The sequence below is a fragment of the Ictidomys tridecemlineatus genome, chromosome 6 (genome assembly GCF_052094955.1).
Source record: "Ictidomys tridecemlineatus isolate mIctTri1 chromosome 6, mIctTri1.hap1, whole genome shotgun sequence".
NCBI lineage: Eukaryota > Metazoa > Chordata > Mammalia > Rodentia > Sciuridae > Ictidomys > Ictidomys tridecemlineatus.
This window is the reverse complement of record NC_135482.1, coordinates 30,456,654-30,528,742: the sequence shown is the minus strand read 5'-3', so window position 1 is coordinate 30,528,742 and position 72,089 is coordinate 30,456,654.

Genomic DNA, 72,089 nt, shown 5'->3' with positions numbered 1-72,089 from the left:
TTCTTGATAGAATGAAGTTTATTCTTCATACCCTCACTTTTCATTATGACCATTACAAAAATGCAGGAAATTTTGTGGGTATGGTCAATTCCTAAAAGGAAATCATGTGTGAATTGTTTCCTTTAGGCTAGCATAACAATTGCATTAAAGGAAAGATATTACCATATCTTTCCTCAATTGTATTTTGTCAAACTATAGTTTTGCAACTCTTCTATCAAATAATAACACAAATAAAATATTCTATTATACTTAATTAAATTTAGAAATTAAAGTAAGAAAGAACATAGTTATTCATCATAAGAATGTATAGGCATTAGAGAAATTTTCCTAAATATCTTCATAATTATTTTTAATAATTATAGTTAATACTTAAACCCAAGAGAATATGATTGACATGAAATAAAATGAAGTGACTAATATCAATGTGATATGCTTAGAAAAACCAAAAGGATATTATATTGATTTTAAAGTATACAATAAATTGAACACATAAATGCAATTCACATGTTATGAAATTTAGTACTCAGTGCAAATGAAGAATGTGATTCATGATATAATTTCAAAACTTTTATACTAATATGAATAGTAACATGTAATTATGAAGTTCACCCAATGCTCTTCCTAATTCAAATGACCAATTCTCAAGGTTAAAATGAGTGAAAGAATATAAGTGAAATAAAAAAAAAGATTCTTCAGCAGGAACGCTTTTAAAATATCAGAACTATTTTTACACACATGAATGTTCATACACACACACACACATTTAGAACTAATACAGAAAACAAAAAGGAAAAAATATTAATAATCAAACTATAGAAATCTGCAGAATTAGGAAATCTCCATTTCTATTTAAACAATAGTGTGTTACGTGCTTTAATTCCTGTTAGTCTTAGAATTTAAAGAGAAAGAAATACATGATTGAGAGAATCAGAATAAAGAGATTATTTTCTGTTTTAAAAACATAAAGAGAAGAAGTTCTCATGGATTTATTATAGACACAAAAGAAATAGCAACATTGGTGAGCATCATAAATAAATATCTAGAACAGAAAACAGGAAGTGATTCAGGGTCTCTTCTCCCAAAGGAGTCACAGATGTGCTCTTGAAAATGGTGTATGTTTTTATAGGCAGTCATTTCAAAGCCAATCCCCATGTAAGAATTAACTGACTTAGTCTGTCATAATTTTTAGTCAGTTTATATGACTTAAAATGCCCATTTGATTGGACCCCTGTGTATTGACACTTATAAGATATATCACATTTTTCAAAGCCTCAAAGTCAAATATTTAGACTAAATTTTGCAAATCTTACTCATTGGTCTCTTGTAGCTATTTTCGTCCTTCCAAACTTAATCTCTTCTGCAATTAATACAAAGTTCTAAACCAAAAATCATGAACTTTGTTAGGTGCTCAATTATTCAATTACTTGATTTCAACTTTGCTGTACACATTCAAGAGTTCGTGGAAAATTTCCCCACTCATTCAGTGTGTTTCAAACTGCCATAGATAATGCATCAAGAATAATAGCATTAAAAGAGAAAACTCAAGAATTAAATTCCCCCTAGATTAGTTCCAATTAAGTACATTCTATTTCAACTAAAATTGTTTTATATTCCTTAATATGGGAAATGATCAGAAAATCTTCAACATGTATTCTTATAATCCTGATCACTACATCTAATGAACTTTGCTAGGACTAGGACTGTTATGTGTTACTCTTCTTCAAAGTATATCAAGTATCTACCAGTTCTAGCAATCGATAGACATTTATGACCCCTATCTAACAGATATCTTCTTTAAATCTTTCTGCCTAGTAGCATTTGTATCATGCTGGCTTTTATTTTTCATTTTAATTTTATGTTTATATATAGGTATAGGATTTCACTGTAAAGTCCAGGCACTCAATACATATTTAATATGTAGTAATAAATATTAAATATGACAATGAAGTAATGACAATAAGTTTTACATTTTTAAACGAAAATACATAAAAAGCATAAAGCCAAAAAAAATAAAATAACCAGTTTTTAGAGCAATGAAATATTGTACAAGGCAATTCCAAATGAGAAAATCCTGAGATGTTTTTTTTCAAAGACATCGTGGCCAAATTTTAAAAAGGATTAATCATTTGAAATAATATGGCAAGTAAATTTAATTAACATCAAGATAGTTTAACATAATGACTGCTATGGATCAGGCACTCTCAGTTTTGATGGTGATACAAAAGAAGAGTCTGTTTATAATTGAGAATCTCACAATGCAGCAGGAGAGTCAGACTCTGATAAATGGTATAATAGGCAGACACAAAAATTGCTTTGGGAAGCACAGCTAAATAAACCAATAAACACAGCTGTTTCACTGTTTCATTTAGCATGAGAATTCGTATTATTAGTGATTCTCTTCCAGAAATAATCCCATGTTCTATGGTGTGTTCCTCTAAATATTTATCTGAAATTGGAATTACAGCCCAAGGACAACAGCCTTCTCCCAATTTCCACTACATCATTCTTCAACTCCTGTCTTTTACCAGTACTAGTGAAAAAAAAAATAAGATACTCAAACATGAAACACAAGAGTTTTTGTCTATGACCTTCATGGGCTCTCTAAGAAATATGCCATGATTGATTAGTAATACTGAGCAGTTAAGAGGGTTTGTTAACATGCTAATGCCAGGCAACTTAGTAACAGACTATGGAGACTAATGAGAAGATATCCAGCTTAAAAGGGAAGAAATAAGTTTACAAAGAGTGAAAATATGCAAAAAAATAGCAATAACCACTAACATTTATGGAAATAACTACAGAGTAAAAACGATAAGGAATATATCTCTCAATAGTGCAGAAAGTACTCAGTTTGTTAGGTACATTTAGAAAAAACTAATTAAGAAAAATTCTCTTTGGTAATATATTACATTAAAATAATAAAATAGTCTCAGGATTTATCTTGCTTTGAATGGAGGTCATTTGCATTAGCCAGAGTTAACCAAACTGACTCATTGGAGATGTAGAAGCAAATGACTATCCTACAAGGGCTATTCTAACCACAATGACCAGAAGAGCAATGATCAGTTATTGGGCATTAAAATTAGTTATTCAACAAACAGTTATTAAAAGTCATCTACCTTAGAGGTTGACAAACCATTACTTAAGGCCAATGTTTATGAAGTAAAATAAAGCCCATGCTATCATGAAGCATATATTCTAGTCACAAGAGACAAGTAGATAATATGTTATGAAGAAATTAGATCATGAAAAGGGAATGGAAAGCCAGTATCAGAGCATGGAAGAGTGGCACTGTGTTGGTAGGAGATGACCATAATTTAGACCATTTGAGAGCAGTGGAGAGGAGGAAGAGTGGTTGAAATCTCAGATGATATTTAAGGTACTTGTAATTGGATAATATAACCATATCTTCATGAAAAATGAGAAAAGAAGAAAATCAAGGATAATCTTCACGCATTATACTACCAAGAGAATGGAATTTTCCTTTACCCAGAAAGTAAGAACTCTAGTAGAAGAACACAAGATAAGTGAACAGGAAGACTGAGATTAGTCTTTTTACTTATAAGATGCTTGTTAGACATTCAAGAAAAGACTCTGTGCATTTGGATAGATTAGTCTGAAGTTCATACTGGTGTAAATTTTGAGAAGTTTTCAGCATGTACAGCTGGGCAGTACATAAAATCACCTAGGGAATAGAACAGAGAAAGTACTAAAACTTGAGTCTTGATTTATGGATCTGAATGATGAGGAATAACTGCTTGATGGGGGCAGAATAGGAAAGTCCTTCTGATCTGCTAGTGGGAAAAGTGCCCATGAGAGAGGAAGTCCATGCTAACCCCTGACAAGACAAGGCTGGATCTCTGGGACTGTGGATGCATGTACAAATTTGTCTTCTTCTCCTTCTCCTTTTTTTCTTTTGACTCTACCTTTTCAAGTTGCCAGAGCTGAAAGGGTTACAGATAGAAGTTAGGAGGGTGCTGGGTAGAGGTAAGGAAAAATCTTAAATGAGGAAAGAAAAGAGAGAATTATCATATGTTCTTGATTTAATTGCTTGCAATTAACCTAAAGACTTAGAATGAAGGAATTACAAAATCCTTAGCTTTTAGTCAAACACAAAGTTTTGAATATGGCCTAATATTAGACATTGTTGTTAATGCTATAAGATTAATTATGTGATTTGAAAGTCCTATAGACTTATTACTTAAAAGAAAAATACAAAAATTCATGACTGCTTGAAGTTTCATATGGGAAATAATTGAAGCGACCCCATCCCCTGCAACTGTGTGAATTAATGGAGAAGTTAATTTGAGATAATTAGAAAAACTAAATACTATTTTTTTTTAAAAATCTAAATTTAGTAAGAATATTAAATATTATTTCTTTTAAAAAAATCTTTATTTAGTAAGAAATGTTTTAGATTTTAATCTTTATACTTAATGTGTGCTTTATCTCAGTCAGTGTTATGAAAATTTAATAAGCTAGAATTGGTTTTTAGTAGAGTCCTTAATAAACATATCAAACAGGGTAGGATCAAAGATAAAAACTTAGCCAGATGTGGAGGTACATAACTATAATCCCAGTGACTCTGGAGGGTGAGGCAAGAAAATCGCAAGGTTTGTGGCTAGCCTCAGAAAATTAGCAAGAACCTATCTCAAAATAACAAGAAATAAACAGGTCTGGAGATGTAACTCAGTGGTAAAGTGTCCCTGTGTTTAATACCCAGAAACAAAACCAAAAACAATAATGCAAAAAAAAAGAATAAAACCTTATGAATTATTTCATTGACCATACTTTCTCAAGTCAAAAATAAGTCATTTATATTTAAGGATAATTTAACCCATTTTTTAAAAATATTGTTATAGAATAAAAAACTTTAAGAAAATGTTCTATTAAGGAAAGCAAAACTATGTATCCAAAATTCTCCTTAATTAATAATTTAATTTAAAATATCAGGCAAGGAACTTTGTTAATTGTGTTCAATCTTTGAATTAGTGTTCTCCGTAAAAACAAAATCAATAAATAGATGAGAGAAATTTATTATGAGGGATTAATTTGTGATTATGGAGGCTGAGAAGTCCTGTGATTTTGCGATCTGCAAGCTAGAGGCCCAGAAATGGTGGCAATGTAGAATAAAAACAGGGAAGACAATGATATAAGTCTTGATCCATAGCCAAAGGCTTTGTCACTAGGAGCCCCAATGTCCAGGAGCAGAAGAAGATGACAGTCACAGCTAAAGCAGAGAGCAGACTCACTCTTCTGTTCCTTTTTGTTTTTCTCAGGCCCTTTGATGATGCACACTCATATTGTAGAGGACAGATCTTCTGTACTTAGTGTCCTAATTCAAATGCTAATCTCTTCTGTTGGCACACAAAAAGCCAACATTGTTTATCTGAGGAGTATCTCATCAGGCAAGTTGGCACATAAAATTAAATATCAGAAATTTGTTTTTGGTAAAATCAATAAATCATTTTCTAAAATTATTCATTTGTCAGTTACCTGTCTTTCTATTTAAAATCCATCTTTAATATAAAGTCATCTACCAAATTATCTATTATATATTAAAGTCTTTATTTCCTAGTACTAAAATGTTAACATGTTCACAGCCCAGTTGTCTCTCAGTGAATGAATGGATAAAGAAGATACTGTATATATACACCATAAAACTTTATTTATCCATAGAAAAGAATGAAATTATGTCATTTATTGGTAAATGTATGGGACTCGTGCTAAGTGCAATAAGTCAAACTCAGAAAGGCAAGGGTCATTTTCTCTCTCCTGTGAAAGCTGGGTCAGAGGGAGAGGGAGGAGGGAGGAGGTGGTTGAGAAAGTTCCATGAAAATAGAAGGAAGACTAATAGAGTTAAGGAAACAGGAGCGAGGAAGAGAGGGAATGGGTAGATAGATACTGGGGAATGAAATTGACCAAATTTTACTGTTACATTGTGTGAATGTAAGAAAATGTAACAACAAATCCCACTATTTGGCATAATTATACTCTACCAATAAAAAGAAATAAATAGTTAAATGGCTAAGATTCATTTTAGAATTTCTAGGTAAAAATATGATGTCTCCATTTTCTAAGTCTATTGTTCTCAACACCAGCTCCACATTAGAATCATCTGAAGAACTTTAAAAATACCTATGCCATATAAACTGAATTAAAACACTTCTTGATTGGGTATACCAGTTATCTAGTTTTGTATGGAAACACTGTTTTAAAATTCAAGGGCTTAAAACTACCACCATTAATTTTTTAATATTCTTCCTTTTGGTTGACTCAGCTGGGTTCATATTCTGCTCAAAAGCTCAGTGGCACAAAGCTCTAGGTTCCTGGAGAGACATTCTTCAGAATCCAATGGCAAATAAGGAATGTAAAAATAGGGGAAAAAAATAGAAACTTTTAAACTGGAGATTGGAACAAAAAAACTCAAGATATTTAAGTAATTTTTATATTTGCTACTAGAATTAAAATTTAGAGTGTAACACACAATTTACATTATGGAAGTAATTAATATTACATGTTAAGTAGCTCTATGAATTTTGGAAACAAATTTCTAATTATCTCAAATTAACAAAGAGGTTGTTTATTTTCTCATGAAAGGGAAAATGTAAATGCAAAAATATAAGTGAAAAAATTTAAGTGTTTTTCTGTTAACATGATTGACTTTTCTAAGACTATGGAGAGTGATATTCATATTTATAAAATATTAATTGCAAAGTGTGAGAGCATACCAGTTTTTCTAGAAAAATTCACAAATTTGCAAACTTTTGTAAACTGTGTCACATTGATTTTAAATACTTCCCTATTTAAATCACTACACTTTTTTTCTCAATTGAATATCACAATCAAATAATTTGTTTCTGAAATCAATTACATTAACAAAATATTTGTTTGGAGAATTAGATTTGCAAGAAATGAAAAGCAATTACATGCCTGGAATTTTATAAGTGTAGAACTTCTACAATATTGAACAGGAAATCTTTCTATGGGAGATAAATTATATTTGTTATGAGATATTTTATATTGTAATTCTAGGAACTATCAAATTATGAGAATAATATCATAATGCTTCTTGATCATTATGATCTATCAGATACAGTTTTGTAACATAGCTTGGATGACTAGAACAATAGGTAAAATCCAGGAATTTTCACTCAGTTTATTTTGTTTGTAACAGCTTCATTAGAGAAGAGTTCACAGGCAATGATAAAATTCTTCTGTGTGTATCTTTTACACAGGAAATAAATAAAAAATTTTGCTTGGTCTGCTCTTCCATTTACTATACTGAAGAATTATGAAATCACACAAAATGGCTATTTCTCTCTGAGTTATGTGTGTGTGCAAGTGTTTTATGAGTTTTCCATAGCTCTATGGTAGCTAAGTGGATCATTTATTCTAAAAATTAAAAATATCCAGAAAAAATATAAATTCCTAAAATTTCATAAAATAATTACATCATTAATGGGATAGCATTTATTACAGATGAAAGGAAATAAACTGTGCTGTCATATTATTTTCTATATTTTGGTGAAAGTTACAGATTACATTTCATCAAGAAAATTTAAAAATTATATATTCAAGGCATTTTCAATAGGGAGATTGCTGATTCATGAGGTTCCCTCAATCCCAAAGTACCTAAGCTAATATTCTTCCATTGAACAAAAGAGAGATGTCAATTTCAACTGACAATTGTTGCGATTCTAAGTTACAATCTTCTGAATAGTAATAAGAAAATATTATTTTAGAATTCTCTTGTCAATATACATAGGAGGCTTTTGTTTCTGAGACTATGCTGCATTCTTAAAATGAGAAATGAATGAGAAATCTGTTTAAAGGAAAAGAATGCTTTGGGAAAAAAGTTTTTCCAAGCAGAAAAGTTTTCTGACCAAGTGACACTGTAGCTCTAGGTTATATTATAAACAAGAATTGTGCTGCACTATCTTATTTAGTAGACAGTTTTAATACTGGATATACTTCAAGGTCCATCAGTACTATTTTACATTTTCAAACTGGAGGCATTATATAGTATAAAATTACAGAGAAGAATGACATTGAAGACAGTAATGAGAACATAAACTAGGTAATAAAAGAAAACAGTTTCTGTTACCGAAGAGATGCAAATCAATACCTGACTCTCCTGACTATTCTTACTGTTCTTGCAATCAAGGGTATAAGGCAGGTTTCAAAGAAATATTTATTGGGTAATAATAATCAATCATTTGAATTTTAAAATATAAATCATCATTCTGGCAAGCTTTGTTAGATGATTGTGTCTGATATTTTCTCAGCAGGCCTACTTAGAAAGGAAAGAACACATTTTTTTAAAAAAGAAGCAAGCAAAACTATAATCCTATGCTTATCAAACATTTTTTAGGGAAATTATTAAGTTTCATAGAAGCTTAATACATTAGAAATACATTGTGGAAAAAGATATGAAAAATAAATTAATGTTATAAACAGAATTTGTCAAATGGTTACTATAAGTTGTAGAGACACCAAGACTTAAAAGTTTCACAGAATTGAGAAATTCTAAAAAGTAATCATTGGGTTGTTTTTGAAAAGCCACATATAGTTAACCAGAGGGGAAAGGGGGAGCTTAATGAAGAGAAAAATATATTTTACATATATATTGAGTCACTGGTCATTTGCTTTGGTGCATCCAATTAATGGTTTGACAACCTGGAATGTTTTTGTCCCTCTCTCCCATCCATTTACCCTGGAATGTTTTTGTCCCTCTCTCCCATCCAATCTGGGCTGGCCTCCTGGGTCTGGTTAGCCAGCAGAATATGCTAGTCTGCTAGCGTGAAAAGGATATTATGCTGGTGTTGAGCTTGCATCCTTCTATTTACTGTCTTAGAACTCTGGATCTACCATAAGAACAAGCCCAGGGCTAAACTGGTGGAACAAATAACAAACAAACAAATCAGACCAGTGATAAATCATCTCAACTGAGTTCATTCTCAATCAGCCATCTACCAGGTACTTAGCTAGCTGACCACAGAAACATAAGCACTCCCAGCCAACATCATTCACACTGATTAAATTACTGAATCACATCAATGCAATGTTTATCATTTTCATAAAAGGTAACTATAATTATTATAATTATTATTGTTATATTAGTGGTGTTGGGAATAGATGCTATGATGTCTACCACTGACCTATATCACCAACTCTTTCTTAAAATGTCTATTATTATTTTCTTTAGTTTTGAGAGTGAATCTTGCTAAGTTGCTGAGGCTGGCCTCAAACTTGCAATTCTCTTGCTTCAGCCTTTGAGTAGCAGGAATTACAAACGTGTACTACCTTGCCTGGCTAATTGGTTGCTTTTTAAGTCATTAAGTTTGAGAATGGCTTATGACATCACAATATTGTAATAATGGATAACATACAACAACTATGTAATTTATCATCCAATCAAGACTTGAAAATGAAGTGGACTATTATCAATAATTATGCTAGAAAAACAGGCGAAGTTTGGCACTGCCAAAATAAAACCAGGCATCTTATACAAATTGTGATTTTTTCCACATGATGTTTATGTTTTGTCTACTGGGGTAAGGAATTAGAAAAAGAACAGGCAAATGTACACCACCTTTAATAATGTGTGCATTCAACTTTCAGCTCTAAATAATAGAAACAACTCAAAATGACTTACAAAATGAGAATACTATAATCTCACAGAGACGGCATGAATTGGTTTAGTAGTGCAATTCAGCATCATTTTTCCAATTTCTCCTTTTATTGTCTACTGAAATTTTTCTTTTTCTTTTCCAAGATAGAAATAATTACAAGAGTATGAAAATGTATTAGATTATTATAACGAAGAATGTATAATGTTTATCAGGAGAGTGTTCTGTGAAGTTTTTATACAAACATAGAAATATGTTTCCCAAAGAAAGAAATGGAAATTGCATTTGAGGGAAATTTTAGGATTCAAATGGAAAATTAGAAAAATACATTTTTCTCCAACTTGAAATTTGATCTAATTTCTCAGTCTTTGTGATGCAGTCTTTTTGTAAACACTGTTATGTCCTAGCTATTTCTGAAAAAGGAAAAGTCGGGACAAAGAATATTTCTGCATTTTTTTAGAGGCAACCTTAGAATAACTTTCTCTGAATTCGCACTACCTTAAAATGTGATTTCAAGATCTTTATTTGTAAGTGGAGTGGAGTTCAAGATTTTTAAATTTAAATGTATCATGATTATATTTGGTTCCTTAGCAAAACTGCAAGAAAATTCTGCTCTTTATAAACCACTGCATGAAATGGAGTAGGCTGCTTATAGTTTCACATACAGTTTGAATTTCCCTGTGAGAGATGAATAATAACTGTTTTGTTTCCAGAGCATCACAAAGTAATATGAAATTTGCATAGAATAATAAACAGAACCTTGGCTTAGCTCTGAGCAGTCTCTGAATGATCCACCAGATCAAATGAGCACTGGATGTCACACAGAGTAAACATAATGTTAACTCTCTGCGTTGAAATGAAAATATTTCACCTGCTAACACATTTCAAAATGACTTTTTAAAGAGATGCCTTGCCTTGGTCGATGATACTTATTCATTATGCATTATGAAAATTGTCCCTTATTGACAGGATTTCCTGTTAATATTTCCTGTAAGGTTCTTTGGTTAAAAGAAATGCTTGAATTAACATTTTAAATGAGTTTCTATTGAATTTTAAGTGACTCGTGCAATCTGAAAAATATATATTTTTATTTTTGTTCTTTTAGCTATACATGACAGCAGAGTATAATTTGACTTATGAAAAATATATTTTGCTGATGATGGAGGAGTGTTTCCAAGTTCTCACTTTGTGATTAAATGTGTATAATTGGGAAGTTACTGAAAGTATTTAATTTCTAGTGTTGAATTTCTGGATTCTGAGATACTTAGACTTGAACTTTCTCTGTGATCTGACAAAGCTTCAACCTATTGAACTTAAAAAACATAACAATTGAGCCTGTCTCATAGGATTGTTGTGAAAATTAAATAAGACTGCACAAGTAATACTCCTTATGTAGAACAAAAAAATATTGAAAAATTAACAAATGATAGTTATTACTACCAATAGTTAATCTATAAGATAGTGAAAATAACCTTGACCATGAAGTGCTGAACTCCAGTTACGCTTAGTAACTCTGTGACCTTTGAAACAGCACATAAACTATCTCTGAATGCACTGTAACCTTCTCAAATTGAAAGTTTTTTTATAAATAGCCTGAATATTTACCTGATTATAACAAGTAGCCAACAGTGTTTGTCTAACAGTTTATCCTTTCTATTATCTTGATTTAAATAAAATTTTCTTTTAAAAGCATGAGTTAGTTGACAATTTCTACATAGGTCTGCATTTGAAATAAGTGAAATCTCAGATCAAAATTGTTGGCAATTACATGTGACATTTACATGTACACAAATATTTTTCATGATTTGACTTTTTAAAAATGTGCTTTTATATACTGTATTACTCATTCTTAAAAGCTATCAATCATGTATTTATAATAGTTCACTACTAAAAACATTCACTACAAGAGTCATATTTCTTTTGTCCCTTTAGAATACTCTGGATATTAAAATTTAGCATAGAAAATGAATGAAACTGAATAGACACCTCAAGTGAGCTATTTTTGGTCACCATACCACCCAGGAACAACTTGCTATAGATTTATAATCCATCTTTAAAACTGATGAAACTTAGGGATGAAATGGAAATGAAATATTCAGACATTCAAACTTCAACATGACTTAAATATTGAAGTAGAATTTAGAGGGCTAGCTCTTGGAGGAAATCAGAAAAAATAGGAAGAAGAAAAAGAAAGAACGAACTAGTTCTCTGATTTGCATTGCTGCAAAGCTACTTATGCTTTTGAATATTGGACCAAAATATATATCATCAGCCTATCAACAGTTATTTCCTCTCAGTATTATTAGAAGTACAGCAGGACATTTCAGATGAATTAATCCTTTGAATACTCTCAAATGCTAAAATTTCTCTCTCTCTCTCTCTCTCTGTGTGTATGTGTGTGTGTGTGTGTGTGTGTGTGTGTGTGTGAGAGAGAGAGAGAGAGAGAGAGAGAGAATGTAAGAGGTGGTTGGCAGTTCCGATATCTCCATGGAGATTAATAGCATGTGGTTTGCACAATGCTTTTAAAGTAGGATAAGGTGCCAGGTTCAATAGTACTTAATTATAGAGTATGAGTCAATTTAATTCTAAACTGAAAATATTTAGGGAATGAGATTTATAGAAAATAAATACAGTATTATAAGAAAGAGCACTGCTGTACACTGCATAATTGTGTCCATTCAAAATTTATACGTTGAAGTCCTAATCCCCAAGTGACACTTTGGAAATATCGCCCTTGATAGCAAACTTGGTCATGATGGTGGACCCCACATAAATAACAGTGACCTTATAAGAAGGATCCCAGAGTGCTTTCTCATCCTTTTCAACTTGAGAGAATACCACAGGAAAGCAGAAGTCTGTTACCCAGTAGAGGGCACTCGTCAGAATGTGACTGTGCTGACATTATTTTAATTTCTATGTAATTTATTTAATTTCTATTATTTATAAACCATCCAGTGTATGTTACTTTGTTACAGCAGTCCAAACCAAGACACATACCTACATTTTTTTATTTGTTCATTTTATATATACCTGACAGTAGAATATATTTTGACATACTATACATACATGGAATATAACTTCCCATTCTTGTGATTGTACATGGTATGGAGCTCCACTAGTTGTGTATTCATATATGAACATAGGAAGGTTATGCCCAATTCATTTTAATGTCTAATTCCCATCTCCTCTCCCTTCCCTTCATTTCCCTTTGTCTAATCCAATGAATTTCTATTTTCCCCTTCCCCTTGTTGTGTATTAGTATCCGTATATCAGAGCAAACATTAAGCCTTTGGTTTGTGGGGATTGGTGTATTTCACTTAGCATGATAGTCTCAAATTCCATCTGTTTACTGGCAAATTCTATAATCTCATTCTTTATGGCTGAGAAATATTGCATTATGTATATATACCACAGTTTCTTTATCCATTCAGATGTGTTCAAGGGCACCTAGGTTGGTTCCACAGCTTAGCTATTGTGAATAGAGATGATATAAATATTGATGTGGCCACATCACTATAGTGCTAATTTTAAGTCCTTTGTATATATGTTGAGGTATATATGCTGAGGAGTAGGATAACTGGGTCAAATCATGGTTCCATTCCAAGTTTTCTGAAGAATTTCCATACTGCTTTCCAAAGGGGTGATACAAATTTGCAGTCTCACCAGGAATGTATAACTTTTTCCTATATCCTCTCTAACATATATTATTGTTTGTATTCTTGATAATTGCCATTCTGACTAGAGTGAGATGAAATTTCAGTGTAGTTTTAATTTGCATTTATGTAATTGCTGTAGATGTTAAACATTTTCCATATATTTTTAACCAATCATATTTCTTCTGTGAAGTATTTGTTCAGTTTATTTTTGCCCATTTATTGAGTTATTATTATTTTTTAAATGGTAAGTTTTTTTGAGTTTTTTATATATCCTGGAGATTAATGTTCTATTTGAGATGAAGGTGGCAAAGATTTTCTCCCATTTCATAGTTTCTTTCTTCAAGTTCTTGTCTTGAGTAATTCCTTTGCTGTGAAGAAAATTTTCAGTTTGAATTCATCCCATTCATTGATTCTTGATTTTATTTCTTGCGCTTTAGCAGTCTTGTTGAGGAATTTGGTTTCTAAGCCAACATGATGGAGATTTGGACTTCTAATAAGTGCAGGATCTCAGGTATAGTGCCTAAGTCTTTGAGGCACTTTGATTTGAGTTTTGTGCCAGGTGAGAGATAGGACATACCTATATTTTAAATGTAAAGGATATTCAAAATGAGATTTCACTGAGTTTACGAAATAGCTTCTATTTTCCAGTAGATCATTCTGTTAGGAGGCAATTCTCCACAGTGTTTCCACACGTTATATAACAGTTTCATCCTGGACTATCATTTCCAGGTTGTATAGTAAGCAGCCTAGGAGAATAGAGATAATGCTCCCTACAGGATGCTGGCAAATTTGCTTTCTGACCAGATTAATGTCATGTCTTCCTCGGGAACAAAAGTTGAGCAAGATTGCTTAGAGCCATGACAGTCAGACTGGAGAAATCTTACACTCAGAATTGTGTACCTGTGACTTCATGGGCTATTCTATTTGACTTCATGAGACTTGAGAAAGAAAAGTGATTGAAGGAAATATAAAACCCAAGCCACCTCTGTGTCATGAACAGTAAAGATCATTTTTTGTGTTCCAGAGGTCTAGGGCCTTTTGCCATTATCTGTGAAGCTGTGGTAGGGTATTTGTTAGCCTAGAAGTGGGTAAAATCACAGAACCTTAATCATTTTGACAGATTTATAGGTCATTGTACTAAATGCTGCATGAAGAAAAATACAGAGAGACAATGTGGACCATACCCGGAAGGTTCTTGACAAAAGACCATAGGGACAATATTTTTCAAATGGAAAATACTAATAATATTAAACTTAAAACAACATGATAATGAATAAGGATAGAGATATGTTGACACATCTGTATTCATATTATTTATAGCTATATAGGCAAAATCAAAATGTTTCAAGAAATAACATCCAGTTATTTTTCTTAGGCTTGTAGGTTAGGGAGATTAAGAAAGGATGGAAACTATTTGGCATATTGGGAAACAAATCTCTGAAGGAAATGTTTCAGAATTTTTTTGGTGGCCCAGAATCCTAGAAACACTTGGCTTTAGTGATCATATAACGCTGTACTCTTCTCCTCCTCATGCCCCCAGGGGGGAAAAAAAAAGCATTTCCCTCTAGTTTCTAGATAAGAAAACTATCCTTTATCCCTCATTTATTTTTTTTTAAATTTTTAGATACTTACGAAATTTGAAAATAAGCAATCTCTATCTTTTCACAATCATGTATCTTTTATTAGGAATCTCAGTACTATTTACATAAAATATATTTTGCATTTAACTTGCTACTTTATCAGTGGGACCATCCTGAAAAATATAATACTGGTTATAGAGACTTGTTTTTGTGCCTCAAAAAAAAATGAGTGTGAAGAAAGTGCCACAAGTTTTACTGAATTTAATTCAGCTTTCTCTAAGCCCCAAATTGAGAAAGCATTAATAAATACTGAATTCCCTGTCTCAGAGCTGCCTGGAAAAGATTTTAATAAATTACATTTTATGCCGCAATCCAAGCATTGAGCTGCCACAGTTATGATTAATAGAGCAGCATTCATATAAAAGAACAACAGTTCTAAAAGAAAAGAATTGTGTCATATATTGTTATCACATTGATATTGAAAAGAGGTGCAAATATTGCTGCTATAAATGCAGTAAAAACTGAATAGAAGAAGAATAAATTTTCTTGAATTATGCTTTAATTCAAACAATATCAGATTGTAGAGTATAATGGCAATAATTTTCCCCAAAATTGCAAATAATTTTGGAATGAAGGGAATTCAATCTCTATTGTAAGACTTTGAGAGAATATTCATAAAAATTCATTTGAAGAAGAAGATTCTAAATTAAAGTGATACTTTTTATTTGAAGTCCAAATGGATGAAAAAAATCATCTAAAGTATCGATACTTTTAAAATCCTCAATGAAATTGTTAGCAACATTTAAGCACAATTTTAAAAATGCACTTTCAATTATTTTTAATAATTCAATTGGTACTGAAATTATTTTCTAGACATTTTAAAAGTCTTTTAAAATCAAAATTGCCTTCTTAATATAATGTAGATGGAAATGTAATTTCTCAAGAACTGACACATAATTCTTCATTGATTAGGAACTGTGTAAATAATTATATTGAAAAAAGGAAGTCTAGGGGTTTTGTTTTTAGCTCATGGGATTGGATGTGCCATACAGCAGAAAATTTCATATCTAATCTTGTGGAAAGTCCAGCTCCTCTGAAAACCAGCCAAACAACCTAAGAATTAGTCATGCTTAATTCTTTCCTGTGGCTTATTTGCCATCTTAATGTCAACATCCCCTTGTAACAGTGACTTCATATTTTACCATTGATCTGAATTGACTGGGGTAATTTAAAAATAGTGCCAGGATACATTCCATGAGGATTCTGATGCAGTACATCCAGAATATGGCTCCATGCTGCTAGTTCTGGGTGAGAATGGCTACTCTGAAGGATAATATAAATAATATAAAAGAGATAGAGACAGTAAGTTAGAGAATATAACACAATTTTAAACTATGGAGTCAGAATTCAATCCTAGTTTTGTCTAAATCTAAACAAAAACTCTCTTCTCTTTTATGCTTTCTTTATAATGACAATAAGCAATGGATTTGCAAGAATTTCAGAAATAGGTCTACCTGTATCTCATTTTTCCTTCTACCCACTAGCTCAGGCCACCAGTGTCTCACCTAGACACTAGCCTCCTAGATGATCTCCCTACTTCTTCTGCTGTTCGACCCTATACAATGCATTCTCTACTCAGTAGTCTGAAAAGTATTCTGAAAAATATGATTCAGATTGCATAAATATAATTTCTTTGAAAAGGCCTCCTCTCGTCACTTTATGAGAATTAAAATGAACTTTTGCCACCTTCTTTTTCTGCAAACAAACCACTTTATTTTTAAGAGTATGTACAAATGTTTTTTCTATTTTCTTATTTAAATAGTACAGTGTTCGAGAAACATTCATTTGGTGACATCAGGGAACTTATTTCCCCTGCTTATGTCTCTGATCCTAGATAGTCCATGCCTCATACTATAGATTTCACCAATATTTATTGAAATAATAAATGAAATGCATGTGTGTGTTACAGGAATGTTTAGAAGAATACACTTGTATTTGCTGTTTTACAGAACATAAAGGGAAGACTTCTTTAATTGTATCATGTGATAGGCAAGGATTAGAAAAATCCCTGAATTTGTATAGAATAAAACTCTGAGGCAAAAATTATGAAAATATTATTTCACTGCTTCCTAATCCTAAGAATTGCACTTTCCATGACTGATTAAAAGGTATTAAATAAATCCTCTCTATAGTGGAAGGGAAGATAACCACAACTTGGGGAACAGATTACATATAAACAAGATAGTCCCTTTCTTGACACACTGGTTCAGATAGATTGGTCCTATTAAGTATCTAAAAAGTATAACTAGAGGTATATTTGCCCTGGACTACATGTATTACAAGTTGGCATACAAAAATGATTCTTGACAATTTGACTTGGTTCTTTAACTCAAAAAATATCTCATTTGACGCCTATCATTTTAAATGTACAGAAACCTAGCTCTGAATACACAGAAATGCACATGCATGAACATACAAAAACGAATTCAACTATATTGTACATTTGCAAGCAAGCTGACTCTCTACATGAGGCTCAACAAAAGGGTCAGTGATATAAGCTCAATTTTACTTTCCTTAATGTATCGTCTTTTCAATTATCATTACATTTTCAGAGGTACTTATGTAGTTCTGGATTTTCAAAAATATTTTATTTAATGTATCTGGTTATTTTAGAATTTTTCATACAAATTCAGACCGTAAGAATTTCTATTTTATTTACATTATTACTTAGGGTCCAGCTCTACTGTTTCCCAGCTCAATGACTTTGGGACAGATAATTATTTTCCCTGTGCTTCAGTTATTATCACTATTGATGTTACAACTTTGCCTTGGAGATCAGTCATTACATATAAGAGCACCAACTTATGTCAATTTTTCAATATGTTAGCTATTATTTTAAATTATTGCTGTTATTATCATTACTAATCAGGATGCTTCCCTAGGTTGATTCACCCGCCAGAAGCCATTCCTGGCAGAGAGAAAAAAGAATAAAAATAGTCAGAAGCAAAGCGATAGGATGAATGAAAATGATGCTTTCTCTATGCTGAAATCTTCAGCCAGTAGGTGGTAGTTTATCTGGCTGGAACATAAGGGATATGACTATGGCCCAGCTGGCTCAGGCAGCAAATGGTTTTGGAAAAAGAAGTTGCCTGGCATAGAGTCCATGATTACAGAGACTGGGAAATAGAACAAAACTACAATTTATTGAGCACCTGTTACATACCAGGTAATTTCATTCACATTGTACTATTCCAGGGTTGTCGGTATTCCAATTTTTACAGAATATAAAAGAGATAGAGACAGTAAGTAACTTAGAGAATATAACACAATTTTAAAGTACGGAATCGTAAATCAATCTTAATTTTGTCTAAATCTAAACAAAAATCCTCTTCTCTTTTATGCTTTATAATGGCAATAAGGAATGGGTTTGCAAGAAATTCAGAAATATGTCCATCTGCAATATGGAGACTTGCCTTTATTTTATATTTTAAAAAAATCCTCCTCTTGAGAATAGAGGTTCCTAGTCCTCAATTAACAAAATAAGATTTAGGTGTCCAGGACCTTCAGGGATAGAGTTTAGAAGGGATTACAGAGGGGGTAAAGGCAAACAGTCTTGTGATTTTGAAGTCAATATCTCTGACCTGACATCATTCTCAAAGAGAAATGACCTTGGTCCTCCCTATTCAGATTCCTCAAACTTGGCTAAATTGTGGAAGGGAGGCTTATTCTGGGATTCTGATAAACTAAAGAGATTAAAACTGTGTTTGTCCCAACCTAAAGATTCTAGAGGAGCATCTATGGTGCTTAACATGTTTCTTAGTATAATATAACCCACCTATGTCATAGGTGGATTAATTTAATGTGGATTAAAATGTTATTCACCTCCTAATGCCAGAACTTCTGATTCATTAACTGTCAGTGAGACCAGAGAATTTTCATTCCAACAAGTCAGTGGTAATGATGAGTCTGTTGATCCAAAACTCTGCTTAGAGAAACTACTGCAGCAGCCAATACCACTCATGTTACAAGGGCAAAAATTACAGCCCCAACAGGGGTTCATCCCAAGTTTCCTGGTGAGTTTGAAAAGGTAAAAAGAAGGGACCATCACTGAGATTTGTTCAAAGAAATTATATGAAGTTAATCTTATAGTAGTATTGTCATGGCCTTGTCCAAGTTCAACAGTATAGCTACAATGGGAATCAGCCCTTTTAGGACTGAGTAAACAAACAGAAAAAGAATCTACATGCTACATTTGATACCATTTTTTCCTAACTCTTGCTAACTCCTCTTCTGAAACTTATATGATTAGTCCTTTTTAAGGTTGTAATGAAATGAATGTAAACAGATTTGTCCAGTTAGTCTTCAATTGCTAAAAATGCATTAGAAAAAGTTGAGCTGTTTAAATCAAGGACTAAGTGTAGTTTTCACAAAGAAAATATTGATTTTATTTCCCAAGTGAAATCAGATGGATTGGAAATGGTTGCTAGGGGTGTTGTCTTGAAAATCGTTTTGATGCTAAGCAGGGGTTTAGAGGAAAAGAGAACTATCTGCCAGGGGTAATGAAAAGCAGAAAGGACACCAAGCATTATACAGTGTCAAATTCCAGGTTGTTATTGATTTTTTATAATAGTTTTTCACATTGTTTATATGAAAAGTGTTTATTTGGCTCTAAATATGCTGAAAGTTTAGCTACTAGTCATAACCGTGAAAACATTCTTTATGACATATCATTTAACTAAATATTGATTGATGTACCAAGAAGTATCTCTCTTTTTCTATGATAGTCAAAAAACTGTTAATTCCATGACTCTACTAGTCTACTTAATTTTCTGTATGAAAACACAAATTTGAATCTTATAATCTCATGACTCCCATTTGGCAAATAACTGATGCTATCTTGTCATTTTAAGAGGCTATAAGAATGACTGTGCTCAATAACTCTAATCTGCAATATCTATGATGGTGGTATGACTTTGTATTATATACTATGACTTGAAATAAACATCTAAAAAATCCAGGAAATAAAAAAAGGGAATTGTTACTAAAGGGCCAGGTTTTATATAGATAGATAGATATAGATATATAGTTTTTTTTTGTTACGTATAGTAAGAGTGCCACAAATTTAGCATCTTAAAACAAACATGTTTATTATCTTAGTTTCTGTGGTTCAGCAGTCTGTATACAGGATACCTGGTTGAAATTCAAGCAGCATCAAGGACTAGAGTTTCATGTAAGGCTTAGGGTCCTTGGCTGTGGTAGAATTCAGTTTCTTGTAGCTATATGATTAAGGTCCTTGTTCTCTTATTTAGTGAGATGAGGGTCTCTCTCAGTTCCTTGGAGGATGTCCACAGGTCCCAGCCACATGGCCCTCTCACATTATGGCATTTTACTAGCTCAAATCCATCAGGAGAGTCTCTCTCATGCTTTGAATCTCTTTCTTCAGAAAGAACTCAAATCTGTTTTAAGGCCTCATCTAATTTGATCAGACTAATCCAGAATCATCTCCCTGTTGATTAATTCAAAGGCAATTCTTTTGGGATCTTGATTACTACTCCAAACTCCCTCAGTTTTCACATAATTTAATGATGAGAGTGAAATGCATAGTATTCAGTCCCTCTTACATTCAAGGAAAAGTCATTACACTGGGTGTGCATGACAGGGAGGAGATTTTACAAGCCATCTTAGAATTCTACCCATCATAAGCTACTAATGACAAAATGTTTATTTCCTATTATTTTCATATTATAAAATACTGCTTATTCCTTATGAAACTTAAGGAAATAAAAATAATTAAGGAAATAAAAACAATTACAAATAAGTTAAACTTTTTTGTGTTCTACCACTTAAAGGTAAACATCATTTATATTTTGGCATGATTCTATGTTTTATATATTTCTATATATTTACAAATGTGTTTTTAACAGATCTACTGTATTTAGAGATTTATGTTAGTTTTTCACTTAAAACATTAGAATCATTTCCCATATTATGTACATTATTCTAAAATATTCTCCAGTGGCTGCATTGTATTAATTGTACAAACTTGTTATCACTTATTTCAATTCCTTAGGTTATTTTCCATTACTTCAATAATTTAATGACACCATGAGTCTTTTAGTCTTTGCATATTTATTCTATTTAGATAACGTTTCTGGTACAATATGTTGATGGATATAAGTTTTCAAGAAGTAAGCATCTCTTCCACTGATTCTGAGAGTGACCATCTGAGAACTTCAGGGAATGGGACAGTAGCACATTTGATTCAAGCAGAGTATTAAATTAGGCCTTGAACAGTATAGCTTCTTTCCTTACCTCTGCTGCCACTGCCATGAAACTAGCCCAAGGCTAGCCCATGAAGTAATGTGCTTATCATGTGAAGAACATCCTGTATTCCTGACCAAGGTTCTCCAAGATCAGGCAGCCCTCCAGCCTACCATCCCAGACTGAACACACATGAAGGAACCAGATCAAGTTCAGCTGAGACTGATCAGCACCAAGAAATCACCTGGAAGACCCATAGATCCACAAAAAAGAAATATATTTAGAGTTATTTGTTTACCAATAAAACTAGTTTTTACAAAGTTCTATTAAATAAACTCTAAAGGGCAAATTAGGAAGTATGGAAAATTGCTAACCAGTGAGTAATAATTTAAACAAAGTGGTACTTACAACCTGCTGGGAAAACTGAGAGAAATTTTTTCTTTTCATACAAAAAAAAAGGATCAGGATCTTTTGTAAAGATACAATGGATTCAATATCAGAAGAGACATTGAGAAGAAAAAAACTTTCAAACCATTGGCTTGAGATATGCAAAAACTGCAATGACTTTTTTCTTGTAAATTTCAAAATTTTTCTCCTTGACATAACCATGTCCTTGACAATATTTATCTAATAAATATATCTAAATAATAATAAAATATATTATATAAAATAATATATAAAATGTAGGTCTAAATAATAATACACTTAAATAATACATTTGTCTAATAATATTAGAACAACTTACAGCAAATATAACATTTTGTTACAATTTTCTAAGGAAATGGGGCTGGAGGAGCCCAATGGCATGAGTGACACCCCAGACAAACTGAAGCTGATCACAAAACATGAACATCCCTCTCCTCGTCCCATTTAACTCAGTGAGGCAAAAAGTTCACTGCTCTTTAGAAGCAGTTACCAGAGATCATTAAGCACAAACACTTTCATTTTCCTTTCTTTACATGGATTGCATTCTTCAAAAACAAAGGCTTACAGAGTCTCTCAGGGGGATAGAGCCAACAGAATTAAAATGTGCACAAATTTGAGTAAAGTAATGGAGTCTCAACTTTGTTAGATCTGCTTATCTTCCTTATGATGCTGACCAGCCAATCCAACATATTTATTTCAGGGATAATACCATATGACACCCATCAACCAGATACAGAGGAGATTCTTTTCCCAAAGCAAAAATTATTTTATTACTATCTCTTGGAATCTATATTAAAAACCTACTGAAAGTTAGGACTTTTGTGAAATACAGTGAACCAATTAATCTTTACCCTACCCTAGCTTTTACCATTAGAAATATTTGACAGTAATGAAAACAAACTAGGAGAGGAAATCACATATTTTATCATCATAAAAGACTTGTCCAGTTAAAATAATATCATATTTTCCCCTCAAATGGTAGTTATTTTGTTTCATTATTCTAATTTTTTTTTCATAATCTTTGTGGAAGCAGAGGCAATGTTAAGCTTGCCAAAGAGGAAAACAAAACAGATTATTCACCATCTTTCCCATGCGTTCTGCCAATGAATTTGACTTAGATATATTGGAATTGACAACAACTAGTGCTAGACTGTAATGAGTTTTAATTACAATACTACAATTGACTTCCTAGATGTTTTATCTAATACGTCACTTTGTTTACATTTCATCTCCTACCCACACAGTTTTCTTATCTTCAGAAACAGGTATTTAAAATAATTGCTCCAGATACATTAAGTTTTCAAAAAGGTTGAAGAATTTTGTGAAGATAGTATTTCTTCATAAATCAACTGTTTAGAATAGCTGAAATCATAGCAGAAAAGAAAGTAAAGCTACTTTGCTAGATTAAAGATGGCCCCCAATTATTTTCCACTCTTCTGATTAAAATGCAATAGATAATTGAAACAAAAGCATTCAAAATAGTTGTTTATAATTTTGGTTTAAGGGAATTGGTCCTCTGAACTTCAATTTATATTTTCAAATTATGGTTTATTTTGAAAGAATGATAATGGAGAAAAGTGAATGAACATGGAATTATAGAAACAGAAGGTCACCCATGGTTTGATGGTATATTTTTTTTGCCTCTCAGGAGAAGAGGAGGAGCAATTGATTCTGGGAAATTATTTACCAGGAGAGTCTAAAAATAAACACAGTGTTTCAGAACACTTTGGAAGTTATTTTTTTCCTGTCTATGTTCCTAAGTTTGTTTAAAAGGTTGATTTTTCTCCCAATTGATGCATTACTTAAAGCATAACAATTCCATATTCATACATTTCATACATTTTCATTTTTTATATTTGTCATTAAGAGTGTATTACTTATGATCATTTGGTTCATTTTTTTCCCCAGAATGACTTCTAGAAAGCATCAGTCTTTTAAGATATGCATACGTTCAAACAAATTATTTTATGGAGAAAATGAGAAACTCTTTAAAGTAGAACCGTCTTCTTGAGAAATTACAATAGGTATTAAGTTACTTAAAAATCCTAGAAGGTTGTTATTAAGAAAATTAAATCTCATTGCCCATGGAACCTTCACAAAACTATTCATCTAAGTACATAGTAAAAGCAAAGCTCAAAGAAAAGATAGCTTTAAAAACTGGAAGTGAAATAAAAATAAAGAAAATTCACTAAAATTGTGAGTATACAATGAGATCAAAAGCATGTGCATACAAATGGCTATTTTATAAAGCTCTCTATATCTTTAAAATATAGAAACAGGACTATGACATAACCTTGATCCAGGCTACAGAACCCTGCCAACTATTTTTATTTTATTCCCTATAATATTTAGAATTGATTTAAGAGTGGGGAAATTTTTAAAAGGGCCACATTTGTAACTTTATCACATCTTTCTATGTGATGTTAAGTAAATTTCCTCTGCCTCAGTTTCTTTTTCTATAAGATGAAACAGTACCAAATTAGTAGAATATAAAGATTAAGTAAGTCAATATATCTAATGGGCTTAGTAAGCCCTTCTTATTATTATTTTTATTTTTTGTAATTTCAGTGCCATACTTTTGGAATGGGTTGACTTTGAAGTGTCTCTCTAGCACAAATGTCTTAAATGAGATATTTTAAAATGCAAATTGGTATAAAGAGAGAAACAAAATGTTAAATTTACACTTTTGTGCACAAAGGACCTGTTTAAGTGTTTGAATCACTATTGTTTCCTTCAATTAGCAAATTTCATGAATATAAAATTACATTTTATATAAATGAATTTAATTATAAAAATAAATATAAATTATAAACATAATATCTCATTAATATAATAATTATATGTTGAACAAATCAATGAAGTTAGAAAAAATAATAAAGATATAAAACAATACACATACATTGGGGAAAGTAACTATGTTGGGACACTTTGAAATAACATCCTAATTATAAATGAATGTTTCAAAACTACTTACAATAAAATGCATGCAAAGTCCTCAGTTCAGCTGAGTCACTTGTATCCTAAACTTTACCAGCCTTCAAGTTGCTGCTTTTGCTTGCAGTCAGAGGATTGCTACTTCCAATTAACCCAATTAAATGGAGCATTTCACATTTTATCTAGAGATTGAACCGAGGCGCACTTAAACCACTGAGCTAGATCCCAGCCCTTTTTATTTTTTTCATTTTGAGACTGGGTCTCACTAAGTTGCTTAGGGACTTACTAAGTTATTTAAACTGGCTTTGAACTTGCAATCCTCCTGCCTTAGCTTCCCAAGCCTCTGGAATTACAAGCTTGCACCACCACACCTGTCCTCACATTATCTCTTAAATAGACTGTCCATGTGTTAAGATCTCATGAATTACTAATATGACCTGAAAGATCTCAAATACTTTGTCTAAAATTTCCTCTTATGACCTCAAGATTCTAAACAGACCCAATAGAATGTAAATGAATTTACTTGAGAAGAGAAATTAAGCAACAATTAATTTATCAGCAATGTTGTCCAGAAAGCTGTTGTTTTGGAAAGAAGAGAATAAGATCAACACAACTAGTAGACAAAATAAATGTTAAGGTGCAAATGTGATTTCAAGACTAGTATTGTTTTTCTATTTTTTTATTGTTTTGGATAATGGAGATTGAAAGCAGTGGTGCTTAACCACTGAGACACACCCCCAGCCCTTTTTAATTAATTAATTTATTGATTGATTGATTTTTAAATTTTGAGTCAACTAAGTCTTACTAAGTTGCTTAGGGCCTTCTCTAAGTTACAAAGGCTATCCTCAGCCACCAGAGTCTCTAGATTATAGGAATGGACTAGAAGTATTCTATTTGGTCCTTAGCTTTTAGGATGGATAGTTTGGGGTAAACAACAAATATAAGAGAAAAGATAAATGTACAAAAACAAAAGTATACTTTTTTTTACTTAATAAGTGATTTTTGACATTGTGTGTGGATACTTATAGAGGGGTGCTTAAACAAACTTCTAGTTTGAAGAAAAGATATTGATTATTCATGATTAGCTGAGTTTTAAGTTTCTTTAAGTGGAATTTATGGAATGAATGTATGATGTCTAAATTTATGTAGCATCATGGCTGTGTGGATTTTAAATATCATACTCAATTTTCTCTCATAAATTTTGTCAATTTATAGTTCACATTTATTTCATGTGATATAAGGTCAAAAGGAGCTGATTTTCATGTAGAAGAAATGAGTTTTCTAGACTGAATGCTTTTGATAAAAGATACCTGGTGTGATTGGAAGGTGAAGATTCTGTAATGACATGGGGTTGGGGGAGGACATTTGAAAATTTAAAATAATATGACTGCTGAGATACATTCCAAGGAAGATCAGGTCCACTGATGATTGAACTTTCAACAGATTAAGTGAGAAACTAATAATGAGAAATTAAATCCAAAGAAGAATAATGGGGATCTGAGAGGCCAAGCAAGACAAGAGATACAAGTTGATAACTGTAAAGAGAAGATCCTTTCAGAAAACATTCAGATGCATAAAGGAGATTGTTCTGGTTTGGCAGGTAGGATGTAATGCCTCTTTTTTAAAAATTGATTTAAGCATTCATCCCTTCTTAATGCATGTACACATTATTTATTTTGAGTGGATAAGCCCTGTAATTCCATGGGAATGAGCAGTCTTTCAAACTTATTTATTATATATTATTTAATTAATTATAATTAGTTATAATAAGTGATATTTATAAAACATTAATGTAACCACCCTACAAATAGGTATTTTTCTTATAATTTCTATATAAGAACACAGAAACTCAGCAAAGTGAAATAACTTGATTGAAGGAAAGAAAAATGATTAAAATTTTGAGCTAGGTCTTCTAATTCCACTCCTGATGCTTTTTCTGACCACCAAACCAAGATATATTGTTGATACATGTGTATATATATATATATGTATTCACATATCCATTTGAAATGTACATAATATTAAAAATGCTTCTTAATCTATACAATATTGAAAATGCTTCTTATTTAGGGCTGAAGAGAAATGTTATGTGGTAAATCTGAAATTTCTCTAGTATAAATATTCTATTAGATCAGAAAAAGAAAATATTTTTTAAAAGAGATCATTTTTAAAACTCTTTATGACAAAGTATCAGCTAAAAAGCAGTGAATATTTCAGAAAATGATCAGGCTGGCTTTTTGACATTTGAAAGAGACAAAAAGACTCAACCAGAGATAATACCTATATAGTGCATGACCTATGTAAAATATCCGTTAACACCAGGACACAAGCTCAAAGAAACAACAAAAGAAGAAGCAAATCAGCGAAACCATACTAACAGTGGGAGTAAAAATAAATCATTCTTTAAACCCAGCGAGAAAGAAGAATTCTAATGGAAGGCGGAGGCTACTTATGCAATGAATGTGGTGGTAACAACCAAACACTTGAGAGAACAAATCACAGGTTAACAAGTAAGAGTCACATATCTCAAGAGTTTAGATATTAACTCTGACTCGAGGCATATCCCAATTATTGAAGAAAAATATTACATCTTACAGAATTTTGTATAAACAGACCCCAGGAAATATTTTACAAAGGCGCTGCCAGGTTATTTGTTGAAAGGAGGCCACAGCCTAGGTGTGATAAAAGGGCTACTCTGTCTTTTGTGTGGCCAAGGCTTGTGGGGTAAAGCAGGAAGGGGTCAGGATTATGGAGAGAAAAAATTCCAAATTGGGGTTGCAATGACTAAAAGCCAGAAACATGCCTTGTGCAACACAGAATTATAAGTTAGATCCACTGAAAATCTTATTAATTTCCAAGATAAAAGTGGTGAGGGGCCGGACAGAGAAAATGATCACTTGACTTGTGAAATACAGTCAAATACACTAAGAAATTCAGCATGCCCTTGCCAAGTCTGCCCAGAGAAAGCCCTGTGGCAATATGATAATGATATTGGCTGAGAAAAATAAGTGAATGCATGCACAGAAATTGGGGAGAATTTTCATTTGTTCTGGTAAGCGAAAAATTATGCACCTTGTCAACTAGCTAACCTGTGCTATGCCAGCAAACATACAGTCATGGAGGAGAAAGAAGCTCCTTGCTCCCCACGGCTACACTTGAGTGCCGGTACAAAATCTTTACTCTTGGGTCCTGAGGCTGTAGCTCAGTGGTAAAGCAGTAGCCTAGCAAGTGTGAGGCACTGGGTTTCATCCTCAGCATCCCATAAATAAATAAAGCAAAGGTATTATGTCTATCTACCACTAAGAAAAAATAAATAAATATATTTACTCTTCTTGAGGGTTCCTTAAATATCCTAAACATTTTATCTCAATCTGCTTTTACCGCTTAACACTATTAACCTTCTGGGACTGCATAAAATAACAAGATATTTAAGAGATCAATATGATGCTATTATAGATAACAGATCAACAAACTTTGAGTTGGTGCGGCAATATCAGGTCCAAAATGAAGAATTTTTTTCAATTTTTAAATGTTTGAACTTCATGTACATAAGTACAGTTTTATGAGAACCACATCTACATAAATTTGTTTATGCATTGCCCTTAGTTGTTTTCATGTTATAGTGAAAGTGGAATAGTTTTAACAGAGATTCTAAGACTGGCAAAATCTAAAATATTTACTATCTTATCATTGATAGAAGAAACTTTCTAATGTAGACTAAATAAAATGTTGTATATTTTGAATGCCATGAATTTATCCAGCTGTGTTTATTACATAAGTAATGACCTTTTCTAAGGGATTTTTCTCATTGTGATTTATGTTCTTCACTAAACTGCATACTTTCCAGAAACAAAGTCTGAATCTACACAATTCTTTGCACATGGGAAGAATTTATTGAATATTTAATAAATTAATATCTATCCCCTAAAACCTGATGTGATTCTTCAGTAAGTTCCAACCATATATCTATTTTGAAGTACAACATCATATATATTAAGTCCACATAGCAAATACTATTGCATTTTCATTTCAAATATGGCAAAGTTATAACGTTTTGAAGTACATGGACTGAGGTGGGAATTGAACCCAAGCCAACATATTCATTGTTTTTTTGGAGGGTGCACGGGGAGGGGACCAGGAATTTAACTCAGGGGCACTAGACCACTGAGACACATCTCCAGCCCTATTTATTTATTTATTTATTTATTTATTGTATTTTATTTAGAGACAGGGTCTCACTGACTTGCTTAGCACATTGTGTTGCTAAGGCTGGCTTTGAACTCGAAATCCTCCTGTCTCTGCCTCCCAAGTTGCTGGGATTGTAGGCATGTGCCACCACACCTTGCCATTTCTATTTTTAAAAATACTCAAACAATAAAAGTGCTTGAACTTTGCACATGATAGATATTAGATAAATATTAGTCCATGTGGAATCTGAAAATATGCTAATAGGTAAAGTGGGGAGTGTTAAATGTGGAAATGAGAAATCAGAATATGTTTCCTGAAGAAGAATAGGAATAATTGGTATATGAAAGGAAAAAAAAAAAACAGTTTGGGTTTGTAAGAGGAGATAATTGAAAGAGTAAAGTCTTGTTGAAATGGTGTGATTTGACTTCCTAATAATTACTTACATCTTAATAGGATGTCACTTTAACTAATTGTGAAATCACAGGAGCAAATCTGTATACATAATTTCAGAACTGGATACTGTATTCATAAGTTTCATTTGCGAAATTTGTATCAAATAGTTTTTCAAAAGAGGAATATCCTGTATTTTTTTCTTGCAGAAATTATGCAGACCATAGAAATAACAAAAGATAAATTACTTTCCCTTTTCCTCCACTGTGCTTCAAATAATGTAAAAGTAGATAACAAATGGCACATGACATCATTAAAATCAGCAGCAGGAGCTGCAAAATGAATCAGTGAAACCATGGGGCTGCTCTAAGTATTATAGAGCCAGAGTATCTCTGAAAAGAATTCACCTCTCAACTCCAGATGAAGCCCCTGCACTCAATTTAGCTCAGCCTTCCTTCATATTAAAAACAAAATCCAAAGAGCTGCTTTCTACTTCAAGTCTTTATCTCATTAAGATTTACACTTCAAGGGACAAGGTGAAGAGAGAGGCAGTTATGATAATTATATCTCTCACCCATGGTGCATTACCTACTTTTTATTTCAGTGGGCAATCTAATTTCATGATCTAAAAAAAAATTTACTACTGACAGAAAAAAGATGATATTCCTGTGTAAGGTGTACACAATTGTGCAATGCAGAGCCTGTGGAAAACACAGCAATAAAAGTGACCACCTCACTAGTGTGGTTTTAGATATTCAGAAACACTGAAATTATGACACATTAACAAGACTGTACCTATGTCTTCCAGAAGAACCCTGACAGCCCGTTGCATGCCACAGAGATGTGTGACACCTCTAATTAATTCTGGTAGTTCCATAGTTCTTCACATTTATTTCTGTCTCACCAGCTAAGTTGCAGCCAATTGGAGAGTAAAGGATAGAATACAAAAATGCTTCCTCTACATTATCTTGTTTAATCCTTATACCACCTTAAGAGCTAAATTTGAGTAATCCAATTTTAAGACACAAGACAAATACAGCTCAGAGAGATTAAGATACTTTCCAGTTGTAACATAGATAACAAAACTCCAACCAGAATTAATATTCAGATCTCAAGTGCTTTATTTTTGTTGATGCTATGTGTATGCCTCTTCTACACATATCACCTTAAACCAGCAAAATGCTTTGCACAATGTAAATGCTGTGGGTAATTTTTTTCCAGTTTAATAGTAAAAATAAACAATATGCAATATTTTGCAAATTTCTATAGCCATGGGGAAATTTATAAAGTAGTTGAAGCTTGTTTTTGAAATTACTCCTTTCTTTGTTTTGGTTTTCTCAAGATATTAGTCTGTAGAGAAATGGGTTCTGTATATTTATTCATCTAAAGTATGCTCTTAGAACCCCATACCATCATTTATAAACATCAGATTAATTTCTCACAGTTCCAGAAGACAGAAGTCCAAGATTAAGGAACCTGCGGTTTCATTGGCTGCTGAGGACCTGCTTCTTCACAGATGGGAACCTACTTTTTATGTCTAAACACGGTACAGTGGGCAAAGAAGCTCTCCAGGGCCTCTTTTATGAGGGCACCAATCATATTTGTGAAGGTTGGACTCTTGGGTCTAATCACATCCCAAAGTCCTCCCTTCTTCCTACCCACACCTTGGGGGTTAGGTCTCTGTACATGAACTTGTGGGACAGTACCGTTCAGACCACAGCACAGGTTAACATTTTTATATTGTTCAGGACATGGATGAAGAATGAGGATCTGCACTCCAAAGCAGAGGCTTGTGTGGTTTGAACCACTTGCCAGTACCATAGGCAGGAGCATCCAGGCCATTGTATCAGGATGCTCAGAGGTGGCAGAAGGGAAAGAGGGACATGGGAGCCTTAAAGACTTTCAGCCTTGCTATTTATTTGATATCTAGGATGGTGGAAGGAGAGGGTCATCATTATACAAAATACATGTATGAAGATGTGAATTTGGTGTTAACATACCTTATATACAAACAGAGATACGATAAATGGTGGTATAAAGGTGTATCAAGAATTGTATGCAAAAAAAATAAGAGAGCTCATGTATAATGGCATAATTTGGCATGAACATACTTTATATACAGAGTTAAGAAAAATTGTGCTGTGAATGGATAATTATGAATGTAATGCACTCCACTATTGTCATGTATGTAAGAAATAAATAAAAAAGAAAGAAAGAAAGAGAGAGAGAGGGAGGGAGGGAGGGAGGGAGGGAAGGAGGAAGGAAGGAAGGAAGGAAGGAAGGAAGGAAGAAAGGAAGGAAGGAAGGAAGGAAGGAAGGAAGGAAGGAAGGAAGGAAGGAAGGAAGGAAGGAAGGAAGAAAAAGAAAAAAAGGCTGTCAGTCTTCAGACATCAATAGATAGAGTCAGACTCCTTTACACTTAATGTGTGGATTACTTGGGGAAGCTGATTCTTCTTATTATCCTCTGTTATTTCTATTGTCACACTAGGCTTCACAATTCCTAGTTAGAGTGAGTGTGAATATCTGCTGGCTTAAAATTTCCAAATTGATTTTTAGATTTTTCATATTATATTAAGATATAATAATAAAGATGATAGATTCAACCATTTTCATCCCTGAGGTTTATCGTCACAAGATTTTTATGCAAAGGAAGAAGAAACAAATCTCCTTATCTATATGCAGTTGTTTGTTTTAAAGACTAATAACTTTAACCTCAATGATTTAAATATGTTCTCTGTAAATTCATAGAAAAAAAATGTACGCTTAAATCCAACCATTAATCTCAATTAACTCCCTTGGTATTAGTATAAATAAATCATAATTTCAAAGAAAAAATGTGTTAAACTGTGGGCTGACTTGTGTTTGTAGGTTTTCATTAGGCAGCATGTCAAGGAGACAATGTTAATTTGAAAGGAAAATTAAAGGAGCACAGTCAATTAAGTTGATTTAGAAAGAGAAGGACTTTAACAAACAGAGATTGACATTATCCACATGCAGGAGGCAATTCTAAGAAAATGTCATTTCTTTTGCAAAGTGCACTGACATCTTCCAGACTCTGAAGCACAAAGATTGTGCCCCAGAAAATGGATTAGAATGCATTGTAAAAATGTGAACCAGGATGCCACGCTCTTCTGAAGCTTATTCAGAATCAAGGAAAACATCTGAAAGTATCCATTAAGCAGAGGTCTAGCTTGGAAGAGCTGAGTCAAAAAAATAAGAGTACTTTGGTTGGCAGCCATAGCAAAGGAGCAGATAGCAGAGGTCTTCAACCAACAATTCTTTGGTTGACCAGATAAAGAATAATTTGCCACCAGGTACATCCTTCACTTCCTCTTCATTTCACACATTCACCCTCAGAATTTTATTGAAAGATTTCACTGGAAACTTTAGTTTGCTGCCGAATAAATAGTACAGTTGCATGTAGCTAGTTCAAACTTTTCAAATATGTTTTGCAATTACTTACACGTGGAAGTAAAAAGAAACTGGGGAGGCACTCAGAATCGTCTATATTGTGCTTCTTTGCTTGTTTCATAGCTATTATTTTAAAAATAAGTAAGCTCCTTTTTAATATTTGATGCCCATAGGAAATATGGGCTATTCTGATTTTTATTGGCTGTGATATTTGAAAAGATTAGATTAAATAAAAATACTTTAATTATTTTTAGATGCTATACTGTAAGAGGTACCTTGGTTAAGATCATGACACTGGAGGCAAAATATTTGAGTTCAAATATACATTGATCATATGGCCATATAACTTAAACAACTACCATAATTTGTTTTAGTGTCAGTTTGGCTGAACATTGATGTGAATAGAAAATTAATCCTTATTAAAATGATTAAGTGGGAAAAAAAGAGTTATTAGAAAATGATCTGTTGCTTGTCCTTATTTTCATTTAATATTTTATAATTAATATTTTAACTTAATTGAAATCAAGAAACAATGTTTCCAATAATATTTCTACAAACATTCAATAAGCATAACTTTTTCTTAACCTTTATTTTCATCTAAAATGCAGACCTGAAGCTCAGTTGTGCATAACTGTCTTTTTTTCCAAGCTTTTATTGCCTCTTAAGTTTCTGTATTTTGAACATTTTTTATTCCTATATTATGATACTATTCTTTGTTTCTGAGCATCAATCCTGTTTTCTTTTCCCTGTACACAAAGCTGGACCATATATTTCAGTATCCTCAGCAGGTAGTCATGACACAACAAGGCTGACTTAGAGCTTACAGAACAGAAATGATCAACTCCACATCCAGACTGGTCCCTTACAATTTTCCCACATGGGAGGCTGTTGGCTTTTCCTACTCTGCTGGCTTCATGCAGAGGAGCATAAAAATGCTGGAATTCAAGTTTTGAATATGGAAAAAACATAACTTGAAAGGAGTTGGAGTCTTTAAATCACATCTTGAAAAAAAAAAAAAAACTGTTCCCCAACCAGAACCATTGTTTGGATTTATGTGGTTGGAATATAATCTTCAATCTTGTCTAATGACAATACTTTGGAGTGAAACTATCATTGCATCTGTTTTTTACCTTAACTAAAATAACTCTCAAGGTGGGAAAATCTCTAATGGACATACCTGATTTCAAACCCAGAACAAATACTACTCACATTATCTGTATTCTGACAAAAGTTTGTTACATCAGATATTTAGGAATTAATTGCTATCATTCAGAGAATACAAATTTCTTGTCTTTTTTCCATACATTATAAGTTTACTGTTACATGTGTTTTGTCTAGCTGATGGCTGGAAAGTTTCCTCTGGTACTTAAGAAAAATCAGAAACTGACATGTAAGTGACAGGTTAATTAGAACTCATATCCTTGAAGCATGAGTCTTTCACTAACTTTTATCTGTATAGGCAAAATGGAAATATGAAAATTCTACAGGGCTTAAAATCAGCCAAATCAGGGTTTAAATCCTAACTCTGATATTTTTTTTTCTCCATTTATGGTTGTGTACATAGAAGTATCCAGTTTATGAAATTGGAATATAGTAACTACCCTTAAAGAGTAAACAGTGGAATGTAGTATAATCATGCTCCCATACACATGAAATACAGTTTAGGAAGAAGGAAAAGTTAACATATCCTGAGTATAGGGCCTCCCACTTCCCGTCAATTCCTTTCTGTGTCCTGGCTGAGAAACAGTGTCTTGACTCATCTAGCTGTATGATTTCCTTTGTAGATTAGAACCCAAGACAAGGCTTTGGATGCTCCTAGTGATCAATAAAGCTTCTCAAAAATGCTGATAAACAAACCTCTCAACCCTATTGCTAAGCATAGGTGGGACATCTCTCTTCCATCATAATGACTGACAGCATACTACGCAGATATTAATAGATGCTTAGGACTGATCATCTTGCTGTTCAATGCTTCTTTATTTGGATTCCCAAGTGCCTCCATCTCAAGTTAATTTGGGGGTATCTGTTGTAGAAACTGACCCTGCATTGTTTTGGGGGTAACACCAGCTGTGAAATCAGGAACACTGAGCATATCAGGCACTCTAAACATCTTCTAGGATGGATGTTATCTCACTTAATATCTCCTCTAGTCCCCTAGTAGTTTATCAGTTTGATTTCCTTAATGAAAGCAGATTTTCTTCACATATTATAGACAAAAAAGAGTTTAATTTAATGACTAGAGTTTAGTGGATATGGAAAAAGCTAAAACTGAAGGGTGACAGTCAGGATGGCTATGGCCAGAAGGGAAGACATACAGTCATTAATTTTTTCAACTTCAAGCTCTGGCACAGAAGGAAAATCCAAGTCTTAGAGGTGGAGCCACATAGTGAAATCTCATGCAATACTGACATGACTCTTCAAACCACCCCAGCAAATAAGCCACCCTCCTCATTCTATTATTATTTCACTGAGTTCTCCTTAACAAACTCTAGCTCAGAGTCATGCAAAGAGAATTCTGAGAAAAGCAGTTCTCAGCCTGAGTGAGAACTGATAGTCCCAGTGCTGCCTCAACAATAGATGACCCAGTGAATACACTGTTTTCCCCATACCACAGGTAAGGAGTACATGTACATAGAAGTTACAATAAAAAATGAATAAATGTCAAGACAACAAAAGTTTCTGACATTAGTTGTTCCAAGTGTTGTAGGGACAGACGAGGCAAGGCACTGAAGTCAGCAGGAAACAGTTTTATCTTGCTGCAGCCAGGTTCAGAGGTCACAGCTTTTGTTGTAACCAACCAATCCTCTGAACCTCACCCCCCCTTCATGTAGTTTCAGGATTTTATACCCAGCATGTAAGGGGAGGGGCTCAGAAGTTCACAGTCTGCAGAAGTTCACATAAAAGCAACTTTTTTCTTTCACTGTTTTGGGCAAATTAACACTTCAAGGACAACACTTGAGAAGGGGAGAGCTTCTTCTCCCCTTTCTTTCCTCCCCCTGCCAGCTGTTACCATGGAGCCCAATTGGCAACTTCTCTTATCTTAAAAATGTAGACATCTCTGTAAAGCCCAGCTCAAGGTCAGAGGCCTTGTTTGCACATATCTACAAACTACTATACTGGATATGTTTGTGAAAAACTAGTAAGGGGTGTCCAGCACCTGGAGTGCTGATTTCTTCCCGGCCAGTGGCTAAATAAGATAGGGCAACACGTAAATAGGAAGTTTATCTACATTGAACTCTTTTGTAGAGACTCTTTTGATGACAGTCCTAAAATCAGCCATGGTGAAGATTTCTGGAGAAGCCCAATTAAGACTTTTCTGTGGAGAAAGGGGGTGCCACTACACAAGAGCACTTGATAAAGAAGTTAATTTTTGTTTACTATCTCAATTAAATTCATAAGCTTTCTGTCCATTTTACACTTGAGGATAATAAAGGTGAATAAGTTAAAACCACCTGAGGAAAATGCAGAGCTACTAAATGAGAGGGCCAAGAGTCAAGCACTCTCCCTGCTCTCAGAGTTTCTACTTTTCATAAGTTAAATTAGAAATAAAATTCTCATATGTCTAAATGTAAAGTACATGCCATTGACATCAGTGTCACTGCAGTGGTACAAAATTTTAAAGCTATTCCCTTGAAGATTTTGTTAATACAAAAGTAGATGATACAACTATATACACAGCTATAATCCTGTAAAACTACTCGATAAGAATATGTTTTAAATGTTTGGCATATATGAGGGTTACATAAATTTCAGTGAAAAATGAAGTAGTATGAATGTCTAGGGCTGATTTATGGGTCTACAAATTAATATGTTTAATCCTTTATTCCCAAGGTGATTGTTTTGAAGATAGGGCCTACAACAAGGTGATTATGATTAAATGGTCATAAGGATAGGATCATAATCTAACATTAGTGAGTTCTATCATGGGGCATAACATCCCACCAGGGATGTTTTCTGCTCAGGAGGGGATAAGCCACCTGAGAAAATGAGAGTCTGAAATAATGAAGAATTAAGAGTCAGAGCCAGAAAATACTTTTAAAAAGCAGAGTGCCTCCAGTCCATGTAGGAGCTGGAGCTGAACAACTAGAAAGTGGCTCAGGTCCTTTATTTAAGGGAGTACATCAAAGGCAGGGAAAAGATTTCAGTGTGAGGAGTCTTGCTTTGTCAGCATGACAGGGACTTGTACTGAACAGGTTGATTGGCATCTTGATGAGCCACACCCATCTTTGAGAGGCTGTGTGTCTATGTGGCTCCAGTAGGTCACTCAACTCCAGTGCAGTAGTGAACCTGGCAGAGCTAAGTAGGAATTTCACATGTACTAGGCAATCTCACTAGCAGGAGTGCTGCTGTGAGTTCCCAGGTACCAGACTTTCCTACTCAAAGGCTTCCATGCCCATTTCAGTTCACAAATGCCTCCAAGCAGAGTTCCTTATAAGGCAAACAAGAAATCTCAAGGATAGATTCGTAGATAAAATGTCCATGTGAGGACACAGCAAGAAGATGGAACTCTGGAAGTCAATAGGGAGATCTTAAGAGAAACCAACTCTGTTAACACCTTGATCTCAGACTTACAATGTCTAGAACCATGAGAAATCAATTTCTGTGGTGTCAATCACCCAGTTTGTGATGCTTTGCTATTGCAGCCCTAGCAGACCAGTACAAAAATCTTTATATAATAAATAAAAGAATGGGTAAATAAGAGTATTGATGTCATGGGAAGTACTCTTTTTTGAAATAAAAATAGACTTGATCTTTAAATAATAACTATTTTAGTATTCCACTGTAGATGACAGAGTTTGTTCTACCTAATTTAAGCAGAAGAAATTCATAAATGAATTTGTTTCTTACAACATAATTGTAGAGACAGAAATGATTCAAGTCTTGGCTTCAATGAATGACTTAAAAATAATTCAAGTGAATTCCGTTTCAAACCTGAAGTGACAGGCACTAGATTTAGACTTCTACCTGAGATAAACATCATGTTGAGAATACTGTGAAATGATACATTTCAAAATATTGGACAGAGATGAAGCACAGTGTTTCCTGCATGAACAAACAAATGAAATTAGCTTACTGATTTCCCCAGTTTACTGACTAGAGAATTTCTAAGACATTGGAATATTCAAAGACAGATCCCAGATGAGAAAGGCAGAGTAGAGAATCCAAGGAAATCAAGGCAACCATAGTTCATAATGAAGAGTAATACGGAGAAGAAAGATGCACAGAAAGAACATTGGGCAGATCTGCAAAATATCAGCAGATGTATTTCCCATAGCACTGTTTCATCCATATACATAGGGAATCACAAAAAAAATGGATTAGGAAATAATGCCAAGTCCTGACTCAAAATTAAGAATATTCCAAGTTTCATCAGCAAAAGTGAAAAAACATCATACTGTAGAAGACATTGAGGAAAGGAATAAGAACATTGCACTGGAGTAGCACACACAAAAAATAGCCCTAAAGATGCTCTGGTTGGTCCTAAATAACAAATATAAAGATTAAAATGGAGAAAAATACATTTGCATACATACACATAAATAGCCAGCAAATTGGAAGGTACAGTTCACTATATAAAGGCATCTGAATAAAGTTTATAAGTGTACAAAGAAGTAAGAAAACATGGCCCATATTGAGAAAAAAAAAAATAAACCATTCAAAACAACCACAATGGCACAGGTATAGAATTAGCAAAATAAGAGGACTTAAAGTTACTATAATTGCATTCAATATGTTCATACCGATAAATCGATATTTAGATAATACAAAAAGAATACTAATAGAATTTCTACTGATGAAAATTGTACAGGATGTGATGAACAGCAAAGTAAACATCATAGAAAAAAATAGTGAACTTGAAGAAATCACATTGGAAATGGAGCAAAATAAAACATACAAGGAAAATTGAAAAAAATAACAAGACTTCCTAAGGGCATGGGAAAATTTCAAGCCAACTAATACAGTTGTAATGGGAGATCTTAAATTAGTGGAAATAATGGCTAAAATTTGCACAGAGGTCCATCAATGTCAATAGACTTCAAGAAAATAAACATGAAGAAAACTATGGTAAGACATATCATGTTGAAATTACTAATGTAATGAAGAGAAATTATTAAAAGGAGGAGAAAATAGACACAATATATCCAGAGAAATGATAGTGAAAAGAATCTAACAGTTCTGTCATCAGAAAGAATATAAAAAAGAAAACAATGGAGGAACATTTTTAAAGTACTAAAGGAAAAAGTATCTGTCAACATGGGATTCTATACCTAGCCAGAATATCCTCCAAAAATATCCTCCTACAAACCCACACTTAAAAAAATGTAAAAACAAGTAATTCAGACCATATGAAAATCTTGGCTGGAAATATATATCAACACAATGAAATGGTAAGTATCAGAAAGGAAAACCATGTGGGTAAATATAGGAAATATTTCTTATTGCTTAAATCTCTTTAATGATAAATGAGCATTTAAGCAAAAAGTGTCACTATGTATTTTAAACTTTATAAGCTAATGTTGAAGAAAATAATAACAAAAATGCTAGGAAAAAATAAAAATTGTCCTTTTTACATTTTTAACTAACACATGAATTTATGTAATACCACTTGAAAGCTCAGTGTAAGGTAAGGGTGTATACTAAATCTTTAAAGCAATCACTAAAGTAACAGAATTACAGCTAATGAACAAAAAAGGGAAATTAAATATAACCATAAGTAAATAGTCAATTCAAAAAAAAAAAAAAGGAAGGGTGACAAAGAGAATGTAAAACAAAACAAATAGAAAACAAATTGGAACAAATTGGAAAAAAAACAGATTCTAAACTAACCATATCAAAAGTCACACTAAGTGTTCATGATCCAACTATACCAATTAAGCAGTGGAGATTGTTATACTGAATTAAAAGTGATCCCAATATGTCCTATATTCTGCCTGCAAATAAATGCATTGGACATGTAAAAACACAAACTAATTATATGTAAATGAATAGGAAACAATATATCTTAAAACTAATAATCAAAGGAAAGGTGGATTGGCTATTTTATCATCAGAAAATGATTCCAGAGTAAATAATATTACAAGGGATGAAGAGATCATTTCACAATTCTAAAAAGGTAATTCACATAGGAAGACCTAATAATCCCAAACATGTTCATGCCTGTTCATGAAACTTAAAAATGTATGAAACAAAAACTGTTACAACTGCAAGAAAAATTAGACAAATCCACAATTCAAATCAAGCAACTTAATATCCCTCTCTCATTATTTGGCAGAGTACTTTAAGAGAAAATTCAGTGTGAACATAGAGGGCTTGAACAACATAATCAAATTGTTGTTAATGAACATCATCCAGAAAAATCATCATATATTTGAAAACCAAATAACAAGTTTGCAAATAGGTTTTGGGTTGAAGAATAAACTAAAACAAAAATTTTTGAAATGAATAAAATAAAAAAGAAAATATTAAAATACTGCAGCGGTATTTAGGGGATAATTTATAAGATAAATTGACTACAAAAGAAAAGAAGATTTTAAATCAATGATCTCAGCTTCTACCTTGAGACTTAACAAAGGGGGACCAAATTAAAATGACGGTAATTTAAAACAAAATAAAACAAAACAGAAAAGAATTGGAAAAGATCAGAGTTTAATCAAAAGAGAAACACAAAAATAGGAAGTCTATGAAACTAAAACCTCATTTATAAAATACTTTAAAAGGATCTTTATTTTAAAAAGGTCAATAAAATTGATAAAAACCTTAGTTATAATGCTGAAGATAAAGAGTGAGCAAACAACAAATCATTAATATCAGAAATGAGAGACACATATCACAACATATTCCAAAGATATTAAAAAGATATTAAGAAGACATTCTAACAACTGTATGCTTATAAATTTGACAACTATGATTAATTCATTGAAAAGCACAACCTGCTGAGATCACACATATATTTATACAAATAGATAACCTGAGTAGCTCTCTAGCTATTATAAAGAAATTAATTTGTAGTTAACAAGCCATATCACCAAACAGAATACTCCAAGACCATCTGGCATCACTGGTGATATCTACCAAATATTTAAGTAAAAACTAACTTCAATTCCAAATAAATTCTCAGAAAATCAAAAATTAATGACTCCTTCCCAATTCATTTTATAACATTATCTTAACTCTGTTATCAAACCATATAAAATATTCAAAAAAGACAAATTATAGACAAGAGCTTTCACAAATATGAATGCAAAACTTCTGAATGAAATGTTAGCAAATCAAATCCCCTCAAAATACAGATACATCCTGACCAAGTGAGGTTCATTTTAGGAATGCAGTGTTGATTTAATAGGTGACAATCAGTGACTGGAACAATATTATTAACAAACTAAAAAATAATGATCACCTGAACAGACAGAAAACACATTTGAAAAAAATCCACATGTGTTATTGCTAAAAAAAAAAAAAAACATTAGAAATATTTGAATGAAAGTCAACATTCTCAATCTGACAAAAGGTATACAACTAGCATCGTATTTGATGGTAGAAGTGTAAATGCTCTAAGATCGGAAAAAAAACAAACAAACAAGGATGCCTACTATTATAACTAAAACAAGGATGCCTACTATTATAACTTCTATTTGACATATCACTGGATGTTAAAATCAGTGCAAACAGATTTAGAATAAACTAAAAAAATAGAAAGTATTCAGATTTGAATGTGATTGTTAACTTTCCAATTCCAATATACCATAAAACACCAAGAGAGTTTGTACTATGTACCGAGGAAGCCAGTAAAACGTGAGGCAACAAGTGATAGTACATTAGGCTGAGTTTATTTTAGCACCTTTTCCTTTAAATCTTTTATACATGCTATTCTTCTGTTTTCAAATTACCTGTCTTTCCTTTTGCAGTGCCTCATCTGCATTTAATACCATCCAGAACATTTTTACAAAGATATAATTTTTCATCTGTAGGTGTTTGAGACTTTTTTATGACACCTTCCATGTTCGATATATATATCCCATCTCCTTCAAAATATCTCATATATTGGTAATAGTTGCTTTGATGTCCTTTTCTGCTAATCCTATCAGCACTTTGGGGACTGTTTTAATTGATTAATTATTATTATTTTTTTGGCGGGGTGGGGTCCCTGGGATTGAACTCAGGGACACTTGGCCACTGAGCCTTATCCCCAGCCCTATTTTGTATTGTTTATTAAGAGACAGGGTCTCTCTGAGTTGCTTAACACTGTGTGTTTGCTGAGGCTGGCTTTGAACCTGAGATCCTCCTGCTTCAACCTCCCAAACTGCTTGTATTACAGGCATGGGCCACCATGACCAGTTTAATTATTGTTTTTATTATGAGACATATTTTCCTGTTTGTTTGCATAACTGGTTAGTGTTTATCTTGTTGAGTGTTGGATATATTTTATTTTTTAAAATAGGTAATTGTTCTTTTCTTCTCTATATGGTTAATCGAATTATATAAACTTTTCTCCTTTTAGTTCCTTATATTAAATTTTCTCAGGTGGGCCCAAGCAGAAATAAGATTAAAGTTGATAACTCCTTTATCACTCATACCCCAAGTGAGGCAAAATCATCTAGTACCCTATGCATTATAAAGTTTTTAATTCTGGCTGGTAGGAAAAAGAAAGATTTCAAGTGCTGGGTAAATTTTAGAGATTGCTTCTTCTGATCTCTTTCTACTGGTTCGTCCTCAAACATGTACATCCTGATCAATACTCATTTGAAAACTGGAGATGACCCCTGAAAACCTCCAGTGTGCCTTAAATACTCCAGTTATATTGACCTTTCAGACTCTCTTTTCCATCTATCTTTTGCTTTGGGGGAAATGGTCAAATTCTTCTTGGTAGACATGTGAAAATTCTCTTTAATATGCTAGGGAAGTTGAAGGGCTCATATTATCCATATTCTGTCTCTCAAGATTTACTGTCCTTTGTAGCCTGATCTCTTGAAACTTGTTCTTTTGGATATTTGGTCCAGTTTTTAAGTTGTTTCAAGAGAGAGGTTAAATCTGGTTCCAATTATATCATCTTGGCTGGAAGTAGAAATATGAAAGACTTTTGATTCTAGAATAAAACTCAAATGATTTAAATAACAGGGTATATACATAGTCCAGAGGTCAGAACAAGAGAAATGGAGTCTGTTATATACTTTTATTCTACTTTTACCAATTAAAGGCTGTGGCTAAGAGCAAGTCCTTTAGTCTTTCTGGGCTTCATTTGTGGAATTAAATTATCAATACCTGACCATTGTGCTCTACCTTATTATTGTGAAGCCTTCAATGGCATAGTTTTACATGTTTTAAGTGAAATACTGTAAATAGTTCACTGATGAAAGCATTTCTATTTTTTTCTAATTTTTAAAATTCTAACTTGTTATATATGACAGTGGAATGCATTATAATTCATATTACACATATAGAGCTCAATTTTTCATATCTCTGTATACAGAGTGTCTTCACACCATTCGTATCCTGATGAAAGCATTTCTATGATAAGGTAATTGATGACGTAAATATTAAAGTACACATTGGAAAGAAAATGAAATCAGGCTTTAGTCATAGACTTAAAAACTCTTTCTGCTACTTGTTAGGCAAAAGACTTGTTCATTCAACTTTCTGAATCTCCATTTACTCTTCTTTAACATGAAAGTAACTGTACCTAGAGTGAAGGAATGTTTTAGAAAAATTTAAAAGAAAATATATATGTGATTTCTAGAAAAGTTCATAGAGTAAAATGTCAATAAATGTGCTAATACTTGAATTATCAAATTAGGAGTAAAGGACAAAGAGAATCAACCTGTAAATAAAATGGACAGCTCTGCCACAGCTGTTATAATTTGTGTTTCCTGGGTTTTTGTCAGAGAAGTGGGTATCAGAAGACTTCACCAATCTGTGTAGTAACCTCATATGAATTATGAAAAAGCATCTCCTATATGTGACCATGGAAAAAAGATGCTTCTTGTTTTGCATGATACAGCTCCAAACTAGTATGCATGTATTTAAGAGCAAAATGTAAATTGGATTTTCAGTCTCTCACTCCCAGGGACAGTCTTCTCTGTGAAGTACAAAACTATGTAACCTGATATGGAGACCATGGTGGTAACAGCCTTAAGTATATACTTTTGTCACACTCTCACCTTCATGATTGGCTGATCAGAAACTATATTATGTGACAAAAGGGAATTAACTGAGATTAGAATGGATCTGGCAATTTGATCCTGATATATTTAGAAATAAACTTGTCCTAAATACCTAAAACAAGTTGAGTTGGAGAGTGGGCTATTTGGCAGAAATTAATAACAAAAAAAGCTATTACCATGTAATCTACTCTGAACTAAAAAAAATGCAGGAATCCTTATATTAGTATTTTAAAAGAGGCTTATACTCTTTCTATAAAAAATATATAAAGGAATATAAAATTCTTTTTAAAATTTTGTTTTGCATTAACCAGCTTTTTGCCATTGTGTCAAAAATGTCTAACAGGAACAATCTAAGGAAGAAAGAGTTATTATGGTTTATGGCTTCAGTCCATGGTTGGCTGGCTTCAAGTCAGAAACATCATGGTGGAAAGGTGTGCTGCAGGGTAGGCAAAAGCTGCTCATGACAATCAGAAACTGGGGGCAGGGGGCAGGAAGAAGATAAACCCTTCCAGTGACCTATTTACTCCAAACAGGTCCCGAATCCCAGTAGTTCATTCATTTATCAATGATTTAATAGATTAATCCATCAATGGCAGGATCCCTCATGATCCAATTATTGCCTAAGAGTCCCCTTCTTCTGGACCTTACTGCACTGAGGACCACATTTTTAATACATGAGGTTTTCAGAGACATTCCATAACCAAACCATAACACTTGGGAAGTCCTAAAGATAGTGGTGATTCCTTTAAACTAAGTTTCTTGCTTTCAGGTTGCCCCCAAACGTGAAGCTAATGATTTTGTTTAGATTTTTATAATCCAGTGATTAAAATTCTTATTATTGAAGTTTGCCTGTGAAAATTTTGTTATTGAAAGGAAGGAGTCCCAGGAAGGGTAAGAGAGAAATGGCATTCTGCCAACATGGGTTTCTGAAAATCATCAGCATTCCAATCAAGACAAATCTCTTTATTTATGAAAAAGTAACTACAACTTAAATGCCATAAATTTATCTTCTAGTGAGGTAAGTTTTCAATAAATGTACTATTTTTGTTGACATTTGTATGCAATAGAAAATTCAAAGAATTTCAGATATATTTACATTGTGCTACGTTTATAATTTTTAAATTTATGCATATATCTATATACTTACTGAAAATTAACCAGGCCATCACATAATTTACTGCAACATTTCTTACTCATTTTCACAGCAAAAGTATACAAAACTGATGCTTATATTGGCCATAGATAAAATAGACAGAATTTCTTTTTTTGTTGTTGTTTTTTTGCACTTCATTCCACTGCATTTGGCATTATGTTTCAACCACCCTATGGAACTAATTTCATTAAGTTTAAGGATGACCTAGAGAGTTCTAATTTTAGAAGTCCCATTCTGTTTGTCATTTTATCCAATTTCTATAACAGTTGACCTCATTGTCCTTTCTGTACCAGTAATTTTTTTTTAAATTCTATGTTTTAAGGGGAAAACCCAAAGAAAGGAATGTAATGCATACAAAGGTTAAAAAAGGTTGGTGGCACTTGATCGAATCAAACCGTGAAATATGATATATCAAGAAAGATGTAATGTTTTGAACGACCAACAATAAAAAATAAATAAATAAATAAGTTCTGGACAAGTAAAAAAAAAAAAAAAAAAAGAAATGTTATGAGTAGACTGCCCTGATTTTTCTGTACTACATTTGCACAATGGGCAGTGTTCTCAGATCTACACTGCAGTTATACTGATCATTCTCAAGTAATATTTTTGCAGTATTATTCAGTCAATAATATAGAAGATACCCAAAAAGAAAAGCTTGGAAATAAAAAAAAAAAAAAGGTTGGTGGCTTTGGTGCCCAGAAATATAGATGGATCTCAGCTGCTTCTGTTTTCACTAAGAACCATGAAGTAAAGCAACCAAAAGAGAAGGAGGGCAGGAAAGTCAGACACATTAACATAAATAAATAGTAGTTGGCTTAGGAGTATTTGAATAAGTTGATGGATTGATAGAAGTAGTGTTCAGAACCTGAGAGCAAAATAGGTAACACAACCTAGTAACATGAGTTTCAATTAAGTTGAAAGTTTTTAATGGAAAGAGGAGAAATAATATGACCAGCTCTTACTAGGAAAGCACAGCAATACTTTGTCCATTAATGACTGCCCTGACCTGCTGGCCTTTGACTTGTCTCCAGAGAGTTTTCTCCAAACAATACAACAGACCTGCATAAGGCAGTATCCTGCAATTCTTAACAAAATGAACTTTGAAGTTAAAACTGAGTTTGAATCATCATTTGGGGGTTTCATTTTTTTTAGCTGATTGAGTACAGTTTAATTCCTGGGTTACAATATTTTCAGCCAAAAATAAGAACAATAGCCACTACACCAAAGGATAAAAATGTTAAAACATGTTTAATAAGTGCTCAGAAGAAATAGTTGGAATACAGAATCTCAAAAATAAAATGTTAGTAAATGCAAATAATTGGTTATTATTTCATGATTAATTATTATGGTACAGTTTTGAGAAATAGAATTAAGAACAAGAATTTGAATTTATACTAAAACAAACATAAATTCAATATGAGGATGAGCTTCTGAATACCTTAAACTATCCTCACTGAAAAATTAGCTCAACTTACTTTCCTCCAGGCCATAAGTTCATCAGGAAATAAGGAATCATGGGGTGGTATTTTATTTCACTTTCACAAGAAGACAACATGGACTGTTTCCTAGATAACTCCGTTATCTTTTTCTCAGGCTAGTATTGAGACATCTTCTCCTTTGAATTCTGCAACTGTTGAGGACTTGAAGTGCTTAATTTTATCTATGAGGAACTAAATTTATGATGGGGGCAGTTATATGAATGCCAGAGGATTAAATAATCATTACATGGAAGCCACCACAGCCTAAATTCAGCCCAGGGTTAAGATTAAAAACAGCATGTGAGAATTTGGATAAGGAGCATTTTGGTGACAAAAAGATGCAAAGCCAAGGGTTGCTCCTTGAGTTTCTTAGACTGTACTAGCCCCAGGGTCCTGTGTCATGTCGAAAGAAGGAAAAGATAATTTGCTGAAATTGGATATCTCAATAACTATGATACGAGCAAGATGAGTTAAATCAAATATTAGTAATAACAATGAGTACACTGCATCATGCATGATATAAAATAATACATATTTTCCAGCTAATTAAGCTTTCTATCACCAGGAGGGCTATAGCATCCTGCTTTCTAGAGGTTGGATTGGATATCTGTGAAGTTGAAAAAAAAAAAAAAAAGAAGACGACATTTGTCTTGTAATCCTGGTTGGGTTAACAGTTCTCTAAGTTCTTTTACAAAATGAAGTTCCATAATTCTGTGTGTGTGTGTGTGTTTATCCTAATTTGTTGTATAGGACAGCAGAATGCATTACAATTTATATTACACATATATAATTTTTCATACCTCAGATTGTACACACCATTCGTGTCTTCATCCATGTACTTATGATAATGATGTCCATCTCATCCCACCATCTTTCCTACCCCCATATTCCCTCCCCTTTGCTGTATCTAGAGTTCATCTAATCCTCCCATGCTCCCCTCCCTCCCAATCCCATTATGAATCAGCATTCTTATATCAGAGAAAGCATTCAGCATTTATTTTGGGGGGAATTGGTTAACTTCACTTAGCATTATATTCTCCAGCCATTTACCTGCAAATGCCATAATTTTATTCTCTTTTAATACTGAATAGTATTCCATTGTGTAAATATGCCATATTTTTTTATCCATTTTTTTATCTACTGAAGGACATCTAGGTTGGATCCACAGTTTAGCTATTGTGAATTGTGCGGCTATAAACACTGACGTCTTTGTGTCCCTGTAGTATGCTGTTTTTAAGTCCTTTGGGTACAGACCAAGGAGAGGGATAGCTGAGTCAAATGGTTGTTCTAATCCCAGTTTTCCAAGGAATCTCCATAGTGCTTTCTACTTCTCAGAAGATGATATACAATCAATCAACAAATATATGAAAAAATGTTTAATATCTCTAGCAATTAGAGAAATGCAAATCAAACTACTCTAATATTTCATCTCACTCCAATCAGAATGGCAGCTATTAAGAATATAAATAACAATAAGTGTTGGAGAGGATGTGGGGGAAAAGGCACACTCATTCATTTCTGGTAGGACTGTAAAAGTTCCATGATTCTAAGATTAAAAACCTTTCTAGTTTACAAACTCATCTTTAAAATATCGAATTCATAGCACTGAGTAATATATGAGGAGTTAAATATACCTTAATGACTAGGATGGAAACACTTTATCATTATTTGTTTGCAACAATAATCTTGGGACAAAAAATAATTTTGGTAAACATAACTGCATTTTTAGGCAGATTAATTATGTTAGTTATTAAAGTATACCTAAAATGGGTACAATATGGAATGTCCATGCTACTCCATCCACAAGAAGAATACGCATTTATCAGAATTAGAGAGTATGAAATAAATGACTGCCCTATACTTGAACCACTAAGAATCAGAAAAAATTCTAATGTTGAGATTACCAAGCGGAGTTGAGCGTCATCATTTACTTTTAATTTAACTCTGTGTATTCCTGAGAGGTGGTAATAAGCTATATAATTCATTCCATGTGTATCATGTCTGACACGAGTGTACCAGCATCTTTGTGTATTTTCAATTCTGTAGAAAGTAGAGGAAAAATGTTACATAAACATTTATCTACTAAGTCTTTTACAGCTTGTTAGATTATATTCTGAGAACATAATCAATAATTCCCTCCAATTGTTCCTTCATAGTCTCAAAAGCTAATGGAAATATACACTGAAGATTTCATTTAAATTCTTCATTACAATAATGATTGGAAGCCTATGAATTTCTAAAAGAGAAAGAAATTAAATGGTATACAAGAGTAGAGAGATGAATAGGCATCCATACCAAATTCAGCATTTGAGATGATCCTTGAAACAAGAGTAAGATACATCGGGTAGAGAAATAGAGAAAAAGAGTAGCAAAAACATGCTAAAGAGAGGGAAAACCATGAGCCAAGGAATGCACATGAGACTTGGCAATAAAATGATACTAAGAAATTATTTCTTCTTTTGTTACAACAGCTATATAAGAAGTAGATATTTTTATATACTGCACACAAACTAACATTGCAATAGGGCCTCACCTGCTTTACTGGAATCTGGCCCAGTGACTAGATTAAAATTATGTTTTACAATATGGTATTTTGATCATTATCTCTGCCAGTGGGAGGTATTTCTTACCAGGAAACTATCCCTAATAACTCAGCAGGATGCATTTCTCACACCTGGACTGTGAACCTGTCTAAAAATCCATCTTTATGTGACCTGACAGAACACTCTCCTTATGTGGTTCTAGTCTGGATTGAAAATGACAGCTTGCTATCTACAATACCCTCTTTGCTATCCATCTGCAATTCTCCAAAGACTCATTTATTCATTATTTTGTTTGTCTTAGATGCTGTAGGGTTTTTTTATATTTCCATTCATGGGCTTTTCTCTAGTCTCAATTCCACATTAATCCCATCCAAGGCATCAAGTGATAAAATGTTGATGCTAAGGGACTCAATGGAAAAAAAAATATCCTTCAGTCTATATCGATTGTACTGAAGCAAAGTACATAATCCAAAAATAGATCCTTTTCTATTTTGCACTTTCATCATTTTCTTGGAGCCAGTTATTTTTCTTTGTATAGATCACTTTTCTTTTCCTGAACAAAAGTTTAGGTATAAAAGTTCCTTGTTTGTCTATCCAGATGATGAGAAAGAACAGATATAAATATGAGCTGAGTCCTACAAATTGAAAATCAGCTCTCTGAAAAGTGAACATTTTTGCTAACCACCTATGTGTCTTCCCAAACATCACAGGCATACAAATATCCAACTCACCAATTGGAATATTAGGTAACAATAAAAGACACAAGGAAAGTAGATATGAAACACATTGGAACATGTTTAGCAAAACTGTTAAATCTAAATTTCTAAGTTTTTGTTTTGTAATTCCCATAACCACAGCTCATCTTTTATGCATTACTTTGCTTTTTCTTCACTCCAGCATGTTTTTCTCCTTTTGCTGTACTCTGTGGTGCCTAACCAGGTCAATCTTTTTGAAAACATTATTACAATAGTGTTATCTTCAGAATAAAAAAAAATTTAAAAAAAAACAACATTTACCTCATTTGCTACAGGATAAATTTCCGGCTCCTTAATCTGACTAGTAGGGACTAGCTAATCTAAATAGCCCTATATTTCCAGAGCTAAGCCTGTCCTTCTACCCACAAACTCTACCCAAGCCAAGTAAATTCATTGCCTATTTCACTTTGCTATCTTCATGCCTCTGCTGAAACAATACTTCTCTCTGTTACCTGCCTGCCCAGGTTCTTTTCCCCATTAAGGACCCTGCCAGATTTCATTCTACTTTTCTTTCCATACTGTAGTAATCTTGGCTGGCATAAAATTCTGTGGCATAAATATTTCCATGTTATGAAATAACATGAAAGTATGGTAGCAATATAGTTTCTTAAGAAATTTAGGAGGTCCAAATATTATACATGAAAACAAACTTTTCATCATGGGGGATTTTTGTTATAATAATATGTTTTTTTTAATTTCCCTAATTCCATGTCTAAACAAGGTTATTTCATGTTTAAAAGTCTTCCTCTACTTCTGTCCAGAAGTATCTATATAAGTATCTATTGAATTCTTATCAATAGATTCATTGCATTTGTTTTTCTTTTCTTTTTTTTTTTTTTGGTCCCACAAAGGTAAAAATCTTCCATTTGGGAGGGAATGTGCCTGTTATTTTGCCCCTCCCACTACAATCTACTCTGGTAGACTACAGCTCATAGTTGACATCCAATAAGCATCTGCTGAATCAATAAATGGTCAGTTCCATTGAATTTTACAGGGCTCATATTCTACAGATCAAACTTACAATCAAACTCCATCTGAAAACTGTTAGTGTATGATCTTGGGAAATAACCTATGCTTTGTTAGACACACAACACAAAGTATGCTATGAATTCTTACCAAAAAAAGTGAAAAAATACAAGAGACTAATACTTCTTTAATGACCTAGGTATAGCTATTTGGTGAGGTGTAGTAAATTTGTACATGTAAGATGTGTTACTTCCTGATTATACCATCAACCACAGTCTCCGTGTCAGATTCAGGGAATATGAAGATAAAAAGTTCCTTTCCATCAAAAACTCTAACTAGAGGAAATTGGCAAGTTAACAAACAACTGCATGCAATATGATCTGGACTATGAAATAGTTCTTAAATAAAGTAGAACCTTTGTGTCTGTGAGCTTCACATCTACAGATGGAGTACACTAAAAAAAATAATTGTAGCTATACTGAATATATATAGAATTTTTCTTTTCATTATTGCCAAACAATACAAGTATTTACACAAAATCTACATTGTATTAGGTACTATAACTAATCAAGAAGCAATTTAAATATATGGGAGGATATGCTTAGATTATATGTAAATACTACACAAATTTATATAAGGGAGTTTCGAGCATCTGAATATTTTGATGTCTGTAGAGGTCCTGGAACCGATGTGCCATGGACATTCAGGATCAACTGTGCAGGTGCTGTGACAACATTTATTTCAGACTAGATTATACTGCGAGTTTCTCAGAAGCAGTCATGTATGAACTGGATTTTAAAGAACTAGTAAATATAGGCCTCATTTCAAACAAACAACAGTGGTGTTAGTAAGAAGTTTGAAAGAAGGAAAGGGTATCCGAGAGAATCTCTCGTATAAAAACATAGCAGCATAGACAACTATCCAAGAATTGCAAGTATTTTAGTATAACCAGGGAGTGATGGTACTAGGTGCCCGGGTGAATATGTGTAGGAGGATGGGAGTGAATGGGTCATCTATGCCTGTTTAGAATCTACTCTGTAATAAAAGGGGTTACTATCAAATGTTTCTAAGCATCAAAATGAAACAACTGAATCTGAGCTTAAGAAAGACCATTAACATCAAATTGTGCTATGGATTTCAGAAAGCAAGACTGAAGAAATGCAAGGAAAAGAATTTTGAGATTGTGGAGAATAATCATGAAGGTATGAGTTTACGGGGTGATGGTAAGAATGAACAAAAGGTTTCCTTTAAAGACATCAAAGAGACAGAATCAATAATGTTTGGTGTCGTACATAGCACTGAGTTAAGAGATAGGAAAACATTAAAGATGATGCCTAAGTTTCTGTCTTAGCAGACATTTTAGGGTATCAAAAATCCAACTATAAAGGAATAAGTCAAAAGAAGTAGATCTAAAATGTTGTGAATTCTTGTTTTCTAAATCAACAGTATACCTATAGTTACTGTGATCACAAAATAGGAAGAAACATGGTTCTACATTTAAAAATGCTTAAAAGAGAACAAAATCCCCTGCAAGGATATGCGTTGACTAGTATTGTTCAACCACATTTTAAGGCTATGTGCAAATTAACATTTTATAAAATGCTTTAAATAAAAGGGACAATTAAAGGACAAAGGGAAAATTAAAAACTTCCCTGTGGACATGCCTGCCATCATCACACAGCCTGGAAGGAACATGTAAAGAATACAGCTTCTCAGTAGGTTTGACTCACTAAGGGGAACTCAGAGTCATTCACTTATCTCAAGGCTCTCAGGGCCTCCTTTTGGGGATCTGACCAGTTCTTAGGGGCATAAAGTGTCCTTGAGGGGATCCCTAGGTCACGTATGTAGGTTGTTAGAATAGAGGTTTTTTTTTTTGTTGTTGTTCTAACTTGTATTTCAGGAGCCCACCGGGAATGAGACTTTGGCATCTCATCTGTGGAGAGGACACTCTGCCCAGGGCTTCCCAGTCTGGACTCCAAAAAGTTGCCTTGGGACTCCCCAGCTATAAGACTTCAGAAACTGATGTTTCCCTTGATCCAGTGATATATTCTTTTTCTTTCTCTCCCATTTATCACTTTTGCTTTTACACTGGCTTCCATATTGTTACTAAAATAAATGCTGTCTGGTATAAAGAGAGTTTTATTATCTATCTGATCCCACCTGCTAAGTTCAGCAGCTGCACACATATGTAATACTTTGATGTTCCAACAGTCTCTACTTACTTGCACATTAAAAGCTAGGAATCTTTATCTCTCTTTTTTTTTTATTTTTCCTTCATGATTGGCTGTGGTTTGGGTCTGGGATTGTCTATGGAAAGTTCATGTGCTAGGCTATGTATTAAAGTTTTAGAGCCAAAAAGATTGGATTAGGAGAGCTGTGATCTCATCAGTATATTAATTCATTTGATGAATTTATAATTTGACTAGACTATTGGGTGGTAACTCCAGGCAGGTGAGTATGGCTGGAGGAGGTAGTACTGGGAGCTTACCCTTAGAGACTGTATCTTGTCCCAATCTCCCCTCTCTGTCTCAGTTTCTGTCTCTCTCTTCATACATACTGCCACCAGCTGAGTAGCTTTCCTCTATAATGCACTTCTGCCATGATGTTCCTGCCTTGGAGCCAGCCACCCATGTACTGAATCCTCTGAAATCATAAGCCCAAACAAACTTTTCCTCTTCTAAGTTCTTATTGTTAGGTATTTTAATCACAGCAATGAAAAACTGACTAACACAATGGTTTCATGGAAAGAAACCTCTCCTACTACTGTTTTTCCAGTAACAACTCACTGAAGTCTTCTTCCGGTGATTACTCTTTATTAACTCAATACTTGCTTATCCAAGTAGAACAATGACAGAAGTAGGGAGAGGAAGGCATTGAGAAGAAAGCTATTTAAGATAGGCCCTGCTTTAGGATTCACTCACATCATTGCCCTTCTTTATAGACTATTTAATTAGGAACTAGAATGTCTTCAGCTCCATTGGGTTTAAAGATCTCCTTTCTTCCTATCTTAGGTAACCTGAAGAGAAAATATCAGTGTATATCCTGAGTACTTGTCTGTAACAATGACCATTTCTGAGCCATTCACGAAACAGCATTACTGTTAAATTATACCTATACTTTATATTGTGTTATTCTCAAATTTAATTTTTTTTGAAATTATAAAAATAACCTATTTTAACAGTGCCCCACCTTCCTTATAATTGTTACAGCATTGATCTTTTCTAATGAATTGATTTTTAATTGTCAAGCATTTATATTTTATATAAATGAGTGTTGTAGATTTTGATTTTGATATCATACATATGTATTACTTCACATACATTTTTTTGTGATGAGAACATTTAAATTTATTCTCTTGCCAATTTTCAAATATACACTATGTTGTTATTAACTGTAGTCAACCATGGTTTAAAACTTTAGATGTTTTGAACTTATTTCTGTTGACAATTGAAATTTTGTGTCCTTGGACCAGTACAGACTTTTATAGAGAGGTTTTAAAACAGAAAAAAATTATATTTCATAATAAAAATCATATATGCTAACTCTAAATAATTCTAACAATGAAAAATAAAGAAATTAAAAAGCACTGAAAATCCCAACTCCCTTAGATAATATATGTTAATATTTGGTAAATGACCTTCTAGAATTTGATGGGGAATTTTATGCTACATTTATGGACTTACACTGTAGTTCCAATTTCATCACCTTTTTTATGAAATAAAGCCTTTTATCTACTTTTCCACGGGTACACAGTATCTTCTTATTTGGATACACCATAATTTTATGTTACACTACCTTTTAATAAATTTGAAGATATTTCCTTTTTATGTGAATATTAAAAGTACTTCAAAATGAATCTTCATCATTTGATTATCTCCTTAATAATAAAAAGAATTTTATACACATTGCCAGAATGCATAGCAGAAAAGCTGCATTAATCTATGCTCTCACCAACAGTGCAGAAAGCTAGCTCTTTCCCTATATTCTTTTGCTAAAATTGCTTCTCTGTTCATCTTTACCAATTCTTTAGATTAAAAAATATCTAATTTGTTTGCACAAATGCTGCATAGGAAAAAAAAACTACCTTGATGAATCCCAATAAAAGGTAGTCACTCTGCTTTCCTTTACCTTTTTCATAGCATTGACACTACCCAACATACCATGTGTGTATTTGCTATTTATTACCTATCTGCAGGATATTTAAGCTATATCAGATAGGCTTTTGTCTTTTTTCCTAGTTTTTAGTCTCTAGCAAATTGAGCAGACCCTGAATTGTAGGTATTCATGAAATAAAATGTTGAATGAATGTTGAACGATTAAAACAAACAAGAATTTCTTCCTTCATGAATGCTTATTTATGCTTCATCTCTTTACTCCAAACTTTATAATATATAAAATTCTCATATTAATTTGTATCTATTTTTCTTCTTTCAGTTTGTTTTATTCGTCTTCAGTTTCTGGGAATACCTCCCCCTTAAAACCAACAAGGAAACGAATATCCACATTCATATTCAAAAACCAATTTAGTCAGCTGCTAACATTTTAAGAGTTATTCTAAAAAGTCATTTGAAATTAACTCCATACTTCAGAAAATTGTTACTACAGGACTGTGTCAAGACAGCTCAGCAAAGCAATGCTTGCCTTTCCCAGAAAATTTGCATCTTCTTTAAAGTTAGCTTATTTGGTATAAGCATGCTGGTCCTTCCTGTTGAGAAGCAAGACCAAGGCAAGGTCTTCTGGATTGCTGGGTTTCTTTCCAGCCTTCTGAAATGAAATGCAAAAATCCCTGTAGACCTTTAGTTTTACTTCCTGGCAACCAAGCTACAGTGTTAGAAAGCAATCTGTTCCTTGAGACCTTTTAGGTTGTTCCTTTGAGAAGTGAAGCAGTATCATTGACTATCAATATGTGAGAATTCCTGTTGATCTACATCTTACCAGAACCTAATAAAACCTTTTATTCTAAGTATATCCATTGTAATGTGTAATGCAATCTCATTCCAATTTCAATTTGCATTTTCTGAATGCCTGATGAGATTGAGTATGATTTCATGTGTTTACTTGCCTCTCATATTTCTTCAGGGAGGGATCTGTTAAAATCTTTTGTGCATTTTTGAAATCAGCTTGCTTGCTTGCTTGCTTTTGAATTTTAAGAATTCTTTATATAGCCTATTTTCATGATTTTTATTTAGATGAAATTATAAGTATTTCCAAATTGCAGCTGGTCTTTCCATTCCCTTTATTGAAATTTTCCTATGAAACATAGATTAATGTGCCTGTTTAACAATCAATATTATACTTATTTCTGCCATAGTTTTCTAATTCATTTGAAAAGGGCATGCCCTAGCCCTACTTTCTTTTTAGGATGTTCCTGGAAATCTCTTGCCTTTGTATTTATACAGATGATATATTGATCCATTCAATAAAATTTCAAAAAATCCATTAGAATTATAATTAGGTTTTCATAGAGTCTAGAAAAATATTTAAAGAAATTTGACACCTTATTTTTTTGTTTTCTGCTTTAAGGACAATGTCTATGTTTTCAAACATCATGTATGCCTGTAAGTCAACACTTAGTCATATTATGCCTTGCTGCCAGTGTGAATGGGCGATATTTACATCACACATCTACCTGGTTTTTGGATTGCTCTGTGACAAACCTTGCATTAGGAACTCTCAGAAATATTACAATATAATGTCAAAAAGCCCAATGAAACTAAACTAAAATTTTAGTTATAAAATAGTTTCCATAAAATATGGATTAACAACCTAAAAATAGAAAAGTCAACATACTTTTACTTTGAGGCTAAAAATTGATCTCATTTTTCCAAAAAACAAGTACCCATGATAATATGGTCATAATTGTAGAGATGAAACTTTTAGATGTTTATACTTAAGGAATATTTTAGAAATGTGACTGAGTCATTTTTCCAAGATTTCAGACAGTGATTCATTCTCTCTCTCTCTCTCTCTCTCTCTCACACACACACACACACACACACACACACACACACACTCTCACTCTCTCTCTCTCTTTCTCTCCTTTATTTAAATGACTGTACTAGTCAGTATTCTCTAGAGAAACAGCATCAACAGGAGATAACAAGGGGATTTATTAGATTGGCTGACACAGACCAGAAGCTGAATAGTCCACAAGGGCTATCTGCAGGCTAAAGAGCTGGAGGAAGCATGCTAAAGCCTCAGAACAAGAAGGAATGATGATGCTACTTCAGTCCAGAACCAAAGGCTCTGGATAATCCCTAGAGAATCACTGGAACAGTCCACTTTGGAAGAGTGAAGAAGCAAGAGTCTGATGTCCTCAGGCAATCGAACCACTAAACTCTTCGAGAAGAATCAAGCTTACATCTGCCATTGTTTCCTTATTCTTCCAACTTTTATTTCATCCAAGCCTCCAACCTACTGGACTGGGTTGCTCACACTCAAGGTGGGTCTCCACTTCAGTTTTCTCTCCCACATGCCAATCATTTCTAGAAATACCCTCAATCAGACAACTGGAAGCCACTTAATTTTAGGCATCTCTTAATCCAATCAAGATGATGATTCAAATTAACCATTACAATGACCTAAAACTAAAACCCAGAAGTAGGTTAGAAATAAATGAACACGGTAAATGAATATACTCACTTTGTAGAATCCAACTAGAAAGAGCTCAGATATGTCTTGATCCTTGATGGGAAGAATTAAAAAATCCTCCCGTAGGCAGATCTGTGAGGCTACTGTTTGTTGAATTGTTTTTGTGTTTGTTCGTTTGACTTGACTGTTGTGATGATTTTACACAGTCGTGAAAAGCTGCATAGTTTAGCCATTAAAGGGAGATGAGAAAACTCAAAATGAAGAAAGTTTCCCATAGGTGGTTATAAGCCAAACTATTATTACTGGAAGAATATGATTACCAATAAATGTGTCCACAACTGATAGAAGGGAAAGCCTAAGTAAGAAGAAAGTTAAATTGTAGCCTTCTGAGAATCTCTATGACCATAAGTTTAATATGTTATAGGACTTCTGGGTCCTGAGTGCTGAATTGATTACAGCTTTTTTGATAGCCAAATTTCTTTATGTCCTATTTTAGCTTGAAGATGCAAACCATAATTCCTACACTGTTACATTGCCATGATTTGAATGAATCTTCCTGTGTAATTTCCACTAATCATTTTTATGCCCCCATCTGTGCTAAAGACTCCTTGATATTACCAACTAACCATCTGCACATTTATGGAAAGCCTGCATAGCTCCTGCTTGTGTGAAACCAGCCATGTCCCTTCCTATCACATCCAGAGTTCAGTGAAACAGACAGTACATAAATATTTGTGAAATGTTCCTTCTCATGGTAAATAAAGATATATAAGGTGACTGGTATAATCAAGCCACATAGCATAAATATAAGCCACAATATTTCAAAAGGCAAGTTGTATTCATTGTATTGGAGGGGGATGTTTAAAAACTTCACTCACAAAATAAGAAAATGGCTTTAAAGCAAAGCTGTGCTAAATGGACAGTTTTGCCCTACAACATTTTCTTAGAAGATAAAAAGGTGATTTCCGCCAGTTTCACAAAGCCACCTCCCTCTCTGCCTTGGTTGCTATTTCCCTAGGCACTTTACATCTTCTCCAGTAGATTGAGATGCCATCCCTTTAAGGAGTGAAGGGAACATTAATCCCACCATTGATATTTACCATACCATGTTCTAGTTTTCTGAAATCTTTAAAGGAAGATGTGTGATATAGGGACCACAACTTCATTTTTTTTTTCCTGCTCCCACGCCCCACCTTTGTATCACTGGAACCCACACCTACAGACCTAAAATAAAGCAGGCTGCCTTCACCACTGGAGTTCGAATGTTTTTTGCCTTTGCTTGCAACAAGATTTTGTATCTTTTGAAATATTTGAGTATACTTGTCAACCAGAATCACATATTTTACTAATTTTCAAACATATTTTGGACTCCCAAATTGTCTTTAATGGGATTTACTCAACAGGCTGCATATTTTAACAATCAGCTGATGTGCTTCCTTGATTGTGCTGCATATTTGAATGCTTAAGGTCTTATATACTTTTTGATTGAAATTCTTATTTTAATGAGCCACACAAATGGTGTCTGTGTAGAGGGAGTCTCAGAAACTTAATACTGAAGTGTTTTGAGGACATTTTCTTTGCATCCTTCTCTCTCTCTCTCTCTCTCTCTCTCTCTCTCTCTCTCTCTCTCTCTCTCTGTGTGTGTGTGTGTGTGTGTGTGTGTGTGTGTGTGTTGAGATCCCGGCTTTGCTGGTGTCTGGGTACTTGCAGTTAGAGATAAGCCTTAGGAGAATGCATTTGCTTTAAATGCGTTTCCACTGAATGGAATTGAGCTTTTATTTTTTAAAATGCCTGAAATCTCATTCTTTTGAGATAACATTAATATTTTAGTGCCCAATCTTTTATACATCTCTTGTGTGTATGTATGTGAAGGAGTGTATAAACATTCAAACACCCTAATTTTATAACAATGTGCTGAACATGGTCGTGTAAAAATCAGTCAACTATTTTATTTTTCTTTCATGAAGGAACTTTTTTTTTAAAAGCCCAGGTGGTTCTCACTTCCTTGCCCCTTGGCAGCCTTGTGATCTGATCTCAGACCTAAAAGTCACTGTCAGGCAACAGAAAAATTCTAGGCTAAGATAAATAAGTATTTTAACAGTCCATTCAATGTAAGCTTTCTCTTTTTTTATCACAGCCCAGGGAATAGCACTGAAAAGAAAGCAGTATAGTCTTATCTTCTAATCTGTTCCTCCTCTGTTAACTATAAATCAGAATGAACAGAATGAATCATCAAATGAGTAAATTAATCAATAAAGGGTTTGAAATTCTTTCAAATAACTGGAATTACCTATGCCTCTTTATTGGCTGATACTATCTTCTGTAAAAACAAGTGTCTAAATGTCCAAACACGGTTTCTTTCTGCCTCTTCCCTCTCACAGAGGACTGATTTCTCTTCTCCCCTGCATTCACTGCTCTGCCTGCCCAGCTGACTGACACAGACAATGGACTTTGCAGACTTCAGTCAATGGACCCCTACGCTTGCCCTGTGGCAATCCACCCCTCCTGGACCCTTTCAACTGAGATCCCTTTCAAGCAAAGTCCTTTCAAGACATGGTTAACTTTCTATCCGCTAAGGCCAGGGTTGTGTCCAACAGTGGCCTTCTTCTTTCCACACCCACTAGAGTTTCCAATTTCAAACCTCCCTAAGAGTGAGGCCAAAACACGATGCAGTCCAAAATATTCTCCTGAACTCCTTCTCCAAAAATGTCAGTGCAAGGGAAACATTGCAGAGCCTCCAGACTCTCTCAGGGATGTACTTCGAGCCCAATTCCCTTCACTGTGTTTTAGAGAAGGAAAGGAACATTCCCAGTGTCATTTGTTCCTAGAAATTCTTTCCCCAAATCCTTATTCCGAGTAAACAGATTTCTCTTATGTAATGCATTGTGGTAACAATCATTAGGATGGTTTAGCTCTTGGTAGTCTCATGCAGATATACCCAGCTCCTCTTTTAAGGGAATTATTATAATCTATTGTCCTTAGCTGTGAGGCTGATGGCCAAGGCCCAGAATCCTAAAACCACAGGGAACATACTACTCTGCATGCTATATACACATGTAGAAATTTACATACATAAAATTGTATAGTATATGACATTTTTATCAAAGGCCTCTTCTTTATTGTGACCCCTTTTACCCATTCTTTCCCTACTTTGCAGTTTTCCATACCTAATGATGATAACTTGGTAGGGGTCCTTCAATAGATTTTACAATTGTATACACACTGTGCTAGTCATCTTTCTATCACTGTGACCAAAACGCCTAAGAAGAACAACTTAGAGAAGGAAATTTAATCAGAGGTTCGTCCGTGGATGGCTCACTCCATTGTTTTGGGGCTAATGTGAGGCAGAACCTCATGGAAGAAGGGTGTGGTAGAAGAAAACTGCTCTGCTTAAGGAAGCTAGGAAGGAGAGAGAGAGAGAGAGAGAGAGAGAGAGAGAGAGAGAGAGAGAGAGAGAGAGAGAGAGAGAGAGAGAGAGAGATACAAGATATCAATGAAAGCCCCAGCCCTAGTGACCTACTTCCTCTAGCCACACCCTACCTGCCAAAGTTAGCATCCAGTAGTCTATGAACATCTATAGTTTTAGCAATTATTGGCATTTCCCTACATTTTTAAATATGATTGATTGCATTATTTATTGCTGTTGTCCGCCCCTTCAAACAGGCAAAGTCTTGCACTTTGAAATTTCTTCCATAAGACAGAATACATTCCTGTCATCTAGTCTGGGTCCCTGATGTGACCTGCTTGGCTAAATGGCATTAAGGAATAAAAAGTGAGCTCCAAGTTCTGAGTTTATATTTTAAGTGGCATCAATCACTCCAATTAACCTGCTGATATCCAAGATAGAGATGACAGTTATGAGGAGCAAAGCTGCCTAACCAAACTACAGCACCGCAGTGAACAAAGACATTGCCCTGTAGATTCAGGATTAGGGAAAGCTACCCAATACACTAGCTTTGTTCAGCAAGACTTTTGTGCGATAATAATGATTTCTGCTTAAAAATTCCTGAGTTTGGGGAAGTTTATTGTGAAATAATTGACATATGGCACAACTTTTCCATTATTCTTATACGTATTGTGACTTTTCACCATTTTTGCTTTCCTGCATAACTATAATATTCATTTTAAAATATCTTCTAAAGGAGAGAAGGCAATGATCCCAATAGATTCAGAAAGAAAGTATGTAAATAAAAGTCAATATTGTTTTCATAATATCATCTCTCAGAAAACAAACAAACAAACAAAAAAACCAGAAGGGAATTTCCTCAAACTGATCCAGGGCATCTATGAGAAATCTACAGATAACATCATAATTAGTGGAGAAACATTGTATTTTTCTCTACAGTTGGGAGCAGACAATGATATCCCCTATCAGAATCTTTACTCATCCTAATGTTGAATATACTAGGCTGAGAATCAAATTAAGAAAAACTAAGGGTGGGTGGGGGATAAGGAGAGAGAGAGGGAGAGAGAGAGAGAGAGAGAGAGAGAGAGAGAGAGAGAGAGAGAGAGAGAGACACAGACATTGCCTTTGTTCACAGATGGCATGATAGAGGGCATTAAAAAACCTCAGCATATAAGTGAAGTAAGCCATTCCCAAAAAAACAAAGGACAAATGTTCTGCTCAGTAGATGCTGATCCATAATGGGGCAGGGGGCATGAGAAAAATGAAGAAATTTTGATTGGGCAAAGGGGAGGGAAAGGAGGGGAAAGGTCATGGGGACAGGAGATAGGGTGGAATGTGATGAACATCATTACCCTCTGTACATGTATGACTGCACATATGGTGAAATGCTACATTGCATACAAACAGAGAAATGAAAAGTCGTGCTGCAATTGTGTACAATGAATCAAAACGCATTCTGCTGTAATATATACCTAATTAGAATAAATTAATTAATTAATTTAAAAAATCTTCAGCATAAAACTTGTGGATCATACTATATACTAAAGACTGAAGACTTGGCTGGAAGAAACAGGAATGCCACATTTGTTCAGAGGGCATATATTGAGATTTCATGAGTTACAGTAGTAAGTTGAAGAATCATTTATATATTCTTCTTTTTACTTTTGGATATCTGAGCTTGTCTCTCAGAAAGTAAGGTTTTATTTGATTTATACTTCAATTATTTGAATAGTGCCTTAACTGTGTGAGAAATTAGATACGATTAGGATAGTGTATCTCTTTGTAATAACATATATCATCTAAGTAATAATATTAAGAGTAACCTCTCACTCTTTAGAAATGTCTGTCAACATTAAAATGGATATTCATGTGCAGTCTTAGATTTGTGTGCTATCTACATGGAAACTAAGTACAGGTATTATTTATAATGATCTTCTTCATTTCACTATAGAATGAGAAATGGGGTAGTACTTTGTATTATCCATTTATGGATTAATAAAAGGAAACTAAATCAAGTGTCTTCCAAAACCAGATAGTGCTTCGTTTCAGGAACATGGCTGTGGAAAAAACAAATAGTCCCTGGTATCAGTAGATTGTTCCATTGGTATTGGATAGTTTCTGTTTGTGACTCTCCAGAATTCAATTTCCCTTCCAATTTTACTATGAGGTGTAGGTTAGGAATTATGAAGGGCTTGCTATTTCTCTATTTGAAAAATAAGCTAACTCACCACAGTTGTATAACATACCCACAGGAAAAAGCCATGAGCCCTCTGCATTGAATACAAAGGTAGTTTATTACTGCCCAAACTAGCAGTAGTGGTTAATTTTTCTTCAATTTCTATGCAGCATCAATGGTAAGGGCCAACTACTGGTTGTACATCCAATGGAAATGCATTACAAGAGAAGAAACCTGAGATTAAGAGCTCTGGATCTTCCACAGAGATTGCTGATAAACTGTACCTTCTCATCTCCTGGAGCAACACTCAAGGGATCAACAGGGGACATTTAGATGTTTACTAGAACAGAAATCCATCTCAGTAAAATAGGCTATCATTGCCTAAACATGATGTAATACAAACAATTCATTGATAATTAACCCAACAAAGGGAAGATACTGCTATACTCCATTTTGAGGGTTTAGCTTATGAATCAGCAGTGGTCAGCCTCTGCCCTCACTCTATACACAAGTTTTATTTAGAAAGTGAATATGACCCAAATTAGTTCTAATAAATTTGTACTGAAACTACAGGGGGTCTTTTCTTTTTCCTTATTCTCTGAACAGGTAAGAATGGTAGCTTAACAATATTAATTAACCCTGTATACTTTCTTCAATAACATAATGAAATTTTAATCAATGTAACTTATTGAACTTTGAATAAATGATGAACATATAGGATGTGAAGATAGATTTGGTCATGATTCTTTGCAAAAAAAGGTTAAAAAATAAATGTGGGGGGCTGGGGATGTGGCTCAAGCGGTAGTGTGCTCGCCTGGCATGCGTGCGGCCCAGGTTGGATCCTCAGCACCACATACAGACAAAGATGTTGTGTCCGCCAAATACTAAAAAATAAATATTAAAATTCTCTCTCTCTCTCCCTCTCTCTCACTCTCTTTCACTCTTTCTTTAAAAAAAAATGTGGGGGTGGGGCAATGTCAGGCACATAAATAACTGTGATACCATGCATAGAGGAAGTACAGCAGAGTGGTTAGACTAAAGCCCTAGACAAAGACTTCCTTCTTGGGTTCCCTGTCTGTGGTTTAGGAAAATGTCGTTTGAGTTTTCTTCAGCTGTTACTTCATCTGTAATGATGACTTGTGAATATGAGTTAATCCATGAAAAATTCTTAGAATAGTATGTGTACAAATGGCAAGCATGCTATCTAATTTAGCTGTTATTATTATGCTAAGTGCTTGTGTCATCCTTGAAAAAAAGAACAACAGTAATACACCATGTCCTTTAAATGCCCCTCTCTGTTTCCAAAATTGTAACCAAGTTAAGCAAACAATAAAAGTGACTGTGGGCTGGAATGTCCAGGTAAATATTAACTGACACTGAGTTTGGCTCATGCATACTGGGAATTAGGACAAATAAGTGTTATCTGTAGACTGTTGAATTCTTGTATGTTCCCCAAGTTATATATATATATATATATATATATATATATATATATATATATATATATAGAGAGAGAGAGAGAGAGAGAGAGAGAAAATGAATATATAATATAGAGATATATATATACACATGTAATATTGAGGACCTCTTTCTAAATATGTATGGATGCTAACTTATTTGTTTAGATCTCCCACTATTTGCTATAATGCAGAAGACAAAATAAACCATGTTTATTTATTTTTATAATATTTCAACTCTTAGAAAATTATACAAAGTAGAATTCCATACAGATTATGGAATGAAATCTTCTTAGAGTAGTCAAAGAAAGTAAAAAGTGCTTGGAAATTGCAAAGCATATCTGTATTGGTAAAGCATAATTGGAGAAGAAATTGTTGACTGGAAATTAAGCTGCAAAGCTTTGATGGAACTGATTTGAAAAGTATCCTTTTATACCATAGTGAGCAGTGAAGATTTTTATCTTGAAACAAAAAACATCATAAAAACCTCCAACAAGAAACCCTAAGCAAGTATTTTCCTAAAAATAAATAAATAAATAAACAACAAAAAATTAGGTAAGTAATATTAAGAATGCATTGAGGAAATAAAAGAGAGTAGATAGGTGCATATTATTACACAGAAATTATAATACTTTGGGTGTAACATCATAAACATCTATTCTAGACCTTGGGGTGGAATTCAAGTGATATTTTACAGAAATAACAGGATTGGTGAGGAATTGGGTATCAGGAATGAAACTAAGCACAGAGTGAAAGGATTCCAGGGTGAGCATACTGTGTTACTCACTCAGTTAAACACTCACATCAACTACCCAGTAATTATGGACAGAGTTCCTAATCGTTCTCTAAGGAGCTGAATGTTTAAAGTAGTAGCCAAAGCCAATCTTTCTAGATCCGGTCGATGCACCAGTTTTCAAAAGGCCAACAAAACTTACTGCCTCCACACAGAATTAAAGAAACAGAAAGAAACTAGTATTTAGTCTTAAAGGCTGTAAATAAGCTTATCACACACACCAGCTGGCTGTACCTATTATTCCTCTAATTAAAGACAATGAAGTTTGAAACTTGAAGATTAATAAAGTCAAATCAAAGTCTACTAAAACTAAAATAGGGAAAAAAATAAAAGATTCTTTTAAAGCAGAACCTTTGGTTAAAGATTAAGAACTCCTAGCCTCGTAAAGCTTTAAACACTTCAAAACAAAAATAACAAAATATGTAGTAATACATTTATCTATCACAGGGTAGTAAAAGAACTTTTTTTCTCAAAAGGAAAACACAATATCTCAGATCAAAGAATCACACTCAAAATTTCAACCTTGGCCTTAGCTAGTAAAGAAAACAATACAGCAGGCCTTGGAAATTAGAAAGGGTCATGTTTTCTCTGGAGCTACGTAGGAAGTGGCTTTCTGGGAGCAAAATAGAAAAGAACTTTAAAATATAAACTCTAAAGACTGAATTTATTTAAATTTAGATATTCAGAGATAGGTCCAGAAGAGTCAACAAAATTGCAAGTAAAGAAAGTCATGATTTGTTCAGTTTCAGAAACTGTTGAAGTATAAATATTAGACTTCCCAAGAAGAGTTTGGGTACTGGCTTTTTGTTTGAAAGGTTTTCCCAACTGAGTGAGGAAATGTGATCCATATGTTTAAGTGGATACTAATTTAAAAAAAAAAACTGGTTTATTGGTTTTGCTATTCTTTAGTTCGTCCTGTTTAGCTACTTCTATTTATATGCTCTAAGAAATAGGGTGTGAAAACCAGTGACACATTGTTCTTCCTTTTGGTAAGAAAACACTTGGCTGGAGATTCTGAAATGCCTTTTGTAATTGCTCCCCAGAGACTTGAATAGGTGGTCCAGAATGAGGGCAACTCCAGGCCTTAGAACGAAGAAAAGGGCACAAAACATGTGCACAAGGTTTGTCTGTATATGCGGCTCTCGTTCCTCCTTGAGCTCTTGGCAAGCTGATTCTTTCAATGTGCTGAATCAAAAAAAGAGAGCAGACTCTGTTTGTGTGATGAAGTAGTATAAGAGATGCTGGCCATGAAGCATTGAAAGCCTCTACAGATGGTTTTCTTTTACTATGTAATACTTTCTGATATATAGAGATATACTACATCCCTCCTAGTTACCTGAGGTTAATCACAGTCCTAAATTTTCAAAGTCCATGAATAAAGGCTTTTAGAATAGAAGAATATGGGAAGTAAAGGTAAATGAATAAACATCAGAGGCTATTCCTAGACAGGTCAGCCATTTACTTTTACTTCTAATTCTCAAAAAAAAAAAAAAACAAAAACAAACAAACAAACAAAAAAAACTATTGCAATAGGTCTTAGTCTATCAGTACATGACAGCCAAGAATATCAGATGTCACATGAGAGTCAATGTTCTGTCTACATTTACTGGAGAAGGAATTTCCCACCAAAAGTAAAGGATAGAGGGAGTGTTGTAGTTCATTTTAACACTAAAAAGATATGTGTTCAAGTAAGGTTGCTGTGAGCTTATCTCTCCATCTTTATTGTCATTATTGCTGTTATTACTATTTTGATTATGGTCTGTGCTCTTAGTCTGTTGGTTTAAATTTTTTTTAACTTACAATTTTCTTTTTTTATATTTATTTTATTTATAGTTATAGGTGGATACAATGTCTTTATTTTCTTTTATATGGTGCTGAGGATCAAACCCAGTGCCTAACACATGCTAGGTGAGCACTCTACCTCTGAGCCACAACCCCAGCCCATAAACTTATACTTTTCATTGTTAGAGTTTTTGTTTTGTTTTGTTTTGTTTTTAGTGATAGATGGACACATTTATTTATTTTTGTGTGGTGCTGAGAATCTAGCCCAGTGCCTCACACATGTTAGGCAAGCGTTCCACCACTAAGCCACAACCCCAGCCCTTTGTTGGTTTAATTTCTAATCTGAGCTCTACAATGCTCAGTTATATATGTTTTATATTATTTTTAATTTTATAAAAGAAATGTCATTAAAAAAGTAGTTTAAGACGTTATTTAGAAGCCTAACCCTGCCACTTACTAGCTGGTTAGGCAAGCAACTTAATACATATAAACTTAGTTCTTTTACTATAAAATGTGAATACTAATTTCAAAGATCATATGTTGTGAGAATTAAATTATTCCACTTTACCTTATGATAGTACTTGGTCTATAAAAGTAAATCACTCTATTAATGTTATCTAATGAGTAAATTAGAAGCACACCCGATCTCTCTCACAGTGTCTTATGATAACATAGGGACCTGGCTGGTTCTATTGGAGTAACGCACAGAGCTGTGTGCTAGTGCTGACAGTGAGCAAGCTATCAGAAACAGGGCTGCTTCTCTGACAAAGGCACTAGAATCACACAACATGGGGAAAGGGCAATGCTGAGAATCAGAGGAGAAAGAAATAATAGATATAATTTAGCAATGGATTTTCTTTATTCAGATTGTCCCTACCTAGCTCGGCACCGTGGTGTATACACATCTGTAATCCCAGGGGCAGCTTGGGAGGCTGAGGCTAGAGAATTGTGAGTTCAAATCCAGCCTCAGCAAAAGCAAGGTGCTGAACAACAGAGTGAGGCTCTGTTAAAATAGGGCTGGGGGTGTGGCTCAGTGCTTGAGTGCCCCCGAGTTCAATCCCCAGTACCCCTTCCTTAGCTTCCATCAAAAAAAAAAATTGTCCCAAAGTGAAGGAAGATTCAGTGTTGAAATAGAAGCTGTTGGGTCCAGGGAAGGGAAGATAAGGAAGGAAAACAGGAGGTGATATCTTTCCAGCCTGGTTCCTCATCCCCTACCTCTTCTGTTGCTCCTCCTTTCTGTCACTGTGTCTGCTTCCGGTAGTCATGTCCTCATCCCACATCTTCTGATCACGCTATGACTTTGCATGTCATCATAGAGACTTTGTTGTGCCCTACTAAACCTCGCATTGCCAAATTCTGTTTTTAGGATACAATTGTGGCACTTCCTCAATATTAAAGACACCCGTCAATTTGGCTTGGTCACCAAAAATTGAGTAAAAACAAAAATGCATGAATAATTTCATGTTTCTTTTTCAGGTAAAACACTGTTTTTAATTGGTATGGTCAAAGCTGAACCAGCAAACTATAGGAAAAAAATGTCCTTACACTTTTCATCTTTTATAGAAGACAGATTTATTTATTTCTGGGAAGTAAGTAAAAAGTAAGTATGTCATTACTTTATTCCAATTGTTCTGTCCATTGTCTTTTTAAAGATACCTTGGCACAAGAGATCTTGATACAATAAAACTGGGAAATGTCCACTATAAAAGAAATGGTGTGCAAACGGAGCTAAGAAGACCTAACAGTGTTTTTGCCCTTTAGGGATATCAGTTCATCTTCCTTGTTTTTAATGTACTCAAAGGCTCAGCCTGACTAATTCATACTCAGAACAAATTACATAACACTCCAAGACTGACACTTCCAAAGTTCATCTGTTCTGTAGTTGCCTGACATTAGAAAAGGGCAACTTTTGAAAAAGGAATAAAATAGATTTTCTCACTCTGCTGGTCATGTCTCAAAAACAGCTGAACAGGGTTTTTTGTTTTTTTTTTTTGAAACAACTTTAAAATAATCCATCATTCAATATTCGCCACTTCAACACTGAAACCATTAAGATTTAACAAGTTAAAATTTTTATGAAAATCTAAATAGCTCAATATTTTGAATAGGATTAAAAATAATTTGTAATAATGGCTCTGTCTCTTTCATTCATAAAAAAAAACAGATCCTAACTTTTACTTTTAAATATATGTTACTTAATAAATATTTCTGATTATGCAATCAATTTAATGAATGAGTAAGAACAATCTTCTTATGGTAGACAGGCATGTCATGATCATGAAATGCCTAAGCAGATAACCCTCAAGTTATTAATGCATGACAAATCAATTACAATCAAATTAGTAATTTATGGAACCAAAAATAGGCTAGAAACATTCAACTGAATTTATAACAGTCCATCTTCTTGCAGATGTATCCCATAGTTTTATCTATGCCATATTAGTCAGGGTTACTTCAGTTTGAGGCAGGCACTAAACTAATCCAAACCAGCTTTGTTAAGGAAAAAAAGAAATGATTTGTTGAAGAATGCAAATGTGACTTTTAGGACTCCAGATTGATTCTACATCAGGATGTCTAGATGTAGGTGCTAAAATACTAAGTTTCTGTTTCTTCCTTCATCTCTCATGTCTCCTTTGGTCAGCATTCACTTTTTGTATATGTATATTTTCAGTTTTATTCTAAAAGTAAAATAGACTGTTTTGAGGTTTTTATCTATAAGTCAAATCTCAAGGTAGATTCTGATGAATCTAGCCCTGATCCACCAGTGAATCTGATGTCCCAGGTTTTAGTCATGCTTCTAGTCAGGAAGAAAAAAGACAGTCAGGACAAGGTACAGGAATACCAGGGCGGGGGGATTCCATATGGGAAGGTTGATAAATTGATGCATTGATTACTCAGATGGCTCCATTGTCTGCCACTATTTATTGGCATACCCTTTGTTATGCTGTGTGGTTTTACAGTTCTTGCTATGAAGGGTGAAATCATTCCCACCTCTTAGGGCCTGCGATGGCTTTGTGAATTGACACTTCTGCTTCTGCTCTGTGAATTGATGCAGCACTTCTGCTTTCTTTATTAAGCCTTGCAAGTCTCATGGGATCAGCACTATCTAGTGTGTTGCAAGATGAGAGACCATGTATAGAGATATCCCAAGTAAGGTCATCCTAGATCTCTGACAGCTCAGGCAACCCTCGACTTTACTGAAGATACCTGAATGAGCTTGGCTGAGGTCAGTCCACTCACTCCATCTAAATTAGTCAGTCTACTCAGATCTGCAGAACCATGGACTTGTGAGCAATAGCAAACATGCAAGGGTTTAAGTCATTACATCTTAGCTTCCATTCTTTCACAAATAAAATTATGCTGTACAAGTAAGTTGCACTTATCCTATGAGCTGGTTGCTGAGGTCCATTCTGCATAATCTTTTTAAAATTTATGCTATTTAAATTGTCTTTTAACTAAACTCAATCAGGAGAGATCTGGAATAGAAATGGTAGGAAAAAAAAGAAGTGGTGACAAACTAAATAGATGGATATGAAGGGAAGCAGTACTTTTTTTTTATTAAGTATTTGGTGAGCATTTACTTAGTGCCAGGTTCTGTTTTACATTAGACATATAACATTGAAGACAATGGGTAAAGGAACTGATTCTAAGAAACATGAATTTTAATGTTGTGAGATTTATAAGACATTAAAGATATTGAGGCATCAACAAAAATTTAATGTTTCTATACTATGATTTAAAAATGTAATCTGTCTATACAATAATCAACCAAAACAGCTGGCCATGGTGGTGTACAACTGTAATCCCAGCAACTTGAGAGGCTGAGGCAGGAGGATCACAAGTTCAAAGCCAATCTCAGCACCTTCATGAGGCTCTAGGCAACTTAGCAAGACCCTGTCTTAAAATAAAAAGATTAAAAGGGCTGGGAATGTTACTTAGTGTTTAAGTGCCCCTGGTATTAACACCTGAGAAAGAAAAAAAGAAAGAAAGAACGAAAGAAAGAGAGAAAGAGAGAGAGGGGGGAGGGGGTGGAGAGAGAGGGAGGGAGGGAGGGTGGGGAGGAAAAGAAAAAAAAAGCAGAAAAAGGAGCTGGGAGTTTTTACATATGGTGATCAGAAAAATCCTTTCAAATAAATAGTATAAGTGAGCAGAGAACTAAAATACATGAAGGGATGGGCCAAGGTAATAACTTTGGGAAGAATAATCATGGCAGAGAGAACAAAAAATGCAAAATCCTAAGGTCAGTATATGCCTGGACTAACTGAGGAATATAAACACGTTGGTATGACCAGAGCAGAGTAAGCAGATGATTCTATAAAGGGCATTATAGGTCCTGGTAATGACTTTGGAAGTAGAAGTAGACATAAAATTAAAAGATTACTCTAAATTAATACATTGCTTCTCATTATTAATTTGAATTATTCCTGAAAGAAATTAAAATATTTTCCTGTAATGATTAGATCAAGGGCAACATCCAGCAAGATAATTTTATAAATCCCTTTAATGTATATTATGAGAAATAGTACCATTTAAGTGCATGTTCTATTATATCTATTAAATAGAATAGCCTTTTTGCCTGAGAGATGCAATACTTAACATGATCAGTAAAAGATCAAAAGATTTAGCTTCATAAGGGTTGCTCGTGTGGCTACAATAAAATATAATGCTGTTAAAATGGGCATATTGCTGTATACTTTTGAGATCAGTTATCACTCAATTTTTAGTTTTGAATCCTTTTGGTTTCTCTCTCTCTCTCTCTCTCTCTCTCTCTCTCTCTCTCTCTCTCTCTCTCTCTCTCTCTCTCTCTCTCCTGTCCCCCTCCCTCTCTCTCTTGTGCAATTTGAGGGAAAGTAAGAAATTTATATCATTAATTCAAGATACACAATTCAGCTCTGAAGATTGAACTCACCTTCTCTCATGATACATGGTGAACCCAGGTTGATAGGCCAGATTAAAAAAATATAAAAACAGAAACTTTTTTTAAACTACTAGAGCAGCAAAATGAATAATAACTTGATATATAAAGCTTAGGCCAGCTGTAGGGAAATTTAAAATGAGTAAGAAGAAGCCAGAGAGTCATTTCTTGATATAATTTTCTCAAAATGATATTATGTTACTCATAGTCTCACTTAATAACTTCTCAAATGTAACTCTTGAGATCCCTCCAGAGAGTATCAATCCTCCTAAAGCTGTCCCTGTACTTTCTGTACTGCCATAATAAAGATTAGGCAGGAATTATAAAGGAGATAACTTCTTACACTAACTAGATCATGTTAAGAACAACTTTATGGGATTGTATTTTTCTGTTTAATCAAATCATATGTCAATTAGTGATAATTTTATGGAATGAGT